The sequence below is a fragment of the Oncorhynchus tshawytscha genome, linkage group LG05, assembly GCF_018296145.1.
Source record: "Oncorhynchus tshawytscha isolate Ot180627B linkage group LG05, Otsh_v2.0, whole genome shotgun sequence".
NCBI classification, from domain to species: domain Eukaryota; kingdom Metazoa; phylum Chordata; class Actinopteri; order Salmoniformes; family Salmonidae; genus Oncorhynchus; species Oncorhynchus tshawytscha.
Window position 1 is genome coordinate 52,642,956 of NC_056433.1, and position 60,125 is coordinate 52,703,080.

The window sequence follows — 60,125 nt, forward strand, 5'->3', positions numbered from 1 at the left end:
CTGTTCAATGTCATGTTTAAGCTATTTCATTTGACTTTATGGTTTTAAATCTGGCTATTGATTATTTTCGAGATACCTTGATTTCATCTTCATATTCCACAAGGGGGGTAGGTAATTATAGCAAAATGGCTGGCTCTACCAAAATGCCAAAATGGTAAAGAAACCTTTTGAGGACTACCTCCCCCAACGAATTTTGCACATAGGCTATGTTCCTATACACATACGTGTTTTGAATGATAATTGTCTGCACAAGTCTCTGCGCTTGAACTTGACCGTCGGAATTGCATGGGAAAGGAGAGGCGAATTTGGCCCTTGCTCCCTTCCTTTATGCTGCGCGAGTTGTTCTCATTAGCATAAAATTCATCCCGCTTGTAATTAAAGAGGGGAGGCAGATAGAACCCAGTCTTTTTTCTCATGGCAGGGAACGAATAAGCATCTCCCTCTCTGCAGGAACTCTCCAGGACACACACTGTAAGTTTATCAACTATTCTTCTTCTTGCGGATTTAGGCCTCAACGCAGGCTACTTTACAACCTTCATTTCACAGACATTTTTTTTGTATTATTCATTATGCATCGACTACCATCTGTGGATTATTGCTTATAATTTCAGAGTAAACATTTTGCAATTTAACAATGTACGCTACATGAATTACATTCCATGGGTATAATGTTGAGTCGTGCGTAATGCTACTAGCTAGATAATGTAATTATTCTGAATGTACATTTCCTTCACACATGTTATGTTATGCATATAAAAGGAATTCCACATTTGATATGTATCATTGCTGTGGGGAGACAAACGTAGAGGTTATACCTTACCTATCGTACCTTACCTATCGTACCTTACCTATCGTACCTTACCTATCGTACCTTACCTATCAAGTTAAGATTATTAGCCTTTTTCCATTTGTTATCATTCTGATAGGCCAGCTCAAGTTCAGAGCTGCGCAAGTTGAGGCTGTTTATTACATTACACGTATTTATTGATGTGTCATGGATATATTCACGTTGACATATGCCATGTGTTTTCATCTCATGATTTATTGTTTCTGATGTCAGAATGGTGTAGACATAATCCAGAATTTGCCCAAAGTGAATGTGCTTGCTCCCGTATCAAACTTGCCTCTAGACCTCCCTCCATTGATGATGTTGATTATATATTTATTGATGATACAGGTGGGCGTTATCCCTCCGAGAGCCTCTGCGTTAAGTCAATTGGAAATGTCTGCTGATAGTATACTGTACATTGCAGGTCACAGGGCATGGCGTCGGTGCAATAACTGCTACCCTGACTCACTTGTGTTGCTGGCATAATGAGTGTTGATGTTAGATTTGGCTCAGGTTCTCCTTACTCAACTGTTTAGGTGGAGGGTGGTGGTAGCTGCATCAGGGTAGAGAAGGGTGAATAGTAAAGGTTACTAGACCTAGACCCTGGCAGTAGTAGTCATGGGTGCTATCTATGCAGGTTTTGTTTTCTGGTTTATAGGACGTTGCATAACAATTAATATGGTGTAAATCAAACTTAGCTACATCTCATATGTGTATGAATCTTAAGTGGATTGAAGGGGCACGTGCTGTTCCCTCTGCATGCCATGCTCTGTAGATTGTTTGACTGATGTTACACTCTTGAACTCTGGCATTTCTCTGGGAGTACCTTCCAAATGTCTTCTCCCTGAATAGCATGCAGGGATATTTTCAGTTGATAATGGCTGATTCTATAGGTCATGCATTTGTGAGCATAGCGATGAGGCGGTTTCCTAGACTCATTTCACCCAGCAGTTAATCTTTTGATAATATTCTGAAGCTAATTTAGATTTTAAACTGAGCCCTGTCATCAAAATAGCTCTTTATAGGCTATAGGCAGTTAGTACTAATTGGTGTAGGGTTAGCGGGCTACGGTGCCCTCAAATATTTGGTCTCTCTTTGACTTGATGCATGACCCATGAGACTCCTTAATGCCCTGATGTTAGGTCAAGCCCTTTGAAGTATGGCTATTGTAATTCTCAAAAGTGGGACCCTTGATTTGGTCACTTGTAAACCATTGAACCTGACTCTAGCGATTCAGTGGTGTTATGCGGTTATATCTGGTAGTATACATTAAAAAAATGTGATTTATGGATTATGTTACATGCAGAATATTATGGCAATTTTGTAATTCTGTGTCTATAATTAAGTAATTCTGTGTCTATTGATTTGAGGGTTGATTTGAAATTCTGTCTATCAATGACTGATCAACTCACCGCTGAGAGGGGATTGATAGACACAAATGTATGGGACTAATCGTTGTGCATGCTTTTGCATAATTTAAAATGGGATGTTTGTGTTTGTATAACTCACTGTGTCAGGCTGGACGATATTGCCTTCGATTCTACTATCATGCATTCAATTATAACATTTACATATAGCAGTTTATATGCTCAAATTATAAGATAATTAAAACATGCATATATGATGGAAGGAAATTATATGATAATAGTAATTTATAGTCTAATACTGCAGTGTGGCAGTTAAATGATGTTTTTCGTTCTCTTTCTCCTCGTCAGAGGGAGACAAGATAAAATCATTGTTTATTAAATTCAACTCCAAGTAGCCCTTTCCTGCAGTCAAATGACCTAGTGGCCTAATGGGTGGAACGTTATTCATATTTTTCATAATTTCATAAATATCAACCTTAAAAAATAAAATAAAAATCCATTGTTTCTATGCCAAACGGTTTTGTTATATTTCAGTCTTCTGTAATGTATATAAAGTCTAATATTGGGATGCAAACTTAAAATTGAATACATTTCAACTATATATCTGACATGGTACAGGTGTCTTCCTTTTTTTAAAGCCCATAACCATGTGTGTGAGGTATATACTTTTGTTTCAAAGTAGATGTGTTTAAGACTACCGAGAAACACTGTGCATGACCCTGAATTAACCCACTGCAAATTAATTAAAGGACTCTCTGTCATAATAATATGCTGAAATACACCTAGTGTACATTTGGGATATTTATAGCAAACCATATACAGACCATTCATGTGCAGTCGGTTAAGGTACACCAGAGGTATTCCACCAATAGCATCATCCAACAGAAATCCAGTTACTCCAAAGGAATTGCTGCAGTTGCAGATATATTACAGATATATTACAGATATATTACAGATATATGAGTTTAATACTGTACAATACGTCATATATTTCAAAACTCCAAATGGTCATGAAATTGTTATTTAATCATGGTGGTGGTAGGATAGGGTGGCAATAGCCCGATACAGTAAGAAGATGCTATTAGAGTGGTCCACTGAATTTCCTTTCAACACGTGATTACCAAGATGTTTTGACTTTGTTTACATAGATAACATATGACTCTTTCAAAAGCATAGAGATGTATACTGCATAAAGACACTGCAACGAGCACAATCACATTCTCTCTGAGGCACAAATACATTATATACACACTGCAATATGTTTCATTGTCCAATCAGGCAATAGGGCTTTTTATTACTATATTTTTCTGAATGATCTTAGTGAATCCTGCTCCTCTGTCCAATCAATCCTACGAATTGTATGCTCATAAGCAAGATTCTTTTGAGTTTAGCCCTGAAGGAACTTTTCCTGTGAGATTATATGCCCCATCAAGACTCTTTTGAGTTTAGCCCTAAAGGAACTTTTCCTGTGAGATTATATGTCCCATCAAGATTCTTTTGAGTCTAGCCCTGAAGGAACTTTTGCTGTGAGATTATGTCTCATTGATAGATTGTTGATAGATTATTGATAATTCAGATAATTATAAATATATTATATTAGATTGATCATATACTCCTGTATGTTTCACTTAATTGGAAAACATGAGAGTGTTCTTTGATAAATAGAAATGCAATTACTGGATAAGGTGTTCCACACAGATCACATTTAAAACGGAGTCTCACTCTAAATGCACCTTTAATTTGAATGGCAATAGTGAACCTCTTTTTTCTGTAGTTGGGCAGCACGTGTCTAATGTATGTGGCTCTCATAGGTTTTACCACACCCTTTTTCAGCGAAAAGTAATATTGCTCTGCTCTTATGCCCTGGTTGAAACATGAAAACAACAACGCTTTATAAGCATATTAATAATACACCCCTCAGATTTTAAATCTATGTTAGCATAAAATTGATAAAATAGTTCAAATTATTCTTCACTATGTTAAATAAAAGTCAATGCAGAATCATATAGTTAATGTTAGGCAACCACAATTTCCAATTTCCAAGATTGACATTCAATTATCGGTTGTTAGCTTTGTTTGATTCACTTTCGATAAATGCATAGATCTCGTCACCAACTGTCTTGATAGAATTTGATTGTGGTCGGGTCCAGTAGGCTACAGGTTTTTCAGGCGTTGTGATCTTCTAGCTGTATATGTTCTTATGGGGATTTTTCAATAACACACAGCATGACTCCAGTTTTATCTTCTTCATATTTAAAATACCGAGGATAATCAAATGACGTTTGAATTGTTCTCTTGGGTTATTAACATCATGTCACCTGGAGTCTTCTTCCAGCCTACCTTCTAAACATGTAATTTATGATTATTCTTGTATCTGTTTTATGTCATCCACATTATTATTTAAGAAAACGTTTAATTGAGTGCAATTAAATAAATTACCAAATGTGATTAGGTCTATAAAAATATTTAAAATTATGTGTCTCGTCTGTTTATAGACGGCTACAAATATACTACTAATTGCTACGACTAATAATGATACTTTCTTTACAATGTAATGAAAGTGTGACCAATAGCCATTTCATTTTGTATAATAGGTTATTCATAAATATTAATCAGATGTTGTGCATTCCATGGACTAGTACTTTCGTCCGATGGGCGTCGCTGTTTCTGCAGTTGCTTCAGTCCTTGCTTGAATCCTTTATCTTGGGGTGGTTTAGGATTTAAACAAAATTGCCAGTTTCGAGATAGCCTACTCAGATACATGCTGAAATTCGTGAGTCTCAAAAACGGTAATGTAGGCTTATTTTATAGGATTGTATTCACACTCCTTTATCAATGCCTAGTAGTCAATAGGAGCCATTAACGCCAAAAATCTGCCTTTGCCAGGCATATATAGGCTTATAACTGATTTTTACAGTGAGATAAATTAAGTCTGCTACCACGCGATGCCATGAATTAGGTGAAATGCTGCATTTTCAGTTTGTATAAATTTACAGTTCAAATCAGGTTTATACTAAATATTACACCTATAATTCAATAAAAATACGTTGTTAAAATTATAATAGTAATAATAGATCCTAATATGTTTGATATGTAGGTTATTTAGGTTATTTCAAGCGTTGCGGTTGTGTGAAGTGTAGGCTGTCTGGCATTCCTGACCAACAAAAAAACGAGTTATTCATTATCTTTCATGGATAAACTATAGATTACATGAATGAGTTCCATTTACCTCCAAGTTATAGCTTGCTGATATTTAGCTAAATTAATCTGTGGATTTACGTCTGTTAATAAAAGTATCCTATATTCTTTGTCCAATTGGTTCCTTGTATACACTGAGACACACCGTTACAAAATGTAGAGGCCCAAGTTAGGGGCCAGCTCATTCAAACGAGTTCTGCTGCCCTTGACATTGATCGTTAAAGATTATGGTTATTATCAAAATCAAATTGTTTCTCAAAGGGACATTGAGTTGCAACAAAGATTTAAGTTTTTACTTCAGATTTAATCGAAAGATGTAGGCTATGACATTATTATTATTATACTTTTACCACTTTTCTTTGCGTCGTTAAAACTATATCTGGTCAGATGAGCTGCGAAAAAGACTGTAAAGACAGTCAATCAAACGAAACGCTTTGATATTAATTTTTAGATTATCTAAATAAATTAATGCTAAACATAGGCAATGCTAAACTACTCTCGTGCAGGTGTCTATAGGCCTATTCCGTAATTAATTTCACCAGAAGCTTTTTTGTCTGATGCCTTCAAAACTGGCAAAGGTTGTCATTTGTTATTACCATGGCCTAATTGATCAATGTGATGCCTATTATATTCAGATATTCAACAGACATAAATGAAGAGAAATTTCAGAACCACAATAGGATGTAGTCTTCGTACATCAATTTAAATCATGATCAATGCCATGATCAAATATGAGGAGAACCCAAACAAATATGTTGAGGAAAGCTGATCAACTTGTTGCACACACACACACACACACACACACACACACACACACACACACACACACACACACACACACACACACACACACACACACACACACACACACACACACACCTTAAAGTTATGAAAAATAAATATTGGTATGTATCAATGAGTGTGAAAGTGCAATACTAAAACAGTAGGCTCTCAAAGGCAACCAATGGACGATGTTTGATTCAGACTTACAGTAGTGAGTTACATACATCTTCATGTGTTTTCGTACTGGTCCCCCGTGGGAATCGAACCCACAATCTAGACGTTGCAAGTGCCATGCTCTTCCAACTAAGACACGTTATTTGCCAAAATATCAACCATAGCTATACACTAAAATGCACAAAACGTTGTTTTTGCTAATAACCTACTGAAACCTCTCACGATACCATTGAATCGTCTAAGGAGGGTAACGATCCCGGTTCCTGACGTAAGCACGTATTCACTCACGTAGTGAAATACGAGGCGCTTGGACTTGCACGTATCTTTCAACTCAACGCGGAATCCACCTGCAATCAGGCTATCCGTCGTGTTTTCGAATGAAGTACCTGCTCATTTGTTACAAGCGTTAACTCTGTGGTCGCATGAGAAAACATTATTCAACAGCACACGGTTGTGCGCGGTCTGAGGAAGGAGACGTAGCCACCGAGACCCACGTAAGGCAACGTGACCCAGAACCTACACAGAACCCAGAGGAAATCATCCTTTCTCATAGCGGTCCTCGACAAGAGGAGGCTTGTAGTCAGTGCTCGGCTGAAACGGTGTCTTATCCACCTCTAATAATTGCGCTTGCATGTTCCTTGTTATTTCTGAACGGGACTAAAGGCTTGGCGCGTATTCACTCTCTCGCGTTTTGACTCAGTGACTAGGCAAGCAGTTGACGCAAGTGTTACTTCAAGCAACAAGGCGCAGCACGGGGACCCGTGGTTGCAGTGACGGGTCCCTCTCCGCTGATGCGATGGTGCCGAAATGTAGGCCAGCAATTTTTAGAACTGTGCCATCCAGCCTTTCTGCGAGGATTGCAAGAGAGTCGACTTAAAATAATGTGGAGTTGGATGATGGAGTTGTAATTGTAGCCAATGTTAAGTGGGAAAAAAGGAAACATTTGATGGGTAAAAGTTAAGATTCACTTGGAGACGTAGCTGGCTGGCATTTGGGTGTATTGCGTCTTGGCGAGTGATGGGAAAAGGCTTTCAAGCATTCTATTTCTCTGCTCATGGATCTAAGTCGTGTTGGATCCCTTCTATAGATCTCTCTACTTCTGCCTCCACACTAGCCTACATATATCTATGTCTCTTGTCTAGCGAGTGATTCAGAAAAAGATTATGGGCGTAACTAAAAAGGGTAAAGGAGAATTCACACAGAATTGGAACAATAGACATCAATTCACAATGGACAATGAATAGAGGAGCGGAACTGTTTGGGTTTCTGGACACGTCCACGCCAGGCGGGCTCGTGACGAGGCCAACGACATGTGGTGCGGGACTGACTGGCAGTCTGGACACTTGCACAAATTAGAGAGTCGTTTGGCCAGTTTTCTTGTCTCAGGCCACTCAAGCAAAAGTAGACTAATGCCAGTGTTTGTAGTAAACTGCTCCGGATTGGATTGACTCAGTACATACCTTTGGTCTCTTTCAAAGTGTATCTATGCAAGATAGCTCCGGGTTTATTTCTCGCTGGCTCAGTTCAAACTCGTATAGCTGTAGCAAACTCTACACTGCTACTGCAGAACTCGAGTTTTTCTATCATCCAAAATTCTATAGCCTAACTGAAATTCAATGTGGACATCAGTAACGCCTATTTTATTGGATTTACGGTATGTAAGTATGCATGACAATTATTATTATAGCAACGGGTGTCAAGCCTACTTGAGTTGGTTATAAGATCTTAAAAAATGTCATTTTGGTGGTACTTTGGAATTGCTTAGGTAGGCCTACTGCTTTTTATTTTTGATTGTTTTATTGTTTTACTTATGACAAAAGTAGTCTATAATAATAATATTTGTCCTAATAGCGGAATAACAGCATTATAATCCACTTGCATTTATTGTTAGTTTAAATTTTTTTTTTATTGAAGTGGTTTGAAATGATATAGCCTACACATTTTTACCTCCATTGAAAAGTAAGAAAACATTAGCAGTATGTCGGCGTTAATATGTCACGTCTTAACGGAATCGTCCATTGTGCAGTCCGCGGAGTAATGATGGGGTGAACCGAGTGGCCCCAGCGCTGGCGTTTAAAGCAAACAGTTGTGCGATTGTTAGGAGAGCCTGGGAAAATGTTCTGGGGTCTGGGAGGTGGAGTGTCTTGACGCCAGACCCTCTTGTTAAGAAGACTTCTGTGCTCCCAGACACCATTGTCATGCTAATGAGCGCCAGCACGTTGTTGAACTTGATGTTGACTTTCTTTGGGGCTACATTTTTCTCGGTCACTTGTTTGTGGGAAAATCTTCTCTGGAGCTACAGTGTGAAATTAATTAATCAGCCTTTGCAGCGGACAACAATAGAGCCAAGAGAATCTTGGCAACACACAAAATACTTGTATTATTTTAGATAAACTTTATTTTTCCACGCCTCAAGAGAACCGAGAAAAATACTATCTATAGATATTCTCGGTTTATATTTTTTTTATGACATTGTGACCAGTTGAAATAGAGTTCAGCTTACATTTTTTGTTTTGTGATGGTAGGCCTATATTATTTCTCTTAGTCTAGCTGCCTGTACTTGTTTTTTTTCTGAACTTTATTGGTGGATCAAAAAGCTTAATTGCGTTATACATGGGCAAAGGTTTTTGCAATTGGGTGGTAGCAGGTTTGCGTGTGTGTGTACTCTCTCCTCTCCCCTCTCTCTCCCTTCACCCACTGGGTAAAGGGATGCATGTTACTGTCATTTTCATATCCAAAGCCCGAAAATATTTATAAGTAGACTAAGCATGTACAATGCTGCCAATTTTCCATCACAAAATAGTTGTGCTCTTGTCGTTTAAAATCAGCTGCTGAAATAGGCCTACCTATATGTCATCTTCGGTGCATTTTGGACTGTGCACCATCTGAATAGATTTTGTTCTGATATTAACAATGTTTTCTTGCATAAGTACACCTGTTTATGTGTAACATCAACTTTATATATATATATATATAGGAAAGTTAGGGAGGTATATATATATATATATATATATATATATATATATAGTATATATATATATATATATATATATATTTATATATATATATATATATATATATATATATATATATATATATATATATATATATATATATATATATATATATATATATATAGTTGACATTGTATTTTATGCATATATTCAACAGGCAACAGGTGCTGAAATCTGAGAAAGACTCATACAAGCAAGGTAAATTATTTCTATGCAATTTCTTTGCGGTAAATGTGTCCGTTTTAAACTAGTAGGCTAACATTGCTTTAGCTGTGATCTGTAGCGTTCATTCATTTCAGAAGAATAGAAGAAACATAAGTCATGTTGGATTTTCTGCACCTATGGTAAATGGTAATATTGGCATTAGCCATAGCTATACTTATGTTATTTTATCGATGTGGGGTGAAAGTTAAAGGGTGTGAATAATGTTAAGTAAATTGTTATTTTGTTCTCAATATAGGCTACCGTATGGCATAAAGTCAGTTGTAGGCCATGCCTTTTGGTAGCCTATTCAGTTCATGTTAGGCTACAAATCCTTGTGAAGCAATGCGAGTATTGGTATATACAACTTTGCAAAGTCCCAATCTATCTCTAGACCTGTGTTATCATTGTATAAATTACAACGATGTATGGGGTGGATTTATACGATAGTGGACTATTCGTACATTCAAGTCAAAGCAGCTATCAGCAACAGCAACCTACAAGTAACAGGCTTATTCGTTTGAGGGCCTACAGACGCTTTCATTCTAACGGCTGATTTTATAGTTTCTATAGCTAGCCCATCAAAGCCATATTATTATTTTATAACTACATTTTAATTATTGTTAGGAGGAGCCGGTTATTCGATGATAAAAAGACATCGGAAATGGGCTACTTTGCCATGACCAATGAGAAATATGAATAGTACACAATATTATAACTATTTACATTGTACATTTATAGATGTTATCATAACATTATTGATTTAACAATATGGTGTAGAATACTATTAATCATTGTAAAATGTATGCAACCTTTATCAACTTAGCCTAGGCTACCTCTATTATTTAGGCCTACTATGTGGAGATGACATTACACATTCGTCAAATAATAGTTCAAAGGTAAGGCACTGACGAAAATATTTTCCTCTATAAATGTACAGGCTACCAGAAACCTGCGTCCAGCCATACAGTATAGGCTATGCCATGTGGACAGTGCACCTATCATGGAAGCCTATAAAACAGGACATGACGCAGGAAGGGGGCGTGCCTGGTCCTTTGATGGTCCATAATGAATTCACCTAAGGCTGAATTATGAGGTGGTTTTGCACCAAGGAAAGAGGAGGGGCTGGAAGTATTCAAAAACAGTACTTTAAAAAATATACTGTTAACTGTGCCCAGATATAGGCCTACAGACCGTCACCTGTACAATGTTAGGAAGGTAAGACAAAAAGAAAGATGAAATATGAATCTATTGTCATAATGCTAACTTATACTATATCTGACATTTACAGGTGCAAATGTTGCTTTATACTGGTTTAGAATGCCTAAATCAGGCCCCATGCATAAATGACCGTCTCAAAACATTTCAAGAAAATAAATTTGTCAATTTCTCAGCTATGGTCTACCGAATCCCGGAGCCGACTAGGTGAAAAATCTTCCGGTGTGCCCTTGAGCAAGGCACTTAACCCTATTTGCTCTTCGTCTGCTAAATTATGTAAATGTAGTCTCCCATTGGCCAAAAGTTCACCTATAATGTCAGGTATTGAGGTTTACATGTTACTCAAATTAAATATGATTGTTGTTGTAGAAAAGTAATTTATAGGCCTGTCATCACTGCTGAACATGCTTCGATCTACTTGCTTCAACAAAATCAAAGTCTTCAACGATCTCATCTATAGCTGGGTTGCCTTGTTTCTTTGGTTAATATTGTACATATATTGATTGCAGTCCCAGAACAGCAACACATCTACCCCTACACAAATCCAATTTAACCAGACCGCTAAATAATAATAGGCCAAGAGCGCGAGCTCTCATTGGCTAGCTCAGAACCTGTCAGTCATTTTAATCTGTGCCGTGGTAGATTAACAGAATAAATAGATGTCGTGAATATTCGCTTTGTATGAGGAGACACGGTAAAGTCTAGGGCGGGCTGAGCCCAGCTCCTGTTAACGGGGAATTGGTCTTCTGATACATTAGTGATAAGGGTTTATATGCTACTGTAGCCCGCAATGACCATGCACAAAATACAATATTTTTTTGTTTGACAGAAATCTCAGTACCAATTTCTACTGTAAATGATTAACCTTGTGTGTGGTGTTTTTTATAGGTAATAATGCAGTAACTTCAATTAATTTCACACCATGCATTACATGTAAAGGTCTTTTATATATTTATTGATGTTTTTGTGAATATTTAAATTATTAACTGTTATCTTGAAGTTCTCCATAGTAGCCTAGATTGCTAACTGTTTCCAATGGCTATCAAAAATTAGGGCCTATTATGACGACTGGAGAAATATGCTATATTTTGACCTATGAGAAAATATTTTGGCTAATAACAAATCCTTGTGAAAAATCCAAGAATTTTACCCTAAATCATGTTAAAGGCTATTACTTGACATGCCTATATGATACGTTGACTCTAATGATCTTTTAACCTTCCAATAATGAAACGAAGATAAATGATTAAGTATGGATTGATGACAGTGGTTATATCCCTTGAAAGAAAACATTGTTATAACTTTGTCATAGACTGGTTTGGTCTGTTTCTGTAAAAATCAACTAGCCTAATAAGTTTATATTATAATAATCATAATATTGGCAAACCAAGTCATTTCTTCCATTGTTGGTGCCCCTATAATATTGAAATGATAGCTTTCTGAAAACAGTTCATTTGACGTTAGTACAAAGTAGCTTCAAAGCCTATATATTCGTAACAGCATATGAATCATTCTCACCCTTGTATAAAATATAATTCAAGTTTGGGTGTTATTGAAGGAGTAGCCAAGAAGGCTACATTATAGATCATATACCTTTTCGAATGCGTGAACAACGAATCGAATTTTGGTTTGTTTAAGAGTAATGCATAAAGCTTTGTAACGAACTGTACGTGATGAAATTTCACACAACATTCACATTGTCATACTGTACTGTAGTTTTAGGCTATACATAACTAGGTACGGTCTGTGTTTTCATTACGGTCATGCATGAGACGGTTTCGAGGTTTGAAATTCAAGTTAATGTGTAAGCCTAATATCAATAGTGGGTATTTGGCCTATAGGATGAGGGGTAGCCTCAAAATATGAAAACCGATTAATACTTTTTAAATACGCGCTATTATTCACATGAATGAAACATGGTTGTAGGCCTACAGTAGAGTCAGACATGTGCCATGTATGAGAGACTCGTTATAATGCTTTGTAATTTTGATTCAGTGAAATGGTTCATTCCATTGTCTGGCCTCGGTTTTACATTTCGCATGTGGGAGATTCCATTTTCTCATGAAGAATAGGGGATGTCTCAGCAGAATCAAACATCGTCCATTGGTTGCCTGTAGCCTACTGTTTTAGTATTGCACTTTCACGTCATTGATACACCAATATTTATTTCATAACTTTAAGGTGTGTGTGTGTGTGTGTGTGTGTGTGTGTGTGTGTGTCTGTGTCTGTGTCTGTGTCTGTGTCTGTGTCTGTGTCTGTGTCTGTGTCTGTGTGTGGAGACTGTCATTTGTGTGTTGTAGATATTAACATCTAGTTATGTAGACGCTCAGTTAGGCGTACTATGAAATGATCCCTCACAAACGAAATGACAGACTTCTCAAAATGTATCCAGGTCTAATTGGTTTAGTTTATTCTTAGCCATGTCCTTAAATTGATGAGTTGAGGAATTCAGATAAAAACACTATTTCATATAACTAGCCTACCATTTTGACTGCGATGATAGGAATGATAGTATGAATACAGCTATTTCTTTTCACTGATTTAAGAGCAAACTGTATTTGAGGATTTATATAAAGCACATAATCATTAGGCTAAAAGAGCAGTAACTGGACTAGTGATTAGGTTATTATTCAAAAAGAGAATTTATGTTAATTTGGCACCAAATACTCCAAAGTTGGTCAAATTATGTTTCACATGATCAAATAATGATGATGAATGATTAAGAAACGATTCATCTTTCCAATCTTTATTACACATTAATCCGTTGTTTTATCTGGTCTATGTCTTCAACTCTGTAACATGATCCAATACAATGCACATTACGAGCATAGCCTAACTCCAGCAACATATATATATATATGCTACTGATTTCGTATTCATATTCAACAAGAATGGGTGTGGCAAAGAAGTATGGTGACCTCCAGAGTGGAAAGTGTCATATAGGCCTATAATGTTATTGAATGGCAACTCGTTGTCATTGGCTTTTCATGATAATCTGAGATTGGAGTGACTGGCCTGTTCCTACCTCGAATAATCAGATGAAAGTAAGATTGCGTGTTGACCTCGATCAGATAGGCCTAAGTATTCTCTCCCTGCATTGTACAATAATGGCATTGGCGTTTTATATGACAAAATGAGCTACATACTGGCCTAGTTTATAAGATTAATATTTGTTTTGTTGTTGTTGAGGGGAATTAAGTTTTGTGCATTATGATATCCAATGTTCTTTTGATAGTGGAATGGATTTTAAGCCGGCTTTATTCAGTGAGTTGCAATACATCAAAAGAGAGAGTAGTTCTTTTTTCACTGATGTCTATGCACTGTGAACCAGAGAGGGAGGCTCTGGTGTTATGCTATTTTGGAATCTGAGGCTATTGCAGAGCGCTTGGTCACGGCCGTGTTCACCACAGTGTCCCAGGGTTTCTCAACCCTGTGTGTCAATAAGCATACCTAATGCTGGTGACATCACATTTCTATTGGCCGGGTGACCCCCGTGGCCTGTGAGAGTTTCTCCCTGCCCCAGCCAAGCTCCCGGTGCCTCTGACCATGACAGTTGCGTCTCTTTCTCCTCTCCTGGTTTTGTGGTGAATTTCTCGATAACGTGTTATGACCGGTGTACTTCCATAGTGCTCCCGTAGACGGTGTGCGTACAAGCTTTGTTTGATGAATGTACCGGAAATGTATGGAACATCTTTTGAGCATTTGTGGATCCGTGGCTCTCACTCTACTGACAGAATGGCTTCGCATCAGGAGTTGAATGGGAATTCAGAATTTGCTTGTTTGCCTATGTGAGCCATCATGGAATGTTTATGCAGGCCTATAGCCTTTAGTGTGCCATTTGATTACTAAAGATGAATCCCTAGAACAGAGGGTTGTATCATTATTTGAATGTGAGTATTACATTTTTTAAAATAATGCCTTGTTTATTAGCCTATATTGTTGTGGTGTCAGAAGTGGCCTTGTGTTCTTAAACGAATCATCAGCCAGACAGTGTTGGAAATGAAGGACAGTCTGTACCGTATAAAGACTCGTGGATGCTATGTGTAGAAATCAATAGACTTTTGCTCTTTCATCATATAGAACAAAGTATTTCTATTAGTCGGTGGATACTTTCAGATATTATCAAGACGTTTCCATTTATTTATATGAATTTGATTGAATCCAGGGCCAATGCCTGAATATAGCCTATTATTCATGTCCTCTTTTCCATTTAATTCAATATCCATTCAAGATCAAATTGTCAACAGCATGTGCTTTTAATGCAGTTCATTTAAAGGTGAACTGAAGCTGCTCTCTGTCAAGTATGTTGTTGACATTTACTTGTAGTCCTTACAGCAAGCTGCAGCTCATGCTTTTATAGTTTGTCATGTTTAGACCCCTTTCTCTAGTCATTTACTCAACATCGAAGCTAGTCTATGGTATGAACTGATCGATTGGAGCTGGCATTTAAAACGACTGTGGTTGTTTGGGTTGCATTGTGATTATTTAAGGGATAATGTAGAAGCCTTTCTGGCCTTACCTATCCATGACGTTTCTGTTGCAGACTTGGTACTGTTGATATGGTCGGTGTTGATATGGCTTGGCATTTGTGAGTTCAAAGTTAAGCCTTTGCTGTGTGAAGGACTTGTAGGCGGGGTTATACTGTACTAGGCCTAGATGATTAAGAACAACTAATTGAATTTGGGATGGTAGTTTTGGGAGCATGTGCATGTAGGGAAGCATGGCTTTTTCTCTGATGACTGCTAGTTTACGCATGATGATATTGTGTACACTGTCCACCACGCTCATTTCAGCCTATTCAAAACATTGTAATATTACAGTCATAAATAATTAATTCGGGTATACATAAGCAAGCTCTTGAAACCGGGCCTTATAGCGTAACCTATTACATTCGCACGCGCGCATGCAAGTGTGTGTGTGTGTGTGTGTGTGTGTGTGTGTGCGTGCGTGCGTGCGACAGAGCGTGTTTGATAGCGAGAGCTCGCGTCTGCATACAAGCGAATGTAATGGCTCCATGTGACCACAACAGAAGCACTGAAGCAGCATCGGGCACGCGGCGGTCCCTTTAAGAGACGTGGGTTAGTTTCTCTCTTTGGTTATCTAGCTGTATGAGTTTATGTGATATCATAAAGCTAGAGAACCGAATGTATAAACTAATTCTGCAGACTTCAGGAACCACCAATGGAGCGAAGCGAATCTGGACCGGGGGATGTCGGAGAAAGGCACCGAGCCCTGGAACTAAAAGCAGGCTGTGCCCGCTGAAAGCACCGGAAAACGCCGCTGTTCCAGGGGGGGTAAAGATGTAATAAATGTTGCCTCAAATCGGATTAATAGCCTGGAATGGCATTCCCAGGAAATGTATGGGGAGACATTGGACATAATCGTATAATCGTTTCTATCGGAGATGAGGGGTGGTCGCGACAGTGGTACCCGGAATCTATATATGCGGATACTGTTGCCTAATGATGATTAATTGAAGTGATTTTGCATGATGTGTACTTCATTAATTATGTAATTGGGGTTCGGTGTATGACCCGGGGGTGAGAAGAAACGGTAAAAGAGAACAGTTTCAACCGATTGGTCCTGTCTAGTGAGTCACGTGCCCTGCTGAGCAGTAGACTATAACAATCGGAATATAACAATCGGACCTAATGCACATATGGCTGGCCTGTAGCTACAGTATGTTGGCAAGCAGCTGTGCCTCTCAGATCAGAGAGCAATCTGACTGCATGCCCTTTTTATTTTCTGTCTTAAAGTTGATGATAAGGGGCCACAGTGGAATGCCTAGACATATTAAAGAGTTGCTTTTACTTTCAACCCACAGGAATGAGGTCACTGAGGCAGTGTTGCTGCATTGCTGTTGGATTAGGCTGGTTTGCATCTTGCCAAACATTGTCATCACCAGCATTATTCTGTATAGTCTAATAACTGATAGGCCTATGTTCATTTGGGCTGAAGGAACAATGTGAAGATGTTTGTACCATCCTAACCGTGGCCTTGTGTATGATGCTCTCATTAGAAAAGTCTCTCAGACCCTCAGAGGAGAAAACAAAATGTCAGTTTTCTGTGTGCCCTGCTTCCAGAGATAACATCTAGCCCTCCATGTAGCCTACAGATGGGTACAGACAAGGAAACATGCATTCTTCTACACACAATACACATTATGATGATGCTGACCCATAAGTAGGTCTACTAAAACCAAGATGCAGGGTGGTCCAATCCGAATGTTCTAGGAAGTGTGGTGAGGAAGGGAGGCACATAAACATGTGTTAATATGACCGTATAAAGGTAAAGCAACCTTTATCATTGGGTAACTCACTGTACTTTGAGTTGTGTGTCTTTTGCTTTGGCAATATACTGTTTACAGGCTGGTTACTGTCACTGACAGCTGTTGATTTGATTAAGGATGGCCATAACAGTGAGGCTTGCATGGCAGTAAATACACAGAGGAATGTGTATAATTGACAGGTAGGCTGTGAGTGCTCTCCGGACTCCCAACGTTGACCGCTGAGTGAATCGGAGGTGATTGTGAGTGCCAGATAATGCCGCCAGGGCCAGGGTTGGCTGGGTGGTGAGAGATGACCCGATTGCAGGGCGTATTTATGTCAACCTCTTTTGGATGGACAAGTGTCCGTCATCGATCTCACTGATGCTCCAGTCCAGTCCCATGCACTCCCTGGTCGTGAGATGGGATTTACATTGGCCCGTTGAATTTGAAACAAGCTAGCTACCTTGGCTGCCGTTCATTCACTCCTAGTCGCCATGTACAGGGGTGGAGAGGAGAGGAGGGGAGACTGCACCACGGTAGAGGGTTATAGCTAGGCCTACCTGCCTGGCCCATCCTGTTGCAGTAAACCCAGGGCTTGGCCCAGTGGTTATAGCTGGGGAGTAACCTAGGATACTCCAGGCTCTTTTACAGGCCTTTGTTTATTAGGCTGTGGGTTGTTCATTGAGGATGTAGGTCCAGATTTGAATTATATTTTCTACATGGAACTCTTCAAGTTTAACTCTGACATGTGGCTGTGTGATACAGGTTACTCTTGTGTTCACTATGTTTAGCTCTAGGATACTGATTTATGGATTTTGCTGCTTTGGTATGTTCGTTGTGCACTGTTTCAGGTATGAGCAAAGTCACCCAAAATATAGGCAATGGTCTATTTTTTGAAATTGCAGACTGATGGGACATCATGCCAATTGGGCGGTTTAAATTCAGTTATTCTTTGTCTGTAATATTACACATTTGAAAATAGGTCACTATTTACACATTACCAATGGTACTAAGATAAACCATCTATTCCAGTGTCTATACGTTTATGATAAATCATTCAGCGGCATACCTCTCTGGACGCAACCCAACTCATGTACGTTGAATCACCTCTACATTTAATACCATATTTACATCTTATCAGTTTAATGCGGCTTCCTTCCTGGTTCCAGCCCAGACACCTTAGTAGTCTGTGATTTAAGGCCTAAACAACCCACACCACACCACCCACAGACAAATCATAGTGAAATTCATGTAGTGCTGAGGCCTAATAAATGAGGGATCTAGGCAGGGCTCCTTTGAGATTGAAATGCAGTGTGTGGTGTGCCTGAGAGCATGGCTAGAAGTTTTCCCACATGAATATGTGTCTGTATGGTCTTGTATGTCTGAGTGGCTGCCACCAGGGCCCCCAGCAGATGGAGGCTTGTCTCTGTCTCGGCACCTGGCATAAGCAGCCGAGATGAAATCTAGATGAAAATACATTTGTACTCCTCTAAATCCATGCTGCATTTGATTACACTGGAGAAACAAAGAGATATGAGAGTAGATGAGAGGGTTCCAGACACATAGCTGGAGACCAATCAGAAAGGAGGGGGAAGATGGTTGTGTATACATGAGGTGTATTTCTAACCTCTGTTGTAGATGGGAAATTTGTCTATTAGCCTACGTTTGGTATGCAGCCTTACAGGACACTGATAACACAATGCATTTGGTGGGGCCACGTCCAGTATCTTGCTGTGTGTTTACCTTTTGCAGATATGATGACTGTCTGAATGTATGCTCAATACATTGTATGCTCCGCCAGCTTTTATTTTCTTATTGTTTGGCGTGTTTGAACAAGGTAGATATCATATTTACAGTGTGGGACAATTGTTTTAGGTTTACATTAGGATGTAAAGCCATGTCACCATCTTGAAAAAACAGACCTATACAGTAGATACTATCAGTAGGCCTATAGTGTCATCATACATTATACTATACTGGACTCTTTAGCTGGTGAGGGTGGGTGGATGGTGGATGATCAAGGGTTGGTGGATGTACCCATAGTGCTTAATTGTTTGCATAACAATGTCCGGATCATAGTTCTGTGTAGCAAATAAATCCTATATTGTTCTGGTTTATTCTCTCCCCATGGTGTACAAAAAGGATCCAATGTGCATATTCAATATACCAATAGTTGAATTGTTTTTAAACGCTACCTATTGTCTGTAATCACCAACTCCCCGATGAGCTGTCAGAGGACGAATGTAAGCAAAAACTCTGTAAAATTGTCTAATAACTGAATTCCCTGAAATGAGTCCATTATATTTTGTTTATCCTCAAACCCTTGTACTGTAAGTTTACTCATAGGAAGTTATTTTATTTTTTATTTTATTATTAATTGTTATCATTATTATACCCCTTTTTAATTGTCTGCATTGTTGATTGACATCAGCCACAGGTTCACATTGGTGCCATCATGAATTTACAAAGTCAATGTTTGTTTTTATTTTCACCTCAAGAAGCAAGCAAATGACCTATTACTTTTCTCTATGAACTTATGAATTCAGAGTTTGGTAGCTTAGCAACAGCCTCTGACCCATGCAACAAAATGGAAAAAATGAAAGGCTGATATGCTGTTCCACTGGCAATGCTAAGGATGGTGCCACATTTTTTGAAAGCTGGATGCATTGTTATCTTTCAGCATTTTATGTTGGATTAACAATAGGAACTAACCGTGTGTGTCTCTGTGCATAGCTTGTGTGCGGACCTTGTGTCCAATGGAAAGGTTGAAGATTACCATTTTTTAAATATCTATGACAGGGCCAACTTGACAGCCTAGTGCCTCAACTCAAATGCAAATTGTCATGAGGCCCTTAAACCATGTTTCACACATTACATAGACCTGTTACTACATTTTATTTTACTGTTTAAAATCGAAAAGGTTATTAGAATATTTTTACTAGTATGGAACAATTGATGTCACTTCGGCCAATTTTAGGCCTGGGTTATCACGAAAACGTGTAGAACACCTGACCTGCAGTGGCATACAACAATAGAAGACTATAACATGCATCTTTCTGAATAAACAAGAACCTGTAAATGTAAGCATCCATTTTAGTATGCCCATCGAAATTGAATGTGTTGTGTGTTGCACAGTGTGGGCGAGCGTGCTCTCGACATAATTAAACGTGTGACTGTGATGGGGTTGAAGTAGCCTAAAGTTTGAAACACGCGGGTCAGCTTGAATTCAATTTTCAATTTTAAACCAGAACAAACTCCTCGTTATGTTGCATCAGTTCTCAGAGTTTAATTGATCATGGCTAGTTTGAAGGGAATACTTTTTCTATTGGCTATTGAGAAGTATCCTGGTATCCATTATCTGATAAAGAACACACTGAATATGCCTGTAATACCGTTTACATTTGATGTTGCTTAGTGTTCAAATGTTGTGGATTACTTTTTAAATTTCCCCAAATATTCTGTTGTTCTGAGAAAATAGTTTATAATTCACTCAAGCAAATAGCCAATATTTCAGCATTATTCTCATTAAATCTTTTTTTGCTTGTTATACTTTCAACGCTATTTCCATCTCTGTCGAAGATGTGGCATTTCTTGTTTCCTCCACTACAATATTGCGGTAGCCTACATTATGGTTCGATTGTAATGTTTTAACTTGAAAAGTCGATGTGCATATAGGACGGTAGATATTTTTGCGACAGATCGCCTAAGTTACCATTGTTTCCATGAAATGTAGGACTACATCGAACGGATACTTTCGTTGTTCCTAACCATAGCATGTGCATTTGGTTACTTGATGTAGCCTACATTTGATTTTGTCTAATATTTCAGAGGCTGTAAGTGTAAAGGGTCCAACAAGTGAATAATTGTGTCTTGGTCTGTAGTGGAAGACAATCTTGTGTGCTTCTACACCTGCATTGCTTGCTGTTTGGGGTTTTAGGCTGGGTTTCTGTACAGCACTTTGAGATATCAGCTGATGTACGAAGGGCTATATAAATAAATTTGATTTGATTTATAATTTCACATACATCTCAGTAGGCGACTTGTTCTCTAAACGTTCAATATGTTTTATTATTTTGTTCTGAGAATAATGTACACATTATTATTATTATTAAATTAACAAATAGTATATTACATTTGATAATAACTAGGCTGCATTATACCAACGCAGTGGAGATAATTACTGGTCCTGTATGTACAATTGAGGCTATATTGACATGGAAACATATGTAATTAAACATTATTTATTCAAGATGTCTTCTATAGCTACTCATGGAGTCCATGTTCAAGAGCTAGGTCATCTGATGACTGAAGGCTCAGTGTCATTAAGCAATTTATTGTTTTGTAGTGTGTGTGTGTGGCATCAGAGGCATTCTATTATAGGTGTGTAATCCCTAAGGTCTCTCTCCAGTACTGCTAAACAATATACCCCTTATTCAGACACCTCAAGACCTGAAAATATGCCTGCTGTGTCATACAAAAACAACTACTGCAGAAATTTGACTACATGCATCACCATCTCAACGGAATTTTCTGTGTTTGCAGGATGCAGGACCTTGGACAGATATACCATCTTCTGAAGCCAGAAAAACAAAAAAACGCAGAGAAATCATTTGAGTGAGAGAGATCAGTAGCTGTGTGGGCCTGGACAAGGAGAACAGGTGAGAGTCCTAATAGTAGCGACAATGCTATCTTAGCATGCATAATGAGTTTTTTTTTGTTTTTTTTTTGAGGGGGAGGGGGGTGAACAGTTTATATTCTGAAGAGGGCCTGTAATTCTCATTCATGTGGGAACATTTCACACTGTGTCAGAAAATGTCTCTTAGAAACAATAACAACATTTTTACTTGCTAGTCTTAACAAATACTGTATGGACACGTAAAAAAAATAGTATATAGGATTTGGAAAATTACCAATTGTAATGCCAGCAGAGTTGAAACACACCAGACCTTATGCTCATTAGACCCAGTGAGGCAGAAGATGTTGAAGTCTGTAGACCAACAGCTAACTCCTGATGTAAATTCAACTGTTTAAGTTAGGCCAGAGTCTGAGGTCGATCTCGGCTCGGGAACTTCACAATAAAAGAGAAATCTTGATTTTTGTTTTCTGATTACAGATTAATTTAGTCTTGGATAACTTTTGTTTGGCCATCATCAATTTCCCATGATTTTAGTCATATTAACAATATTTACACTGCCTTCAGAAAATATTCACACCCCTTTAATTGTTAATAAAAATAGTCAACGATCTACACAAAATACCGTGTAATGTCAAAGTGGAAGAAAAATTATAATATTTGTAAAACATTAATGAAATATAAAACACTATATCTTGATTAGATGAGTATTCAACTCCCTGAGTCAATACATGTTAGAATAACCTTTGACAGTGTTTACAGCAGTGAGTCTTTCTGGGTAAGACTTTAAGAGCTTTCCACACCTGGATTGTGCAACATTTGCCCATTGTCCTTTTCAAAATTCTTCAAACTCTGTCAAATTGTTTGTTGATCATTGCTAAACAACCATTTTCAGGTCTTGCCATATATTTTCAAGCAGATTTAAGTCAAAACTGTAACTCGGCCACTCAGGAACATTCACTGTCTTCTCGGTAAGCAACTCCAGTGTAGATTTGATCTTGTGTTTTAGTTTATTGACCTGCTGAAAGGTGAAATCATCTCCTAGTATTACTTTAGTGCCTTGTTACTAACAGGATGCATGTTTTGAAATATTTTTTATTATGTACAGGCTTCTTTCTTTTCACTCTGTCAGTTAGGTTAATATTGTGGAGTAACTACAATGTTGTTGATCCATCCTCAGTTTTCTCCTGTCACAGCCACTAAACTATAACTGTTTTAAAGTTACCATTGACCTCATGGTGAAATCCCTGAGTGGTTTCCTTCCTCTCCGGCAACTGAGTTAGGAAGGACGCCTGTATCTCTGTAATGACTGGATGTATTGATACACCATCCAAAGTGTCATTAATAACTTCAACATGCTAAAAGGGATAATGGATGTCTGTTTTTGTTTTTTTACCCATCTACCAGTAGGTGCCCTTCTTTGCGAGGCATTGGAAAATCTCCTTGGTCTTTGTGGTTGAATCTGTGTTTGAAATTCACTTCTTGACTGTGGGACCTTACAGAAAATTGTATATGTGGGGTACAGAGATGAATTAGTCATTCAAAAATCATGTTAAACACTATTATTGCACAAATAGTTAGTCCATGCAACTTATTTTCTGACTTGTTAAGCACTTTTTTTTACTCCTGAACATATTTAGGCTTGCTAAGGTGTTGAATACTTATTGACTCAAGACATTTCATTTTTTCATTTGTTATTCATTTATTAACATTTCTAAAATATAATTCTACTTGGGGTAGTGTGTGTAGGCCAGTGACAAAAAAAAATCTAAATTTAATCATTTTTGAATTCAGGCTGTAACATGACAAAATGTGGAACAAGTCAAGTGGTGTGAATACTTTCTGAAAGCACTGTATGCCAGGCCCTCATCCATTTAGCCCTGGCAACCTTGTGAGTGTGGTTTTTACACTCTCATTCCTCCACCCTCTCTCACTTTTACCCCTTCTTTAAAATGTCTCATCCAATTTGTTTGATTCTTGAGTTTTGGCAGATGAGGCGTAGGGTGGCCTGGTTGTGTAATCTATATTTTAATTCCTTTGTCCATGCTCCTTATCCCTTTAAGATACTTGGGGGACCTTGGCAGAGTGTGTGTGCAAGGTGTGCTCATGTGGAAAAGGCTGCGAGTGTGGCTAAGTCCCTCACCCCTCTAATTCCCCCACTGCCCCCTCCTCCCTCCTCCCCTCAGCCCAAGCCATGCCTCCCCCTAAAACCCTCTCCCTAACCCACTTCTGCCCCCCTCTCCCAAACACACACACCCCCTCTCCCTCTCTCTGTCCCTAACAGCACAATCTCAAGTCAGAGTTCAATGGCACTTATTTTATTCCTTCTTTCTTTTCTTTCTCTCTCTCTCTCTCTCTTCTGTTTTTACTCTGGAGAGTTTTTTTTGCAAGACGGGGGTTCAGTCACCTCCCTCCCCATGTGAACTTTAGCAGCAATTCTCCAGACACACATGCATTGTGAAACACAGATTGAAAAAGAAATGAGTACTTTTTTCAGCACATCAAATTCTGTGGCTACCTCTCTCTCTCCCACGCTGGGCTCAGCCTCTGTGAGTAGCGTTGGAGTCGCTCCAGGATGGGATGGAGTAGTGTGTATGTTTTTCCACTGTGATTGTAAAAGTCATGAGATGTTTCATTGGTGAAAACGAAAGTAATGAATTCCCTCAGCAGACCTCTGTGAGGCTTTTGTGTGGTGGTATTGAATATTCAGTATCATATTAGACAACACTTAATTATTTGACACTTTACCTAGAGACATGGCTGCTCAGCTGTCATATGCACTTATAATTGCTAATATCTTGACTTGAAGTGATAGTCCTTGTGAGGCACATTTTGTTAGAGGGAAATATGTTGACCTTTGCCCTTGAAATGTACTACAAAGATTACATTTTATACTACGCTCCATGCACCAGTGGATGGATAGAAATAGGACCAGCTACTTATGTGAGTCACTCTATATACTTTTCCCCTGTTCACTTCCTAGTTTTGAGTGATAGCCCTGAGATTTGCCACAGCATGCTAACAGCTAACAGGTCAGTAAATGGCAGGGAGCCACTGAGCACAGCTAACCCTCCTGGAGAGAACAGAGTAGACAGAGGCAGGAGAGATGGAGCTCGTCCACAGAGAAGTGAAGTTCTTCATCAGAGGAAAGAGAAATGCATTTTTCCTCCAGGCTCTAGCCACATTCTATGACATGGGTCTGGGTTCTATATCAGCATTGCCCATAGGAAGACTTGCATTTTAGAATCAGACACAGAAGATCAGAGGAACGTTTTCAGAGCCTGTGGGCTATCACCCATACTATCCGACCACCTCTCAACCTCGCTCCGCTTCCGCAACTCAATGGAACTGCCCGTGTCATAGCATATGGAGTCAATATCATATTTGCAAAATAGATAGATCGATGAAGACCTGCTTTGGTTTAAAAGATGCTCGGGGGCTAAAAGCGTAGGCAAAACTTCAGTACATTTGAAGTAGAGACAATGTGCATTGATATAGCTACAATTAGCTAGCTAGCGTACAGCCGTGCAAGTACACGTGCACATCACTCTACTTGCCTTATATAGCCTTTACGGCACATGTCTCCATATGTGTCTTTGTTACAATTGTACGTAGGAAGAGGAGTAGGCCAAGGATTTGTGATTTTACACATAGCAGCGTTTCCACACCCAACCACTCTCTCTTATGTTTATGGATAAGCTCCAGGAGGGAAGCGGTAATCCTCTCATTTACAGTGCCTCAGATCCAGCGAACCATATCTCCTCTTTCAGCCCCCCTCTCCTCCTCTCCATCCCTCCACCCCCAACCCAATTCAGCCATGCTCTACAACGTCATGGCATGTTGGACAGAGGAGATGGAGTCCTTTCTGGTTCTGTGGAACAAGCCCTTCTCACTCAGAGCACTTATTTTACTTCCTCAACACGGTTAGACCATCAGCAGGTATAGAGACAGTCTGATATGCCCACCGGCAATCTCTAACTGCAACCTGAAATAGTACTCACATGTTGTTAACCTGGAATGCCACAATTACACTATTTAAGATAAAGCAGTTGTCCTATTTTGTTACTGTTATTCAGAAGTACATTCATGATGGTATCCAAAACAAATATTGCATGTGTTATGGGTAGAAGGAGATTGAGCAGAGTTTTAGCAATAGCAGCTAATCTCAAATACCCATGGTTCTCAAAGTTAACATCCGCTTGAAAGCCTGCTGTTTGCAGAAGATGTTCCCAAGCTTTACATATTTGTTGCATAAACTGCTCTGCTGGGCTGTTCTGAAAAGTTGATTTAAATTATACCCTCCACATTATACGGCTTGATAGGAAATAAATCTCTTCAAATGAATTCAAGTGAATGGAGTGAAGCGAGGGCGGGGTAGCAGGCGACTATATGGGGAGTAGTGGCGTATGTTAACATAAATTAAAGTCTATCTGCAGCAGGGTTGGCTGCTGCTGAGGGAGGGAGGGAGAGAGTGAGGGAGAATGGGAGAGAGAGAGAGTTCTGTTCTCTTCAAAGAAAAGGATGGCTAATGACAGTAAGGAGAAGTATCAAAACTGAGTGGCTGGCGGTGGGTGTGGATGTGAAGAGCTGGGCAGGGTCAAGGAGCTCTAGCTTTCCCAGTGGCTGAGGGAGATGTAGAAGATTGTTTTTTTCTCTATCTCTCAGCTGGAAAACGGCATGCTCTACAAGCCGAGTAGGCCTCTGGCAGCATTTCTATACAAACCGTGGGGCTGAATGGTAAGGTGCATTTATTAAGGGGGGTTTAGGAAGAGGGGGAGCCTGCTGCCTATTCTCTGAAAAGGCAGCAGGCTGCGGACTGAATAGGAAAGGGGTGGGTGGGCGGGGGGGGCGCAGGGTGTCCAGGCCTCCATTGGTTCAATGCAACGGCCAGAGCATCTGTGAAAAGAGGTCTCCCCTTTTCCCACGCCCAGTGCATCGCAAAACATTGGCTCAGGGAGCCAGGGTCAAGTCACATTGCTAATATATACACTGGGCCTGTGTACTTATACAATGCATACACACAGCTCATTTAGTTTATGTGTGCACACAGAGCAGATACACACTCGTACGCACACACACAGACACCAGCAGACAGAGAAGGGGGGTACAGAGTGCACCCTGACACTAATTTCTATCACATTGGAGCCATTGTCTAGTTCTAGACCAACAGTCTTAGATTCTCCAAATTAACAAGCTGTCTGTGAGTAGACACACAGACGCATACAGCCCTGAAATAGGACACACCAAGACACCTGCTCTCCTCATCGTCCGATGACCATCAATTGGTCAATACGTTAGAAGTGAGAGATGCAATTCGTATCGGATATGAAACAAAAAAATGAAGACACATTTGCTCAGTTTCTTCATAACTTTTGATAAGAATCATCTGTTGTTATTTTTCTGTTGATTTTGCATCAGTACTAAACCTCACCAAAACTGGTTCTTTATCCACTGTAGTCTTGACAGACTGGCATCCTCTCCTATACCCCTACAGTTACCACCACTGAATCATTCTTTGATTCCTAATCTGTTTTGCTCCTATTTCTTTAGCTCTCACATTTATGTCTCAACCTCCATATAAACTATAAACATATTCTGGGGGATGTAAATGCTTTGTGCTGCCCACCGGCAATCTCTAACTGCCCCCTCCCGCCAGATGCCCTGTATTGTGTTGTCCAGGGTGCTGAGGCGACCCCCTGCCTGCCTCTCGGTTGTGATGTCACCCTGTCTGTCAAGGCCTTGGCAGGAACTTGACTGTGGGAAGGAAAAGGGCTCAGATTGGCCTGGGGGCCTAGGGAGGCTGGGGGGGTCGAGGGGTGCATGTGTCTAGCGGCTAGCCCTGGAGTGGAGTAGAGACTCAGACAGACAGTCCAGCCCTGGTCTAAGGGGTGAAAGACTGCTGCAGCCCTTTAGACAATGGAAAGAGAGGGGGAGATGGGGAAACACACATAGCAACTCTCCTAGAAAGTGGAATTTAAATTAGACTGCTGATCTATGTCCCCAATAACCTAGGCTAGTTGTGTTACTCACAGACTCACTGATCACCAAGCAAGGATATTGAATGGTGTGAGCAACTGAAAAAAGACCACCTCTTTCCTGTGTTGTAAGAAAGGCCTGTATTGTGTTAAGAGCACATTTAGTGAAGTCAGTTTCTTGACTAGACTAGTTAAACAAATAGCTGTAATTGAATGGTATGAAAATCAATGTTGCGCAGATCTGATTGTAAAGCGGTCTGATTTGACTGTTTTCAAGGTATATACTGACTCCTATCATTTTCTAAAATCTCAGTCCTCCAACATTAAACAATGACCACAGCTATGTTGTTTTGCCTTATTGTCCCTTTAGTAGCAGTGTGCCAGTAGACTCCCTAGTGTCAGTCAATCCGCTCCCCCCTCCACCCTGTCCTGTTTACCCTCTTTTTTTCTTCCACATGTCCCCTGATTGCTGAGACAACAGGCCGCTATTGTCCCTGTAAACAACCAGAGGGACACAGACACCAGTCCTGACGATCCTCTCCCAGCTCTCTTTCCTCTCCCTCAAATGGTGCTGGAGAGGAACAAGACATAGGAGGGACTCACTTAATTAGCTGGGCGAGAAAATGCATGGTGGCAATTACCCAGCACAAAGAGGCAGGAACGTATAGCCTGTTCATTTGGCGAGAGGCGGCGGGACTCAGCCAGGAGTGCAGTTTCCTGTTGCCTGGGCTCCCCTGGCCTTTTATGTGCAGAGAGAAGCAGCAACAATGGAGCCAGAGATGTACTCCACTGTAGAACCACTTCCAGTCCTTTCAGAGAAGGGACACCGCATTCTAGCCTCTTATTGGTTGAAATGCATGTCGAACTGAAGCCTAAAAGCATGGGGCTGTGAATAAGGTTTCCTGTGGTAACTCACGCATCTGATATCCTGGTCATTCATTTTCCCTACAGTGTTATTTCACTGCAGATTTGGACTGGCAGGAACAGGTACAGTAATACATGTTCTAGGATTCTTTTCCCCCCCGTCACTCCATCACTTCATGTGGTGCTCCTGGACCTGCTATTTCTATTTCTACTGCCTCTGAGTGGGTTGGTCAGCTGATTGGTGGGTTGGCTGTCTGGCTGTGATTGCATGGTGCTTGTATGGAGGGTATCTACTCTCTACCGATAAGAGCATCCTCCTCTTTTTCTGGAGTGCCCAGGGGTGATTTCTTTCATGAAGTCAGATAAGATCCTGGCGACCACCTCTTCCTTTTTTTAGAAGAGTTCCTTAACTTTGATAAATGAAGTGAGGGGAGAGCAGGGAAAAGTTGTGGAGAGCGAGAGAGGAGCTCCCCGGTCCGCTCGCTCTCAGGATCAATAACGGTCGGAGAGCTGCTGAGCACTCCTGTCTGGCAGCCCTACCACTGGGGATGTAGGGAGGAGGGGGGGCTCCCTCCACTGCGGACGGCAGAGAAAAAGAGGGTAGGAGAGAGAGAAGGAACCCACACCCACCCATCCTCTCCTGCATGTCTGTGTGCCTGCTAGCAGCACACACACCTGAGGTCTCTTTCTGTGGAGCCACAAGGTTACAGCGTGTCGATACAAACGCGTGCACCCCTCTGACAAATGGGATTTGGCATGTTCAATCAACTGGGCTGCCAAATCCCTGTTAAGTGTTGCAGAGCCATATCTGTCTGTGCCCTTGTTGTGCTATGTTACCTGGATTCCTTAACTGTCCCCTAAATATCCTCTATAAAAGTACCCCCTAATGGAATTATCTGGTGCATTTGTCATTGGATTTGAATGGGCGGGTGTGCGTTGGCATAATGAGAGGACTTTGATTTTGAAGTGCATGAAGAAAGGCCTTCGGCTCACACACTTTACCTCCAGTACCTTCAGGGTCATCCTCACCTAGCTCACCATTCTCCTCTTTTCTCTCTCCACTCCTTTATTTGTCCTCTTGTTCTTTGAGCCACTGGTCTCTCTCACCCTTCGCTCCTCCTTTCCCTCCTGCCGTCCCTCACACCTGATCCTTTCATCTACTCCTCCCTAATCTCCGACTAAAACCCCTCCATCCTCTCCTCCCCTCTCCCCTCTCTGTTACCCTCTACCCCTCGTTAAGTATCACCCCATGCTGCTCATCCCTCTCTCTCATTCTCTCTCCTCCGTTCTTATCCTCCTTCTTTCCCTTTCCTCCTCTCGCTCTCTCTCTCTCTCTCTCTCTCTCTCTCTCTCTCTCTCTCTCTCTCTCTCTCTCTGTTTAATTGAGTCAGTGAGCAGTTGACTGCCCCCGTCATTGGTGGGGAGCGGGTTGACCCAGCCCTCCCAGGAGGGGAGACATTGTCTGGGCTGTCCCGCCGGTGTAATCCCCTCCACCGGGACAAAGACCTGGTCCCCCTTCACCACTGAAGGGCATTGGCCCCCCTAACAAGAGCCCAACCCTGCAATGCCTGGCCTGGCCTGGCCTGGCCCAACACCTCCTCATCAAACCCCCTGGCCCCCAGACCTGGCCTGGGTTTAGACTCTGGTCAAAAGTAGTGCTCTATTTGAGATCCCCAGCCACAAATAACACCCTAAGAGTGGTCTCTGTCTCATCAAAGGCCTGTTTATATACTCACTGACTGAGATACCCATGGAGGTGGCATTGTACATTGTGTGGCTGCGTTTGGATGTAAGTTCCAGGCACTAGTGATGGTGGAATAAGGAGCTTTCCAGGGATGATCCTTTAGGCTCAAGCATATATTCATGTTTGAAATATCAACATAAAAAAATATTATTAAAATAATTTACTAATCATGTGAGCTTGTATCACAAGTAGTATTATTAATAGCAGTTCTGTAGTAATGAGGAAGAAACATTTATACATGTTCACCTTCATTTTGATGTAGGCTGTGCATAGGTGTGTAAATACACACACATGTACATTTACACAGTTCATCTGAGATACTTAGCTCTTAAGCTCTTGCAGAACAGCCCCCACTCCCTGCTAGCCTTCCACGATCCCCTGTTCATCTCTCTTCCTCTCTCTCTCTCTCTCTCTCTCTCTCTCTCTCTCTCACACACACACACACACACACACACACACACACACACACACACACACACACACACACACACACACACACACACACACACACACACACACACACACACACACACACACACACACACACACACACACACACTCAGGGAGAGAGGAGGCAAGGTTGCCATGGGAACCACTGGTCAGAGTTTACCAGAGGGGAAACAAACAAAGTACTGTTCATAAAAGCTGGATATATATAGTGTGCAGATATCCAGTGTGTGTGTCCGCATGCGCATTACGATCCATGTCCCTTTTTATAGTGACATCACTTCTACCACGCATTCACACACTGCCATCCTTCGTGATTCCGTCTCTTGGAATTCTGAGGTTTTGAATCAAAGGTTGATTTTTGATCTTTCCCATTGACCTCATATAAATGCATTGTCATTGTTTCCCTACCTGCTATTTGAATCCTCAGTGATTTGGTTACTCAAACACAATGGTATCTTCAAAAAACATGAGCATTGACAGAAAGATGTGTCATATGCACATGACATATCTCATCATTCACTCCTGAGCCTCTTCCGCTTTCACTCTCATATTCTCTGTGTGTGTGTGTGTGTATTATCATAGCGAGGCTAGCAAAGTGTGTATCTGTTCCATGTTTCTTTAAACGGGATCTCCTAGTCACAGCGCTCTCTCTGCCATGCCCACTGTGCTGCTATCACACTCTCATACACACACTCTCATACACACCTGTCACTGTCACTTCTGTCACTGTCCCTCCTGTCACTATCACCTGTCACTATCACTCCTCTCCACTCTCTTGGTATTGTCTCAGTTCTGGGTTCGTATAGTAGCCGTGGATTGGGGAGGAAACATTGGGTATCTACCGAGCTGGAGGAAAGTATGTCTCGCAGTAGTTGGACGTTGGACATCGTCACCTCAGCCCTGTGTCAAAACACGCGGCAACCGCTGCAGCTACATTTCACGTCTCTCTCTCTATCCCCTTCTTTCTCTCTCTCACTCCCTCTCTCATTCCCCTTCTTTCTCTCTCTCACTCCCTCTCTCTCTATCCCCTTCTTTCTCTCTCTCACTCCCTCTCTCTCTATCCCCTTCTTTCTCTCACTCCCTCTCTCTCTATCCCCTTCTTTCTCTCTCTCACTCCCTCTCTCTCTATCCCCTTCTTTCTCTCTCTCTCTCTCTCACTCCCTCTCTCTCTACCCCCTTCTTTCTCTCACTCCCTCTCTCTCTACCCCCTTCATTCTCTCACTCCCTCTCTCTCTACCCCCTTCTTTCTCTAACTCCCTCTCTCTCTATCCCCTTCTTTCTCTCACTCCCTCTCTCTCTATCCCTTTCTTTCTCTCACTCCCTCTCTCTACCCCCTTCTTTCTCTCACTCCCTCTCTCTCTACCCCTTCTTTCTCTCACTCCCCTCTCTCTACCCCCTTCTTTCTCTCACTCCCTCTCTCTCTACCCCCTTACAAAATGTGTCTAAACACTATAGCGATATGCAAACCACATGTCAAAGCCCCCTTTCTTAGGAAAAAGCGTCATGCCTTCATCGCTATGTTCCTTGTGTTTCCCCATCCCCTTCTTTCCACGGGTCTTTAGTTCTGCACTTGGCTGCTTCAATAATATTTATAGCATGATTTCTAAACACAAGTCCAATGCCATGGGGCGAAAGCTCCCCCTGTACCACCCCATTCCCCATGTACCCCTCCCCTCTGCCTCTGCCCTCTCCTTCAGAGCTGACAGATAGACAAACGCCCTGTTCTTTCTTTCTTTGCCTCTCAAGCCTCCCTCCATCCATCCTGCCGGCCCGGCACAATGCGTCCGCTTCATCCCGCGGCCGGGGGAATGCAGCCCTGAACTAACAATATCACCAAGGCTGTCTGAATGTCGGGGAGCCCCATTGTGTCCTGGCAGAGGGGAGTTAACACCCATGTCTGAGCCCAATGAATAGTATTATTGTGTCTGAGACATGCACCTCTCCCCCGGTCTCCCCCTATTCGTACCCCTAACACAACCCCCCTTCTTGTCCCAACAGCTCAGTCCCCTCTATGTCCCCCTTTCTCTCCCCTCAACGGCCAACTCCCAACTTCCAAACGCCCAGCGAGTCTCCAAAAGTGTATTTCTTTATTTTCTCAGTGTGGAATTAAGCCTGTGGACTTTAAAAATATATATATTTTTGTCACAGTAGAGGTGGGGTGAGGAGGAGAGAGGAGGCCTGTAGGTTGTGTCGTGGTAGTGGTGTGATGGAGGTATGGGGTGGAGGGGGTTCGGTTTGACCATGGTCTTTCACAGTTGAAGGACACAATGGAGCCGAGAGTCCATAAAGAAATGTTCCCTACTTCCATTAACATAATAAGAGGGCGCTGAAACCATTTGAATAATTTTAGACAATACAAAAAGCACGTGTTTTTTTAACAAAGTTTAGAATGACACTGGCAAACACCCTCACAGTCTTCCATATTCAATATGTGCCAAATAGCTAAGGCCGTGAAGCAGAGTTTTCCTGTCTCTATTGCACAGTTTTTGTTATTTGGGGGGGGGGGCAATAGCAAAATACCGCAAACTTGGTGAACCTTTGTGGTTGGGGATATACTGAAGGTTGTTATTGGTAAAGACTGTATTTTGTTGAGGATCATTTTTATGAATTCCACCAGCGCTATGGTGATTTTTATAATAGGCCCAAATGCTGTCTGGCTGCTGTGGAGGGGCATCATCAGCCAAATGCTGTCACTGGCTACTGAGTGGAGGGGCATCATCAGCCAAATGCTGTCACTGGCTACTGTGTGGAGAGGCATCATCAGCCAAATGCTGTCACTGGCTGCTGTGTGGAGGGGCATCATCAGCCAAATGCTGTCACTGGCTACTGTGTGGAGGGGCATCATCAGCCAAATGCTGTCACTGGCTACTGTGTGGAGAGGCATCATCAGCCAAATGCTGTCACTGGTTGCTGTGTGGAGGGGCATCATCAGCCAAATGCTGTCACTGGCTACTGTGTGGAGGAGCATCATCAGCCAAATGCTGTCACTGGCTGCTGTGTGGAGAGGCATCATCAGCCAAATGCTGTCACTGGCTGCTGTGTGGAGGGGCATCATCAGCCAAATGCGTCACTGGCTACTGTGTGGAGAGGCATCATCAGCCAAATGCTGTCACTGGTTGCTGTGTGGAGGGGCATCATCAGCCAAATGCTGTCACTGGCTACTGTGTGGAGGAGCATCATCAGCCAAATGCTGTCACTGGCTGCTGTGTGGAGAGGCATCATCAGCCAAATGCTGTCACTGGCTACTGTGTGGAGGGGCGTCATCAGCCAAATGCTGTCACTGGCTGCTGTGTGGAGGGACATCATCAGCCAAATGCTGTCACTGGCTGCTGTGTGGAGAGGCATCATCAGCCAAATGCTGTCACTGGCTGCTGTGTGGAGAGGCATCATCAGCCAAATGCTGTCACTGGCTGCTGTGTGGAGAGGCATCATCAGCCAAATGCTGTCACTGGCTGCTGTGTGGAGAGGCATCATCAGCCAAATGCTGTCACTGGCTACTGTGTGGAGGGGCATCATCAGCCAAATGCTGTCACTGGCTGCTTGTGTGGAGAGGCATCATCAGCCAAATGCTGTCACTGGCTACTGTGTGGAGGGAAATGGGAAATCGTCAGAGTAATAGCTCAGAGTACACTTGGCAGGCAGTTTCTTCCTGCCTGACACACTTAACTCAACATTCTCCCATTTCAGCTTTTCTTTACTCAGGGGGTGATGAAGTTCACATCACAAACTGAGAGGATGCCAAACCCCCTCCCCCCCCGACCTCCCTGATCAAAGCACAGGATTGACATCTGTATACTGTGGGCAAAATGCTGCAAGTTAAGCTCAACTCTTTCTCTTTCTCCCTGTCTCTTGTTGTTTGCAGGAGGAGGAGGAGAAACAGAGAGAAAAATAGGAAGAGAACGAGAGGATAGGATTGATGCCTGTTTGGAAGCAGTGAATGATGAACCAGGGAGCAGGTGAACCCAGCTGTCGATGGCCATGGGCTCTCTGGCTCCTCTCTTCCCGTGGCCCTCTGCTCCGTGCCGGGTTCTCAGGGAGCCGGCTGGGGCCAGCCAGGCAGCGGCAGAGTGGGCAGGCGAGCCGAGGCAAGGGGAGGCGAGGCAGGCTCTCATCCCCGCTAGCAAGATGCTCCTCAGAAAAGCGGAGCAGCAAATCAATATGGAGGAGAGAGGCTAGCAGAGTTCGCCCATCACTGCCCCCGGCCCTAGAGCCCAGGGACCCAGCGCTGCCAGCTCTCGCTCTCCTCCTCCTCTAGTAGCAGGACCAGAACCAGCCACTGTATGGAGCACATCAGTCAGATCCTAACCCTCAACCACCCGCTTTCTCTCTATCTGTGTGTGTGTGTAAACATGTCTGTATGTGTGGTTCTGCCGTAGGGGCTTTCCTGGTCCAAGACCATTTGATAAAACTTTGCCAGCGAGAAAGAGAGAGAATAAAAAACGGACGTCAAAGGTCTTTTTATTTATTTTTTCGCTGATTACTCATTCTTACTCATTCCACCTGACTGTTTGAGCGAGAGTTCTTATATTGAATTGAACAGGGCTCTCTCGTCAGTCCCCCTCCAAGCATGTACTGTACAGTCACCATGCTCTCCACATCTGATGAACCAGGATAAAAGGACAATTTGAACTTTTTTCTCTCGTCTGCAGATTCAGAGAAAATCTTTTTTCGCCTCCAATCTTTTTTCGCCCCTCAGGTTACTATCAGAGGAGGTGGCAGAGGTTATTGATCTGTATGGAGATGGAAGAGGTGCTGGTTTTGATACAGTACAGTTCACTGTCTGATGGTTATATAGTAGTGCCTGATAACCCATTCACTGTACAGCGGAACTATATTCAGGAGTGAACGAGTCCTGAGTGAGAGATGAAAAGGACGGTGAGCATATAGTGCCTGAACAGTGGCCTGAACAGTGGGCCTGATCAGTGGCCTGAACAGTATCCACTATTTCATGTGACTTTTCTCCTCCATATTTGAACAATTCTCTCCCCACAAGGAGCTTTGAAAAGACCTTCTATACAAGAAGCCCTATCTTTAGATACATAGAAATAGGAAACATTTGATTAAATAAGAATGACTTAAAGTGCTTTTTTTTCGTTGGAGAAGAAAGGGATTGAAAACTTCTGGGCTGGAGAGGACAAAGGGGACAGAGATAGTTTGGACCTGAAACAGGAACGCCTTTACACAGAGAGATCTACAAACAACACAATGTTGCAGACTTCACTTGGTAAGCAGGCCTCCAGCTTCGCTGTTCTGTTGTTTGAGCTTTTTACACAGACGTGACAAAGTCATGTGACAATTGCTGGGTGTATATTCAAATGGTGTGTGAAATGTGTGAGGACTATTCATCGTCTTAAACAAATAAAACCGTCAAAGACAGGCTACAGTTAAGCAATAATACATGAGAGGCCTACAGCGGACAATTGTGCGCCACCCTATGGGACTCCCAATCACAGCCAGTTGTGGTTCAGCCAGGAATCCAACCAGGGTGTCTGTAGTGACGCCTCTAGCACCGAGGTGCAGTGCCTTAGACCGCTGCGCCACTCGGGAGCCCTGTAAAGTATTGACTGCCCTGTACCCAAGCGTTGGTTGAACATTGTAGCATACAAAAATGGTTGCTATGGAGGGTCTGTCTTCCACCCTTGCTAGCTAGCCAACCACACAGCTAACACAATCACTTCAGACTGAAGCTGGAAAGACCGAAAACTAGCTGCATTTCATTTAGTTTGACCTCTTTTTGTATTGACATTTCTTTGTATATATCCATGAAATGATGCTGATTCGTGATTTCGGCTTGCTGAGAAAAGATGCGGAATACATTCATTACTATGGGACAGAGTAGATATCTAATTTGAAATATTACAACAATGTTGCAAATCCTGAGATAATGTCTAGATGCTTTTTACAGTGGAGATCAAGTTTTATAAATTGCATGGCTGGGCAGATGACACAGTGGATCTGTAAAAGTAGTAGTCGGAGTAGTAGTGTGTTGCTAGGTAACAACATAAATGTTGGAACTTTTTATGAATGCACTGGCCATGTGTATGTTGTCGAGTATATCATGGGCAGGATAGGCTCTAGCAATGGGAATTCCAAACCACCCGTTGTATAATCGCTATTGAGTAATATACAGTATACACAGCAATGTAGCACAGACAATTCTCTTTTATTTTTGCTGCTTACCTTCAGCAAACATAATGCCTTAGGGTGTGATAATGCTGTAATTGAATTGTGGAGTAGTTGCGTGGCTTACAGATTAGTATTAAGAGTCCCGCGTCAATCTGCTGGCACAGAGAGACAGGCGCCACGCTGTGTCTCAGCCTGGCAACGCCGTGCCGCGCACCTACAAAATGGCTGCCGTTGTCTGCCAGCTGTCTGCTCAGCCAAGATGGCGACTGCGGACTGCTTTTAACACACGCCATCTGCTTAACGGGTATGCAAATGGCCCTAATTGCATTTGCATACGCTTGAGTCTTAACCCCCTCTGACTTGTTCTCCTAAATAACTAACACAGAGTGTTCAGAGAAACAACGCAAGCCGCTGCGTTAATGAAGGCGCTCAGGAGAATTACAAAACAAATGTCGCTGGTTGGTTGAGCTTCCTCTCTTTGTTTCTCTTTCACCCCATCTTTCTTTATCCAAGGCCTTGATAACGTTACTGTTGCTGGTTTTGGTGTGAGTGAAATATGGGGTGGCAGTCGGCGTCTGTCTGTCTGTCTGTCTGTCTGTCTGTCTGTCTGTCTGTCTGTCTGTCTGTCTGTCTGTCTGTCTGTCTGTCTGTCTGTCTGTCTGTCTGTCTGTCTGTCTGTCTGTCTGTCTGTCTGTCTGTCTGTCTGTCTGTCTGTCTGTCTGTCTGCACATTGTGCCATATGTGACATTGGTGACTGGCTGCCGTTAGGTAGCCTCCTAACATACTGTTAAATCCCCACTGTAAAGGCAATAAGAGGAGGGGAGTACACGCCCGGCCGGCCCATCTCCACCACATAATGGCCTCATTAGCATGCACAGCACTCCCCGCTATAGGGCCTGGTGCGCTGCTGCACCGTGGGACCCAGCAGTGTACGCCCTTCACACAGCGCTCAGCATGCAGCACTGTGTTCCCCCGCACAATGCTGCCGCTTCATACTCCTTTTATTATGCCTTGTCAAAGCACTGGGGATCAGGGGTATCAGGAGGGAAACAGCGGGCGGCACGCTAAACGTGGATGAGGCAATATATTTGTGCTTTTTGGTCTTAATGTGGTGTTAGTCGGGATGGATGTACTGTTGCCCTGGTGTTTTACGCTGGACGGTTGCACTGTTACAATCTCAGCCTTTCACAGACATTTTCACCTGTCAAAGCTAATTACTGCACTGAGTCCTCTGTGAATGATCTGTGTCCTGGAAATATGCTATTATCTGCTCTAAAGCCCTTTGATGTGTTTCTGTGTGTGTGTGTGTGTGTGTGTGTGTGTGTGTGTGTGTGTGTGTGTGTGTGTGCGTGCGTGCGTGTGTGTGTGTGTGTGTGTGTGTGTGTGTGTGTGTGTGCGCTGAGCAGAGGGGGGAACATAGTACACAACAGCAGCCCCACCATGCACACACACACACACACACACACACACACACACACACACACACACACACAGGCTCGTCTCCATGGGGGAACCACGACACGGAACTGAAGCCAAAGTAATCAAATCATTTTTACTCTCGCTCTCATAACTCACAGCAATTGAATCACTCCAGAAAACACTGGTTAGCATTCGGCCATTTCACGACCATTTCACGATCAGACCACAATGCAGTGTATGAGAGTGAAATATGTTTGACAATCCAGAGTGAGGGCAGAGAGGATCCATTGTTGTACATAATCATATAGAATAACACTAGATACTGTATACTACTATACTGTATAACTAAGGCAAGCAAGATGGATGATGCAATTCATTGTGTGAAATCCCAGAAAATTCATGTTCATTAACATTTCCCATGTCATTGTGGCAGCACCTTGAAAATGTATTGTGTTGTTTTCCTCTGACGTGTTTTGAAGGTTTGTCGCCTAGTTGTCATATTACAGTTAATAAAGGACGTAGTACCCATCAAGGGAGAGTGACTTGTGCACTGGCAGTGTATTAAATATGGGTGACACCATAGGGATAAGAAGCTAGCCTCGCTAGGCTATATGCACGTTTACTTATTCAAAGCAGTCTCATCCCTCTATCTCCCTCTTTATCAGGTCGGTTTAATCAAGCTGCCTGTCTAATCAGCTCAGACTCTGTGGGGAGGAGAGCGCTTAGTGGTTAACTTAGCTTTGACCAGGCTAGTTAGAAAGCTCAAACGCTAGCCCGACACCCAGGCTACTGTATCCCATCTCCTTTGTGGGTAAAATGGCAGCCAGGTTAATGGTGTTCTGTGCAGCTGAGACGGCAGGCTATGGGGGTGGGGGTCTGACAGGAGGGGGTAGGATTTGTTTGGGTTTGTCAGGATTGGGGGACAGTAGGTCCTTAAAGAGGGGAGTAAGAGAGAGAATAGTGTGTCTGGGTCAGTGGGTGTGTGCTGGTCCCTCATTTGCATATTGAGAACAGCTGGGGAGCCCATATGTTTTCAGCAGCGCCAGACAAAAATGACATTCAGACATACACGCAAGCCCACCAAACCCCAAGGCATAGACCCCCTCTCAACACACACAAATCAACTGCCATTTGGGATTGCATCTGGACATTCACGCTCTTACTTGAAAACACAAAAACACCCGTACCCCCTAGCTCTGCTCCCCAAAAGAGAAAGCTTTTATGGTAATGATGCCCATAGCCATGTGTGTAAGTACACCACTGCAATTATGCATAATTCAGCACAAAGAGAGGAGGGACGGAGGCTGGGTACAGTACATCTTGCTAGAGCTGGAGCTGGTGCAGGCAGTACAAGGAGGAAGGGAGGCTGGGTACAGTACGTCCTGCTAGAGCTGTGGAGCTGGTACAGACAGGAGGGAGGGAGGATACAGTTTGTGTGGGTGGGGGTGGGGTTCAAGTTTTATTAGTTGTATGTACGGGATCCACATGGTATACACCGTCCAACGAAATGCTTACTTGAAGGTTCCTTCTCAACAATGCAGTGTGTGTGTGTGCAGATCGTTAGTTGGCAAAGTTGAAGGAGCACACACCTCTATCATTACACATACAGACATTAACCCTCCATTCCTTACCATCCTTACAGATAGGAGGGCAGACCACACACACACACACACACACACACACACACACACACACTCTACACACACACTCTCTCTTTCACTTCTTATTTGGCTTTGTCCTCTTCCATGACCAAGGCATGACATGGTAATTCTAACCCAAAAGGAGATTGGCAGCTCAAGCTGTAAGATGTTTTATTTAATCAAGGTATGAATTGAGTGAGGTGGTATAATACTAGTTTTGTATCTTGGTGTTACTAATTCCCAGAATAAGCATACATTAAATACAGAAATGTCTACCCATACATTTGTAAAAAATGTATTTATTTTTTAATAGCTAGAAATAGTGGTGATTGGATGTATTCATTTCAATCAGCATATCAGGCAGAAGAAATATGAAGACATTTAGCTGATTGAAGCATACTGTCACTTCAAACATAAACCATATACAATATCTATAGGACAAACCGTTCTAGCCACAGAACCAGAGTCATTCTCTTTCTATGCTTCTAGAATGGTATTCCTGGTTTTAGTTATTGTGTAGGATTTGAACTGTAGACCATTTCACTGGTAGGGCGAGTGGTGGTGGTGTTAGTGGGCACATGCTTCATTTGTGTCAATGCAGCCTCGTCTCATGAAGCTTCCCTCACTGTGAGTACCCGCTGCTTTTATTTGCTTGGATATTGATTGAATGTGTTCCACCCACAGAAGTAATAGTTGCTGAAAGCATTTATAGCCGTTGTTCAATTCTCCTAGACCTGCTTAGCATTTTTTTTTTGTACATTGCCCTACTTTCTAATTCAAATGAAAAATAATTCATTTGCATACATTCTGTGTATAGTTCTTTTCAAACATCAATGACGAAATGGGATAAATAGGATGTTTTTTTTCATGCTTTCATCCCAGGCATTTGGAAAGACACATCTGTGCTGATTTGCGATAGTTAAAAAAATTATAATTTTAAAGCAGAAATAAAAGCATACATTCAATAGATTGTAAGTTATCAAGGTTATTTTCATTTATTTTATTATCATTATTATTATATTATTAAGAAGCTGCTATGAAATGTAGGATTTACTTGCGATTTATTTTCCCCTTTTGAGACCTACTGAATATCTTAATTTTTTATTACTATATAATTGTTCTATAATTCTAGTTCTAGTGTATGTTTATTCTAAGCCTGTATCCTCATGATAATAATCTGATATTTTGGAGTGTTTTGTGATCATGTACCTGAGGGAGCTATTGTATCATTGAGCTGGCACATTTATTAACCTCAAACAAAACGGCCCGCATTTGTAATTGTGGAGACCAGTCCTCAGCCATTAGTGAAGGACTAGGAGCACTTCCGTGAGAACAGTCTCTTAATCAGTATCATTGTAGACATCACTCCTCAGGCATCAGAGAAACTAGTGAACAACTTCCAAGAGTTGCTTTAGTAACACAGCACTGCTTCAACGCTCCGGTACGGAGAGCTGGCTGGCTTCTGATTACAGGGAGCAGAGGGAAAACAGGCAGGCATTTATCCAAGTCACTGATTATGTCATTTCAAAGGGCCCAAACACTCAGCCACACAGACAGCTCTGAGGGCAGAATTATGAAGCAGTGGGGAGTGGAATGTGTGTGTATGTGGGGGGGGTTATGAGAGGGAAATTAAAATGGAGTGCTCTATGTGTGATTAAACTGGTGGCTTGGCTGGCAGAGGCCAAGCTCAAGTACAGGCCTGCGATTTGGACCATAATGAAAATGTGAGGGGCTGAGGCGGTGTTCTAAACCCCGCAACACAACACACACTGATCAGCACCAAACATACACACACCACAGCTTAACACACGCAGATCAGCACCAAACATACACACACCACAGCTTAACACACGCTGATCAGCACCAAACATAACACCACAGCAGATCAAACATACACACACCACAGCTTAAAACAGATCAGCACCAAACATACACACACCACAGCTTAACACACGCAGATCAGCACCAAACAAACAAACACACACACGCTGATCAGCACCAAACATACACACACACAGCACACGCAGATCAGCACCAAACATACACACACCACCTTAACAGCAGATCAGCACCAAACAAACACACACCACAGCTAACACACGCAGATCAGCACCAAACATACACACACCACAGCTTAACACACGCAGATCAGCACCAAACATACACACACCACAGCTTAACACACGCTGATCAGCACCAAACATACACACACCACAGCTTAACACACGCAGATCAGCACCAAACATACACACACCACAGCTTAACACACACAGATCAGCACCAAACACACCTTACAGCCCAACACGTTGCTTAACCTTTTACTGCAGTGGGCTAAATCAGTGTCATACAGAGTGTTTCTCGGTAGTCTTAAACCAATCTGCTTTGAAACAAAAGTATACACCTCACACACATGGTTACGTTCTTAAAAGAAAGAAGACACCTGTACCATGTCAGATATAGAGTTGAAATGTGTTCAATGTTGAGCTTTCATCCCAATATTACACTTGATATACATTACAGAAGACTGAATTATAACAAAACCGTTTGACATAGAAACAATGGATTTTTGGCAGGTTTTTTGAAACAATGTTTATTAATGATGAAATTATGAAAAATATGAATAACATTCCACCCATGAGACCACTAGGTCATTTGACTGCAGGAAAGGGCCACCTCGAAACACTAGCCAGCATCCGTAGAACACACAAAGCTCAACTCAACAAACAGTATCCACAGACTTCCCTCTCTATACTCTTTCAAAGAAAGGGGGACGTTGAGAGGAGTGCGTTGTGGAGAAAGAGAATGAGCTGAAATAACTGGTACTTCTGGTACTTCTGGTGGTGTGATGGGAGGGTGAAACCTAAAGCCAAGGGGAAGAATAGTGTGAAAGAAAGGATTTTATTTTTGCTGGTAAATAGAAAGAACCTGTTTGATGATTTCGCTGAAACGTATAGAGGCCCTACACCTCCAAACTCTTGGAGGCAGCAGAGATGGTGGTCACCAAGACACTCAGCCTACTGACGGCCAGTCACGATGCGCCACATCAATATTATATTTGACCATTTAGGCTCGGAGCAACCCCAAAAAGGGGGATGGTAACCAAGCGTGGGAACGGGGTGAAAATGGGGATGGTAAATCCAGTCAGGCAAATGGCTAGACTGCCCAGCTGCACTGACTTCCATTCAGGAGCAGGTGAAGAAAGACCCTAAGGGTCAAGGTCAGAGGAGGGATGTCGTCTGCTGTGCAGACTGGCCTGTTTGGGGGCTGCATCAAATGTGTTTGCTTATTTTATAAGCTGCTACTTATTGCCTCCCGGGGACCCCCTCCCCCAGATCTCCACCTCACCCAGTCTGGTAGAGACAGAGCATGTCCCTTTTGGCTTGCCGTCTCGGTGTACGTGGCTGGTCCACAATCAAACTGAGGTTGTCTACAGATTAAGATGCGGCTGTTTTAGTCGGTATCACTGCATTAGCAGACACACACTGATGTCGGTTAGCATATGATAATTGAATCTGAAAATAGGTGGTATTGTGAAAATAATTTGGGGACCTTTTCTTTTTTTGTAATGATCCTTAATGACCACATACTTACTGTATTATGCCATGTTGGTAAGACAATCAATCTGCTTTTAATGTCACTTTGAAATTAGAGAAATGACATTTGAAGCAGTAAATCACTGAGAAAGGGTTAAATAATAAATAGCATTTATTAGAAATGTTCAGATACCCTATCATTGCATAATGGTGCACGAGGTGTGTAGCACCGTGCATACACACAGTATAGTATCACTACCCTGCAGCAGTATAAACAATTATATCCCTTTAAGAGGAGGGACTTTATCTCATGAGATGTTTGTCAGAGAAAGTGGTTGACGGGGAACTGAAGACACGAGCGCCTAGCCACCCTGTGGTAGATACCATTATTCACATAGGCTTCTGCTTTATTAGCCGGACTGAAAGAGAGCCACTTCTCACCCATCACTTCATCAATAGACCTGTCCCCCTGTTCTTTCCTCTGGAGGAACCGTACCCCCTCCTCTCCTCCCCTATCCCCCCCTCTCCTCCCCCATCCTCTCCCCCCTCCTCTCCTCCCCTATCCTCCCCCTCCTCTCCTCCCCCATCCTCTCCCCCTCCTCTCCTCCCCTATCCTTTCCTCCTCTCCCCGGCCCTAATCGTCTCAACTCACGCTGAAATCAAGCTTAGTAACGGCACGTTTGTCAGCCCCCTCTCTCGTCCCCCTCCCCACCATGCAAAGCTCCCTTTCTCCCGTCATTCTCTCCCCTTGGTCTGCCCCCCACCCCCCCCCACCCCTCCCCCACCCACCCTCCCACTGCTTAAATCCCTATCAGCATGTCAACAAAATGTCTGCTCAGCTGGGGTTGACACACACACAGTCTCACACATTGAGCTTCGTCCCTGCTGAACCCTTCCTCTCCCCACTCTCTCCTCGTTCCCCCTCTCTCTCTCTCAAGTCCTTCTTATCCAGCATGGCAAGTTGTGCTGTATATCAAAACAGAAGATGCAACCCGTTTGTTGTTTGCATGTTTTCTTGTATGGTAAAAGCTTAGCAGAACTATTAGTGAATAATATTGCTTTACGATGATGTTCTGAAGTGAGTTGGGTAAAGTTCAGTGTCCAATTTGCTGATTCTAATAGAGACTTATTTTCCTTGCCAAGTATATTTAATCCATTCTAGAAACATACTTACCCCTTTAATTGCTGGGGAAAATATGTATAACTTGGAATGAAGTAGATTTGAACATAAGATTACTACATCACAAGAAATGGTTGTTTGACGTCATGATACGTTGGTAATATGCTACTAGTTTTTTCCGTTTACTCCAGTGGAGGCTGGTGGGAGGAGCTATTGGAGGATGGGCTCATTGTAATAGCTGGAATGGACTCTATCAAATGGCATGGAAACCACTTTGGACTCCGTTCCATTTATTCCATTCCAGCCATTACAATGAGCCTGTCCTCCTATAGCTACTCCCACCAACCTCCACTGATGTACTCCTATAGGCCCCTCTTGTATTGGCATTGGTTCACAAAGATGTATATTCAGTCATATCAGCTAACATGAAGTTGCTGCTGCTGCTTCTTGTTGTTATTCTTGAGGTAGCAGCCATTTTTGGCTGGCAAAGCTAGATGGCTGCCTATATTTATTTATCAACGATGCGAGAGATAAAGCAGTTGTGTCTCGTCAGATGTGTGTATATATATATATATATATATATATATATATACACTGCTCAAAAAAATAAAGGGAACACTTAAACAACACAATGTAATTCCAAGTCAATCACACTTCTGTGAAATCAAACTGTCCACTTAGGAAGCAACACTGATTGACAATAAATTTCACATGCTGTTGTGCAAATGGAATAGACAACAGATGGAAATTATAGGCAATTAGCAAGACACCCCCAATAAAGGAGTGGTTCTGCAGGTGGTGACCACAGACCACTTCTCAGTTCCTATGCTTCCTGGCTGATGTTTTGGTCACTTTTGAATGCTGGCGGTGCTTTCACTCTAGTGGTGGCATGAGACGGAGTCTACAACCCACACAAGTGGCTCAGGTAGTGCAGCTCATCCATGATGGCACATCAATGCGAGCTGTGGCAAGAAGGTTTGCTGTGTCTGTCAGCGTAGTGTCCAGAGCATGGAGGCGCTACCAGGAGACAGGACAGTACATCAGGAGACGTGGAGGAGGCCGTAGGAGGGCAACAACCCAGCAGCAGGACCGCTACCTCCGCCTTTGTGCAAGGAGAAGCAGGAGGAGCACTGCCAGAGCCCTGCAAAATGACCTCCAGCAGGCCACAAATGTGCATGTGTCTGCTCAAATGGTCAGAAACAGACTCCACGAGGGTGGTATGAGGGCCTGACGTCCACAGGTGGGGGTTGTGCTTACAGCCCAACACCGTGCAGGACGTTTGGCATTTGCCAGAGAACACCAAGATTGGCAAATTCACATGTGGCAGACGTGACAGAGTCTGGAGACGCCGTGGAGAACGTTCTGCTGCCTGCAACATCCTCCAGCATGACCGGTTTGGCGGTGGGTCAGTCATGGTGTGGGGTGGCATTCCTTTGGGGGGCCGCACAGCCTTCCATGTGCTCGCCAGAGGTAGCCTGACTGCTATTAGGTACCGAGATGAGATCCTCAGACCCCTTGTGAGACCATATGCTGGTGCGGTTGGCCCTGGGTTCCTCCTAATGCAATACAATGCTAGACCTCATGTGGCTGGAGTCTGTCAGCAGTTCCTGCAAGAGGAAAGCATTGATGCTATGGACTGGCCCGCCCGTTCCCCAGACCTGAATCCAATTGAGCACATCTGGGACATCATGTCTCGCTCCATCCACCAAAGCCACGTTGCACCACAGACTGTCCAGGAGTTGGCGGATGCTTTAGTCCAGGTCTGGGAGGAGATCCCTCAGGAGACCATCCGCCACCTCATCAGGAGCATGTCCAGGCGTTGTAGGGAGGTCATACAGGCACGTGGAGGCCACGAACACTACGGATTTTGACATTGACTTCATTTTGACTTGTTTTAAGGACATCACATCAAAGTTGGATCAGCCTGTTGTGTGGTTTTCCACTTTAATTTTGAGTGTGACTCCAAATCCAGACCTCCATGAGTTGATCAATTTGATATCTATTGATAATTTTTGTGTGATTTTGTTGTCAGCACATTCAACTATATAAAGAAAAAAGTATTTAATAAGAATATTTCATTCATTCAGATCTAGGATGTGTTATTTTAGTGTTCCCTTTATTTTTTTGAGCAGTGTATATATATATATATATATATTATATATATATATATTTAGGTGATGGATAGTGTGTGAGTTCTTCAGGTCTTATGCTGTATGCTGATGAAGGTCTGATTGTGTCTGTGGGTACATGTGTGTTCATATTGATGCGTGTTCCTTGTCCAGTGTTGTCCCTCAGTATATCTTACTGCAGAGTGCCCAGCTGGTGTCAGCCTCGCTGGCAGTAAAAGTGTCTTTGTTCAGTCTGTGTCTCTGTGCTATCGTGTGTCTGAGCTGTGTTTGCCTGTGCCCCAGTCTCCCCCATCTGCCACTGATGTCATTAGCGAAGAGGGAACATGGGCACATTGGGAGCCCGGCTTATTTGACAATCCCCAGCAACTGCCTCCTCTTCCTCACTGCAATATAAAGCCTGCATCCTCACCTCACCTCACCTTTTTTTTCTATTTCAATCATTGTGATTTTTTGCACGAGGACTTGGATGCTGCATTCTCAGCAGTGGCCAGCCTCTGCCAACGTAGCACAATCTCTATGTAAATGTATTCAGATTAATGTGTTGCCCAAAGACCATCAGCTCGGCTGGCTGCATGGACCAGGCTGAGGCTGGGAGGAAGGTGTTTCCACACTAGGGTAAAGCTGGCTGGGCTTGTGTTAGATTGCTGTTAATGCTAGCGGCTACGAGGTGGACCCCTGCCAAAAAGGCATAGAAACCCCTGTTAAACACTATGTTTATATTGGACTGTGATTTGCAAATGGGCCTTTGGCGTAGCAACCCTGTGTCACTCTGCTTTTTCATCAGGCACACAGCAGACAGCTACAGATAAAATCAGGGGGTCCTCACTCGGCGAGCGTAGGGAGACGGGGAGAGGGAGAGGAGGGAGGCGTGAGCATTTACATGTTTGTGGGGGCTCCTCTCTAGAGTGCAGTTTGGTATTCATATTGAGATAGTCCTGAGTGCATCAACACATCTCACATACAGTACACATACACTTTCCCTCTCTGCTATGCTTGCTGTTCTCCCCATCATCTCTACCGTTGTGAACTTCACTGTGAGCCAGTTCATTGTTATTCATTTCACTGTTATCCTGGCTGCCCTGTGAGACTGACTAAGACTCCGTTCAGCAGTCGTATTGTATAGGAGACAGGACTGTTGTTTCCACTGAAGGATGACATACCTCAGGTTGACGCTGGTGTTCCTATAATGTCTGCTGTACTGTAGGAGTTCCACAGTCCTGAGAGGACACGAGCCAGTGCTGACTGTATCACAGACAGTCACCGTGACTGCTGCTTGGCGAATGTCTTGGGTTTGATATCACAGATACTGTAAACCTCATCCCCACAGTAATCAGAAGGTCATTGTTGTATATATTTTGGTTACCTTTATTTTCACAGGGAGTCCCATTGAGACCAAGGTCTCTATTCACAAGGGAGCCCTGCATACAATATATTAAAAATGAAAATTACAAATATATTAAATAAAAACAATCACGTGACCTAAGAACCAGTACTATACGATGTGGCTGCTGGGGGATTTGAAATTATTTCTATTATGTTCAATAGGTAGATGTGGGAAAAACGGAAATCCTAAAGTTGTACTATGAGGCAGTCCACTGAGAGTAGTTTGCTTTTGATCGTGGTTAAGAGAATAATCTTAACATATTTTATACTTTCTTTCTAACTTTCTCGCTTACAACTTTACTTTCTTTTTTCACGCTCCTCTTTTGCCTCTTTCCTCTGTCCCCCCCTCACTCTCCTTCTGACACTTTCTCCCTATGGCTGCGGGGACATGGGCTGAAGTTTGCTTTGCTGAGTCCATAAAGAGGCATTTTAAAAAGCTGTGTTAAAGAGAGGAACAATGGTTAAATGAGCCCCCCTCGGTGAGGGGCTGGTTCCCATGGGGACTCAGCATGGGGCTCTATTGGCCCAGCTCTCCCTGGCCCCCATTCACCACTCAGTCATGGTCCCTTATGGCGGGAGGGAAAATCACACGATTCATGCGAAGTGTGATCCAATGACATGTATTTTTAATGAGGGCTTACGTCTTTGTTGGGATGGACTGGACGGACACACTACTCCAGGTTTCACCAGGTTTCTGTCAGTCAGGCCTGCCCAAACTCTCTCTCTACCCGTCTTGCTTCACTCTCTTGTTCACTCTCTCTATATTTCCTCTCTCCTCTCAGGCCCTCTGTGGCCTACCCGGACCAGAGACAAAGCTCCCACAGCCCAGGAGCAGCCTTAGAATAGCCTCAGTGAAAGGCTTTATGTTGCTCCTCTAAACCCACTGCTGGTAGTTACCATGATGATGTCATCAGACAACAGCCCTTTCTGCTGCTACAACAGTTTTAACAATGAAAATATTGATATGCATGAAAAAAAAGTAAGATTTGATCTAAATTGAATTTTGATACTTGAGGGATTAAATACAATTTACCAATCAACATTTTGAAATGAGACAACTTAAACTACATGACTAAAAGTATGTGGACACCTGCTCGTCGAACATCTCATTCCAAAGTCATGGTCATTAATATGGAGTTTGTCCCCCCTTTGCTGCTATAACAGCTTCCATTCTTCTGGAAAGGCTTTTCACTAGATGTTGGAACATTTCTGCTGGGACTTTCTTCCATTCAGTCACAAGAGCCTTAGTGAGATTGGCACTGATGTTGGGGGATTAGGCCTGGCTCGCAGTCGGTGTTCCAATTCATCCCAAAGGTGTTCGATAGGGTTCAGGTCAGGGCTCTGTGCAGTCCAGTCAAGTTCTTCCACACCGATCTCGACAAACATTTCTGTATGGACCTCACTTTGTGAACGGGGGCATTGTCATGCTGAAACAGGAATGGGCCTTACCCAAACTGCTGCCACAAATTTGGAAGCATAGAATCGTCTAGAACGTCATTGTTTGCTGTAGCTTTAAGATTTCCCTTCACTGGAACCAACCTGAACCATGAAAAACAGCCCCAGGCCATTATTTCTCCTCCACCAAACTTTACACTTGGCACTATGCATTCGGGCAGGTAGCCGTCGGACTGCCAGGTGCTGAAGCGTGATTCATCTCTCCAGAGAACACATTTCCACTGCTCCAGAGTCCAATGGCGGCGAACTTTACACCACTCCAGCCGATGCTTGCCATTGCGCATGGTGATCGAAGGCTTGTGTGTGACTGCTCGGCCATGGAAACCCATTTCATGATGCTCCCGATGAACAGTTATTGTGCTGACGTTGCTTCCAGAGGCAGTTTGGAACTTGGTAGTGAGTGTTGCAACCGAGGACAGACGATTTTTACACGCTACACGCTTCAGCACTCGGCAGTCCCGTTCTGTGAGCTTGTGTGGCCTACCACTTCGCGGCTGAGCCGTTGTTGCTCCTAGACGTTTCCACTTCACAATAACAGCACTTACAGTTGGCTCGGGACAGCTATAGCAGGGCAGAAATTTGACCAACTGACTTGTTGGAAATGTGGCATCCTATGACGGTGCCACGTTGAAAATCTTATACACTTGTCAGCAATTGGTATGTCTGAAATATCAGAATCCACTCATTTGAAGGGGTGTCCACATACTTTTGCATATATAGTGTATATAGTATTGGTGTACTGTAGAGTATATCAGAGTATTTTCCAGTCTCATTTTCAGTTTTTTTTTGTTGTTGTTGTTGTTGTAGGACCATACATTCTCTTTCAGAGGCATCCCACCATGTATCACACTTATGTGGACATTTCACATGTCATATGCTGTGTGTACATCTGGAGCAATATGTCAGCCCTATCTGTGTGGCATGTCCATGGCTGAGAACAGTCGTTAAACTGTCTGACCACATCACCACACTCAACCATCATCTAGCCCTCGTCCACACTGCAACAACCAGGCTCACACCACAGGCCCAAGGCCAACAGCCCAGCTGCACTCACACACATCCAGCATATGCCACTCTCTCCATCTGCAGAGCCTTTTTCACTGAGCCGGCTGCCTTTTTCTCAATGCACCCTTCTTCTCACGCGAGCCTCGCAACTAGCTTGTATTCATGGCTGTTGTGGGGATGCAGAATTAGTATGCAACAGAGCAGACAGGCCTTCTGTTCTAATGGGGCAGAGCAGAGCAGCAGTCTAACGGGGGGGTTGAACAATACGTTCCCCCCTCCAGCCCCTCAACCCCGGCCTGTCCCAAACCTTAATGGGACATCAGACAGACAGGCTGCACTGAGCATGGAGCCCAGCAAGCCCCCCCATCCAGCTCTTCAGCTCTGGCCTGTCCCAAACCTTAATGGGACATCAGATAGACAGGCTGCATTGAGCATAGAGCCGAGCAAGCCCCCCTCCTTCTCCCTCCCCCACCTCCCCCAAAATACACCTCCACCCCAACCCCTCTAGCTCCATAGATGCACCCTCAGCCTCAGCCACCACCCAGGGCTATTGAGGGGGTCCTAGACACCCTCCACCCCTCAGCCAAACTATGCATAAATTAGGCTGGTGTCTCCGTGCAGTCAGCAGGTTGAGGTGCGCCACACCGGCTGTCTCCCAAGCTGGTCCCTCCAACACCCCCATACTGCCTCTCCTCCCTCCCCTGCCCCCCTGTCTCTTCCTTCTCCCTCTCTCCCCTACCCCCACACCCCTGCCTCCCCTGCCACATATTTCCTCCCATGTCACCCCTGCCCCCTATCTCCCCTTCCTCCCCACCCCCAGTGTCTCCTCTATAGCCTCCACTGTATAATACCCTGATAAATCAGCCAGGCCTTCTGCTCCACCAGACCAGACCAGCTAGGTTATTGTTGATGTCTGTCTGGGATCTAGGATCTCCTGGTTGGGCTTTAATCACCGGCAGAGCCTCTTCTCCTCTCCAGACCCCCACAGATGTTCTGCTAATAAAAGGAGGTTTTGTGGTATTAACACCATCGGACTATTTTGGGTTGAGCTCAGCTCAGTTCCGTGTAAGTGCCTTGACCGTTTACTCGTTACGGGGAACGTATTGGTTATTTGGTTATTTTATAAAGATGCTCCGACAGGGTCTGGTGAGTTGGTGATATGATGTCCTGTATCTGTTTGGTCCTCTGGTCTCTTGTTGTCATTATGCTGAAAAACTATTTTTATACTGAAACTAGATATCTGGCAGTATGTTTCAATGGTGTTACATCAGCGTTACATCAGATAATTTATACCAAAGGTTAAGAGCCCAAATAGAACCCCCACATGCAGTCTCGTCATAGAGCAGAATGATAATTAGATGACTGTCCCAGACTCAGCATCCTCCCTCCATCCTCCTATGCAGCGTAAGCTATCGTGACATCAGTTTATGACCATGCAGGGACCAATGTCTAAGACGAGTGTGTGTGTGTGTTTGGGAGCAGAGATTTGGGTCATTGTGTTTGTGTTTGTGTCTGGATCCTATTCCCAGAGGTAATATTGGTCTGGGGGGGGGATTTGGGGTGGCCCTCCCCCTATAGGCTGCAGGCGCTGGGGGTCAGCCGGTGTGCCCAGACAGGCCCTACTCTGACCCTTGACTGTCTGCAAGCTCAGGGGTCACCCTCAACGCTGATACAGACGGCAAATAAACACACAGACACACACCCCCCCCAACCGGTAGTAAACAACAACACAGTGTGGCTGGGGAGTGAAGGAGACAGAGATACACCACACAAGACAGCGCCATCTAGGGCTAGGCTGACACTGCACGCGTGTACATGATCTAAGGTCAGATAGTGCTTCCTCATCTTTAACCTGTCAGACCTTGTAGATCCTTTCATTGTCCTAATCAGCCTTTTCTGTTGTCTTGTGTCTTCTCAGATGCTGAGGTTACAATGGAGATGCAGTGGAAGCATCAAGCATTATGTCCCGTGCAGACCAAACCAGACACACAGAGATGTAAAGCCGTTCTCTGTAATAAAGGTCAATACAAATACCCCACCACAGTCAAGAGGATTCAGTTCTCCAATCTACTGATTATCACCAAGTGTTTGTGTGGTCAGGTAAGTAGGAGTCTTAACAAGGGAAATGTACATGTATAAGTGGTGGTTGAAAAGTAATACATTTTTTTGAATAGTTTCATTAGGTCTTAATGAAAGATTTTGAAACCAATTTTAGGGGGATATTGGTTGAGATCCCAAGGGATCCTTTGCCCGTTTCTATTTCAGAGTAAAGTTTTTAAATGTAAAATCCTTGATTTGCTCAAGTCTTTGTATGTGTTTGCACTGCAGCTTCATTCTCTTACCTACAATTTTCATATCATTGATCGTAATAACTCTTTTTTATGTAAAAAATGAAAGACTGCTGCATGTTTTCAGTGTCTTGTGGTAACAAATACAAATAAAGTGAACGTAATTGAAAAAAGAAAAGCTGCCTCAGTAGTTTTATTTTTGTTTTTCCATTTAAAGTAATCAAATGAAATAGACCATACACTGCATATTATAGGTACTGATGTAGGATTTTAATTTGAGACAGTTTGCTACAGCAAGAAAATAATGCTGCAGCAACAGGAAATTATTATGTGGATTATAATTGAACACAACATTTTTGTAGGGGTTGATACGTGTAATGTTAGGTCAAATCAAAGTGGAAACTACAAACTTTAGAAGCAGTGCAGGAAAATTCTCACCAACAAAAGAGTGATCAAATTAAGATCCTACATCTGTATACAATATGAACATGGGTAATTTCACACAGGAGGTCCAACATTTGCAACAGCTATTCAGATCATCTCAGAGTTATCCTGAAGGACCAGAAAGGAGAAAGTTAAACCAAGTGGCCTACGTCTTTGGTGCCAATTAGGTCCCTGTGTATGAGAGCAAAGGGGGTGTGGAAGGAAGCTGCTGGAGCGGAAGAAGGAGCCACACACAGGCCTTGTTTTTTGGTGATCACGCCTCCTATTGTTTTCCCACAACAGCCGGTTCATGCGATGCCCCAAAACCCCCAGTGCGCTTCAGTGCTCTGGCTGAAATGGGCTCTCTGTTCCCTGCACTGGGCTGCCCGCCTAGCCCCTGCCTCGCCCTGACTGGTAATGACCTGAAATTAGGGCCAAGCCAGGAGGGGAGGCCCTGGGCCCTGGCCTGAAAGAAAGGAGGAGATTATCCCATTCTGCCCGGCCAGTCAGCAGTGGTGGTATTGACCAGGGCCCACCCAGGGAGAGTCCAGTGAGCTGTGAGATAGCCTGATATACATGCTTATTGAGCTGGACAGATTCCCTCACTCTCACCAGGGATAAACCCAACCGTACAAGACACTTTCTTAAACACTCCTCTGGAGATTATAGGAGTGACCCCCTCCCTGGGTGGAAACACACACAATCTGGGCAGACCTCACCCTATCCTCTGTCCAGACTACCATTGGGAGTTTGGCCAGGCTTCTCAATGTCGCTGTCCTGAGAGCCAAAAAGGGGTCATCAGGCCAAACATGTGAAAAACACTCTGAAATTATTTAGACCTCTTGCCTTTTTCCAAATTGTTTTACGTTACAGCCTTATTCTAAAATAGCTCAAATTAATGTTTTTCCTCGTCAATCTACCCACAATACCCCATAATTAATGGCAAAGTGAAAACAGGTTTTTAGAATGTTTTGCAAATGTATAAAAACAAAAAAGCAGAAATACCTTATTTACACAAGAATTCAGACCCTTTGAAATGAGACTCGAAATTGAGCTCAGGTCCATCCTGTTTCCATTGATCATCCTTGTTTCTACAACTTGGTAAATTCAATTGATTGAACATGATTTGGAAAGGCACACACCTGTCTATATAAGGTCCCACAGTTGACAGTTCATGTCAGAGCAAAAACCAAGCCGTGAGGTCAAAGGAATTGTCCATAGAGCTCTGAGACAGAATTGTGTGGAGGCACAGATCTGGGGAAGGGTACCAAAAAAAAGTCTGAAGGTCCCCAAGAACACAGGGGCCTCCATCATTCTTAAATGGAAGACGTTTGGAACCACATAAACCTTTTTTTAAATTTTATTTCACCTTTATTTAACCAGGGAGGCCAGCTCAGAACAAGTTCTCATTTACAACTGCGACCTGGCCAAGATAAAGCAAAGCAGTGCGACAAAAACAACACAGTTACCAATGGGATAAACAAACGTACTGTACAGTCAATAACACAATAGAAGAATCTGTATACAGTGTGTGCAAATGAAGTAAGGAGGTAAGGCAATAAATAGGCCAATAATGGTGAAGTAATTACAATTTAGAAATTAACACTGGAGTGATATGTGTGCAGATGAGGATGTGCAAGTAGAAATACTGTTATGCAGAAAAATAAAAACAAATATGGGGATGAGGTAGGTAGTTGGTTGGATGGGCTATTTACAGATGGGCTGTGTACAGCTGCAGCTATCTGACTGAGCTGCTCTGACAGCTGACGCTTAAAGTTAGTGAGGGAGATATGTGTCCAACTTCAGTGATTTTTGCAAATGGTTCCAGTCATTGGCAGCAGAGAGCTGGAAGGAAAGGGGGCCAAAGGAGGTGTTGGCTTTGGGGATGACCGGTGAAATATACCTGCTGGAGCATGTGCTACGGGTGGGTGTTGCTATGGTGACCAGTGAGCTGAGATAAGGCAGAGCTTTACCTAGCAAAGACTTATAGATGACCTGGAGCCAGTGGGTTTGGCGATGAATATGTAGCGAGGACCAGCCAACGAGACCATACAGGTCGCAGTGGTGGGTAGTATATGGGGCTTTGGTGACAAAATGGGATGGCACTGTGATAGACTGAATCCAATTTGCTGAGTAGAGTGTTGGAGGCTATTTTGTAAATGACATTGCCCAAGTCAAGGATCGGTAGGATAATCCGTTTTACCAGTGTATGTTTGGCAGCATGAGTGAAGGATGCTTTGTTATGAAATAGGAAGCCGATTCTAGACTTAACTTTGGATTGGAGATGCTTAATGTGAGTCTGGAAGGAGAGTTTACAGTCTAGCTAGACACCTAGGTATTTATAGTTGTCTACATATTCTAAGTCAGAACCGTCCAGAGTAGTGATGCTAGTCGGGCAGGCGGGTGCGCCAGCGATCGGTTGAAGAGCATGCATTTCGTTTAACTAGCACTTAAGAGCAGCTGGAGGCCACGGAATGAGTGTTGTATGGTGTTGAAGCTCGTTTGGAGGTTTGTTAAAACAGTGTCCAGAGAAGGGCCAGATGTATACAGAAAAGTGTCGTCTGTGTAGAGGGATCAAGGAATCACCCGCAGCAAGAGCGACATCATTGATATATACAGAAAAAAGAGTCTGCCCAAGATTTGAACCCTGTGACACCCCCATAGAGACTGCCAGTGGTCCAGACAACAGGCCCTCTGAGTTGACACACTGAACTCTATCTTAGAAGTAGTTAGTGAACCAGGCAAGGCAGTCATTAGAGAAACCAAGGCTGCTGAGTCTGCCGATAAGAATACGGTGATTGACAGAGTCAAAAGCCTTGGCCAGGTCGATGAAGATGGCTACACAGTACTGTCTTTTATCTATGGTGGTTATGATATCGTTTAGGCACAACCTGGCACAATCCTTACAGTGAACCATGGTGGTGGCAGCATCATGCTGTGGGGATGTTTTTCAGCGGCAGGGACTGGGAGACTAGTCATGATTGAGGGAAAGATGAATGGAGCAAAGTACAGAGAGATCCTTGATGAAAACTTGCTCCAGAACGCTCAGGACCTCAGACTGGGCAAATGTTCACCTTCCAACAGGACATCAACTCTAAGCACACAGCCAAGACAACACAGGAGTGCCTTTGGGACAAGTCTCTGAATGTCTTTGAGTGGCTCAGCCAGAGCCCAGACTTGAACCTGATCTAACATCTCTGGAGAGACCTGAAAATGTCTGTGCATCGACGATCCTTATCCAACCTGACAGAGTTTGAGAGGATCTGCAGAGAAGAATGGGAGAAACTCCCCAAATACAGGTGTGCCAATTTTGTAGTGCCATACCCAAGAAGACTCAAGGCTGTAATCGCTGCCAAAGATGCGTCAACAAAGTACTGAGGAATGGGTCTGAATACTGTTTTATAAATTTGTATTAAATTTGCAAACTTTTCTAAAAAACTGTTTTTGCTTTGTCATTATGGGGTATTGTGTGTAGGGGCTCTGCACCTAATACTATTTAATAAATTTTAGAATAAGGCTGTAACGTAACAAAATGTGGAAATAGTCAAAGGGTCTGAATACTTTCCGAATGCACTGTTTTGGCATTTGCTGCATTGCGTCACATGGTGAGGGAATTAAAACTCAACCCTAGGTCAACACTATCCACTACAGTTCTGAGGTCTCTTGGCAACAGTTTTTATTTCCCATCTAGTGATAAAGTTGATGTTGGCAAACTTTAAGGGGAATCGGCTATTTTATTGAAGTATATTCAAGATATTTTGACTATGGTTCTAGAATACCTATAGGCCTATTTGTTTATTGTAAGGGATGGCAGGTTGCCTAGCAGTTAAGAGCGTTGGACCAGTAAATGGCTTAAATGTATTTCATATGTTCAGTTATATTCAGATGAACGGTACATTTCAGTGATGCCACAGTTACACTAAACACTCCAGAGGTTTTTGCCATGCAAAGTCTGCAAATTACTTACACCACAAAGACCCAACGTTGATGTCTGTCCCTGGATTACAATTGCTGTATGTTTGAGTTGTTTTTACATTTATTGTGAGTCATATCTCCCTAATGTGGAAAAAATCTCAAATCTAAATTCCATAATTCTCTATTTTTTCTATGAATTTCAACTACCTGGACCGCAAAATGTGCGAACAGACAACTCCTGTGAACAAAATCTCCTCAACCAAATGTTGTATTCTATTTGAATGAATATCCCCATTATTTTTCCATTTACTTTGGTGTATCATATGCACTGATCCTATAGCCACTACTGACACAAGAATGACATTCTATGACAGCAAATCAGTTCCTCCCTGTAGGAAAGTAAAAGTAGAGTCCCTTTCGACTCTAATCAAAGGGATAGACGTCGGCCATTGTCCTTTAATTGAGGCACTGTTGGTCAGTTAGTAGTGGTAGTTTGTTTGTAGGCAAAGTGTGGTTCCTAACAACCCCAAACATTACTGACACAAAGGACCTTTACAATGACAGAGCAGTATACAATGCATGCCTATGTCATTCATTACCAGTTACAGCAAATAAAAGAGTCAAAAGAATAACACAGGGAATTTTATTTAACAATTTCCTTTAACATTATTATTTTTTAGAAGATCCTATCAATGATTAGATTAAATATTATTCAACATGAACGGCAATTCCTCTTTTTAATTGGAATAATGTATGCTATATTCAGAGTATTAAAAGGAATAATGTATGCTATATTCAGAGTATTAAAAGGAATAATGTATGCTATATTCAGAGTATTAAAAGGAATAATGTATGCTATATTCAGAGTATTAAAAGGAATAATGTATGCTATATTCAGACTATTGAAGGAGGGAAAAGGAGGCTAAATGCTCAGGTACAGACAATTTCTTTAATTTTGACTGATAAATATTCTATTGGGTTGTGTGTTGTATCATTTTCAAGTTGAATTGACACATTATACAACCATGTAGCTGTTTAAGCCATGAGATGTTGGCATAATAGCCACAGTGTATTGTGGTTTCACAGATAAAATGACACTGTCATGTTTATAATTACAGACTAGAGGAGAGGCCCTGGTTCTTTAGGGGACGTTATCCCATTCTGCCCAGCCAGGGTATTTTTATTTATGTGTTTAGTTTAGTGCACTGATAGAATCAAAATAGTTTTTTGGCCTTCCCAATAGGAGAACCATTTTTGGTTCCAGGTAGAAGAACCCTTTGGGTTCCATGTAAAACCATCTATAGAAAGGGTTCTACACAGAACCCAGAAGTGTTCTTCATATGGTTCTGTGGACAGCCAAGGAACCCTTTTTGGTTCTAGATGGCAACTTTTGAGTGCAGGATACGTGCTCCTCATGTGAATACGTGCTACTCATGTGAATACGTGCTCCTCATGTGAATACGTGCTACTCATGTGAATACGTGCTCCTCATGTGAATACGTGCTCCTCATGTGAATACGTGCTCCTCATGTGAATACGTGCTCCTCATGTGAATACGTGCTCCTCATGTGAATACGTGCTCCTCATGTGAATACGTGCTCCTCATGTGAATACGTGCTCCTCATGTGAATACGTGCTCCTCATGTGAATACGTGCTCACAGAAAAGTGATTTCCTTCCCTGCAAAATGTCCCATGTTTACGACAAACAGACTGGCATCTGTACAAACCTTTGTATTCTTTATCAAAACGGCTTTAAAAAAAAAAAAACACACCACACAATGGCCTCATTATGGATCAAAATGAAGTGCCTCGCACAGTAATTGTGTATATATTTATTAACACTGTGTATACTAAACATATTGAGTTGCACCCTCTATTTTGCCCTCAGAACAGGCTCAATTCGTCAGGGCATGGACTCCACAGTTGTCAAAAGCCTTCCACAGAGATGCTGGCCCATTTTGACTCTAATTTCTCCCACAGTTGTGTCAAGTTGGCTGGTGGACCATTCTTGATACACACAGGAAACTGTTGAGCATGAAAATCCCAGCAGGGTTGTAGTTCTTGACACACACCGGTGTGCCTGGCATCTACTACCATACCCCGTTCAAAAGCACTTACATTTTTTGTCTTGTCTCTTGGCGGAGGGAACGCAACACCCTGCTACAACTCAACTCCCCGTGGAGTGAAAAAGGTACGTGGTCAGAGGAAAGGACGAGGGAGAGAGAAAAATACAGTTTACAGGGAATGTATTATTCCTTAACACGGTAAGGTGGGGAAAAGGGGCTGGATGGAACCAAAGCAAAAAAAAGTTAAAGATTTACCTGCATACCAACTCATTCCCTAATCTTTTATCACCTCCTGGTGCACTAACCAAAATACATGGGGTGGTCCGCCCAGGTCTTACCTAGTGTGCATATACGGAGTAAATACTACGGGTTATGTATACCGCAGGCCTCTTGCCTAAACACTCCCCCAGAACAAATACTTAAAAAAAAAAATTAAAGTGAACAATTTCAATAATCAAAACCACTAAGTCCTATTGGCACACACATACCTCAGAAACAGCACTTACAAAAAATACTTTCAACAAAACTTTCACTGACCAATAACTAACACAGGATATCAAAGACACTCCCTCCTCCTGACAAAGGAACACTGGCTTTTATCCAGCTGTAGAAGGAGTTGGTAATTGAAGACAGCTGTTTCCTCTGACGAGAGGGAGGGTTCAGAGCTCCAATCATCGATGGGGCCGACCAATCAGCTGCTTGAGGAATCCAGAATTCCATTTCCTGAAATACGCACACACATACAAACCCACAACAACACAGAAACTGGGGAACGTAACACTTGCCCATTCACCCTCTGAATGGCACACATACACAATCCATGTCTCAATTGTCTCAAGGTGTAAAAATCCTTCTTTAACCTCCCCTTTATCTACACTGTTTAAAGTGGATTTAACAAATGATA

General features: G+C 42.7%; 1 long non-coding RNA gene across 4 annotated transcripts; it reads left to right on the top strand.

The window, feature by feature from the left end:
- The first annotated feature begins 337 nt into the window (after positions 1 to 337).
- LOC112250834 lies at positions 338 to 52,979 on the top strand. Of its 4 annotated transcripts, XR_002953577.1 has the most exons (5): positions 6,852 to 8,005; positions 9,523 to 9,563; positions 21,595 to 21,710; positions 34,581 to 35,942; positions 52,447 to 52,979. It is a non-coding gene; the product is annotated as an uncharacterized LOC112250834 (long non-coding RNA). The 4 variants fall into 4 exon arrangements; XR_002953578.2 differs by lacking the exons at positions 6,852 to 8,005; positions 9,523 to 9,563 and adding an exon at positions 338 to 471; XR_002953580.2 differs by lacking the exons at positions 6,852 to 8,005; positions 9,523 to 9,563 and adding an exon at positions 6,661 to 6,845.
- The last annotated feature ends 7,146 nt before the right edge of the window (positions 52,980 to 60,125 follow it).